Below are 72,089 nucleotides of genomic sequence, written 5' to 3'. Positions count from 1 at the left end.
ACCTGTAGCTGGGGTGGTCAGAGAAGTGTCCGCCACCACCAGGGAGCTCCCGTCGGTGGAGGTATCAGAGTCTGTGTTGTCCCCTCCAGTCTCTGCCCTGGTGCTCCCCTCGCTCTCCGTCCAACTGGTGCCCTCAGCGTTGGTGGGCTCTGCCTAGAGGGTCCTGTGGGATGCAGCTCCCTCTGTCGCTGCTGCCTCTGCTCCTCCACCAGATTCTGCTAATGCACATAAAGACAGGATGACAAAACAAGAAAGGGGGCAGAGGGACAAGGATACACTCGGTCAATGACTGCACCAACACCACCGTTGGCGTACACACCACTCCCACACTCAGGGAACAGCCCTACGCACTATGCATTGCACTACCAGTCATAGTGCGAGCCACCAAGGCACGGGGAGGGGCACACATCACCAAATGCAGCACACCTGGGTCCCACGCAGCCCTGACCAGTGGTGGATGCCTACGAGCTAGGTAGCACGTTGATCACTTCAGAACCCTGGCCACCATGGGACTTACTCTGCAATGTCAGGCCTGGACTAGGGGCACCCACCTGGATACCATCCTACCATGCGTAAATAGTAATGATGGGAACTGTTCTCACCCCCTTGGGGCTGCTGTGATGCCCTCAAGCGCCCATCCAGCTCAGGATAGGCCACCGCCAGTATGTGGGCCATCAGGGAGGTCAGGGTTCAACGGGCACCCCTTCCTCATTTGGAGGCCATCCCCAGCTGGGCCTCTGCCATCTTATGTGCCCAGTGTCTCAGATCCTTCCACCATTTCCGACAGTGGGTGCTCCACCTGCCGTAGACCCCCAGGATCCGCTATCCTTGGAGATGGGACGCCATATGATGGGCGCTGACCTTGCAGGGGAAATTCACACAGGAAAATAGTATCAGTCAGACAGTCCTGCCTGTTACACTTATGGCCCACCACAATCCTTCACATCACCATTTGCACACACATGGCCCAGCACACAACCAATACGCCGCCCAGAGGACATCCACCCACCCCCCTTACCACGAGGCCTTCACACACACAACTCCATACATTGATGCCAAATGCATCGTGCTCACAGTGTACTCACCTGTTGGTCTGGAGGCCCATACAGCAGTCTGTACTGGGGTAGGACCCCATCCACCAGTTGCTCCAACTCTGTCGAGGTGAAGGCAGGGGCCCTTTCCCCAGTCACACGCGCCATGGTAGGTTCCAGACACAGGTCACAGCAGCACATGCAGTGTAGGTCCTCTCCTGTTGAAGGTCAGGTAGCAAGTGAGTTATCAGATAGAATACCGTCACCGCCAGAGTACGTCACCATTGGCCACTTTAACCCATAGGGCCCAATGTTAACCAATGAGGAGTTGCAAGGTGGTTCTTGATCACCTCCCGCAATCCCGCACAACGTCAGCGGAATTTCCTCACTTCCACCTGTCCCTCTACACAGGACAAGCAGACGCCACTTAAGGGAGGGGCAGGCCCTGGATAATAACTGCATCACAGTTAAAATTTGGACATACAGCACAAATCCCACTTTCCCATCACAAATTAAAATCATGCATTGTACTGTTGTGGCTCCAATGTTCAGTTTGTGACCAGGTCCTCACTCTTTTGTCACTTAGACTGCTACCGCTGCAGATGAATAGGAGATGGAGACATACCCCCGTGTACAGATCCCTCATAGACTTAACAACAATGGAGGACAGGCACATTATCCTCACCTATAAAATTGACAGGGTCACAATCACAGAGCTGTGTGCCTAATTGGAGCCTGAACTTATATCTGCTATCCGTCACCCCATTGGGATTCCCCCTCTTGTGCAAGTCCTATCTGTGCTCCATTTCCTGGCAACTGGTTCTTTCCAAGTGACAGTGGGCTTGGCAGCAGGAATATCACAGGCAATGTTCTCAATAGTGCTGATAAGAGTTTTGTACGCCCTGATTAAACACATGTGCAGCTACATTGTTTTCCCCAAAGTGGAGGATTTGACCACAGTGAAGGCTGACTTCTATGCAATGGGACATATCTCCAACATAATTGGGGTGATTGATGGAACTCATATTGCATTTGTTCCCCCCACCAGAATGAACAGGTCTTCAGAAATCAAAATGCTTTTCACTTCATGAATGTCCAGATGGGGTGCTTAGCACACCAGTACATCTCCCATGTCAATGCTAAGTATCCAAGGTCAGTGCATGATGCCTTTATCCTGAGTAATAACAGCATCCCAAATGTGATGGCCCAACTACAGAGTCACTGGGTGTGGCTAATAAGTGAGCCCTGGCTCCCACCCAGTAGATGTTGGTGTATGGGTATGGTGTCGGCCATATGGGATGGTTTGTGGCAAAATGATATCTCTCAATATTTGCAGGTGACTCAGGTTACTCCAACCTATCATGGCTACTGACCCCTGTGAGGAATGCCCGGACAAGGGCAGAAGAATGTTACAATGAGGCACATGGGTGATCAGAAACATAATCGAAAGAACCTTCGGCCTCCTGAAGGCCAGGTTCAGGTGCCTCCATCTAACAGGTGGATCCCTGTGCTACTCACCCAAGAAAGTCTGCCAGATAATCCTGGCATGCTGCATGTTGCACAACCTTGCTTTGAGACACCATGTGCAGGAGGAGAAGGCTGGAGATGCCCGTGTGGCAGCAGTGGACCCTGTGGACAGTGAGGATGAGGAGGCAGAGGATGTGGATGAGGACAACAGAACAGCAGTGATACGACAATACTTCCAATGACACACAGGTAAGACAGTGTTACTTCACATTTCATTGTCATTATTTAGATTATCTCTGGCACTGGCATGCGGTTATTTCTCACTTCTATGCCCACTTATTGTACCCTTTGGCAATTCATTTTGCAGATGTTGGTGCCCCACTTTCGCTCCTGGTGTGATCACTGCAGGAAACTACAGGTCTTTCCTATGTGAACAATTACTGCACAGTTGAATTGCAATGTTTGCACCTGGTTAAACGAATACATACTTTACAAATGTAACATATTCCATACTTGTAGTTTTTTCAAAGAGTGTTTATTGAAGTGCTAAGAAGAAGAGAGGCAAGTACATTGGGGTGGGGTGATGATGCAGGAAAGTCTAGGGAATTGTTCCAGTCTATTTGTAGCACAGGTGCATTATCCAAGGGGACATATGAAGGGGAGCAATGGCAGTTCAAGGTGGACAGGGTGACTGTGTGGAATACAAGGGTGACAATCAGAAGAGTCTCATTTTCTGGCGGGGGTCTCGGCAATAGTCTCTGGCTTCTGCATGGATCGCAGGAAACGTTTGCGGGGTGGTTCACCTTCTGCAAGGGGAGGGGTGCTGGTGGCCTGTTGGTCCTGTGGTGGGGCCTCCTGTCCACTAGCAGCAGCGGAGTTGGAAGGTAGTTCAGATGTCTGGCTAGTGGCAGGGGCCCGCTATTGTGAGACTGCCTCCCTCATATTGTTGGCCATGTCTGCCAGCACCCCATCAATGGAGACCAGGGTGGTGTTGATGGCTTGCAAGTTTTCCCTGATCCTCTGTTACTGTCCCTCCAGCAGCCATCTGTTCTCCTGCACATTGTCCAGGATCTGGCCCATTGTGTCCTTGGAATGTTGGTAGGCTCCCAGGATCTCGGTGAGTGCCTCTTGAAGAGTCGACTCCCTGGACCTGTCCTCCCCCTGGCGCAAAGCAGTCCTCCCAGTTTAGCTATTGTCTTGTGCCTCTGTCCCCTGGACCATGTGCCCACTGATTGGCTTGGGTATGGGGTGTGCCCTGGGGTCCCTGTAGAGGTGGACACACTGCTGATTGAAGTGTCCTGGGGACAGAGGTATGGGTACGCTGGGTGGGTGCTGTGGTAGTGTTTCCAGATGGGGGAGGCTCTGTGTTTGTCTGTGACTGGGCCTGGGTAACCGACTGACAGAGGTCCCTGATGGGCCAGGTTGGTCATCCAGATCCAGGTGACCAGAGTTGCTGTCATCACTGTGGGCCTCTTCAGTTGGGGGACTGGATAGTGCTGGCACCTCTTCTCCACTGACATTGGCTGGGATATCTGTGGAGATGTAAGTGCTGTGTAATTGTTTCTGTGTCTGACATATTGTGCATCCATAGCTTGCCCTCTTTGGTTGTATTTGCCCTGGCAGTTGTAACTTGTTTAAGCTGGTATGTGGTGGGCTAGCTGATTCTCTCTAGTGTGCATGCTTTGGTGATAGATGTCCATCCAGGGCTGTGAGTGATGTCCATGCATTGGTGGTGCATGCAGGGCTTGCAATTGGGATGGGTGGGATGTGATGGTGGGGTGTGTGGGAGGTGGTGGAGTGATGGGAGTGAGGGTGGGGGTATGTGATGGCATGCAGGTAGGGGGATGGTAGTAATAGAGAATTGCCTTACCAGAGTCCAGTCCTCCTCCTACTTCAGCCAGGCCCTCAGGATGCATGATTGCCAAGACTTGCTCCTCCCATGTTGTTAGTTGTGGGGGAGGAGGTGGGGGTCCACCGCCAGTCCTCTGGATAGTGAGCTGGTGTCTTACTGCTATGTAACGCACCTTCCCCCGTAGGTCATTCTACTTCTTCCTGATATCGGCCCTGGTTCCTGGGTGCTGTCCACGGCGTTGACCCTGTCCATGATCCTCCGCCATAGCTTCATCTTCCTAGCAATGGATCTCTGCTGCACCTGTGCTCCAAATAGCTGTGTCTCTACCCTGATGATTTACCCCACCATGACCCTTAGTTCCTCCTCTGAGAATCGGGGGTGTCTTTGTGGTGCCATGGGTGTTGTGTGAGTTGTGTAGGTGATGGTGTGTATTTGGGGGGGTGTGATGTGGGGTGCTTGGGTGGTGTATAGGTGTAGGTAGTGTGTTGCTCTGGTTTTGTCTGTGGTCGTGGTGTCTGTCACGTGCCTATGGTTTGTAGTCATAAGGGGTTGTGGATAATGTGGGTGTGTGCTTTATAGTGTTGTGGGTGTGGTGTGTATGTGTGTCAGGTGTATGTAGTTTGAATTGTCCAATGTGGTGTTGTTTTGTTTGAGTGTGTGTATTTTAAGCGGGGTGGTATGTACCGCCAATGGTTTACCACCATTGAACGTTCGCCGTGGTGATTCGTGGGTCATAATGTGGTGGGCGTAGTTCTTTTGGTGTAACGGTATGGGTTTTGATACCGCCAGTTTATCACTGACATTTGCTGTGGTGGACTTGTGTCTGTGGCTGAATTCTGTCGGATTGGTGTGTCATAATGTGGTGGAAGGATATCCACAGCCGCAGCGGTATGTTGGCGGCAGTCAGCATGGCGGTAAGTGGGATTTCATAATGAGGGCCTATGATGTGTACAATACAGTTTAATTTTATAAAACTTGGTGTTGTGTTTCCTTTGTGGTGGGGATAGTGTGTATCGTGTGTTGTGAAAACATTTTACACATTGCCTCTAGGATAGGCCTGACTGCTCGTGCCAAGCTACCAAGGGGGTGAGCAGGGGTTATCTTTGACATGTAACTCCCTTGCCCTGACTAGAGTGGGTGGGTTCTGCCTGGCTTAGGTACATACCCTAGCCAACCAGAAACCCCATTTCTAACACAGTGGTTTTTAGAGTTTGGCGTACGGAATACCTGTCACCATTGTGATGGAGTAATAACCCCTCCATTGAGATCTAAATCAGGCCCTTATTTTTTAGGAGCACCCCAGCTTCACAAAGCCTTGGTGCAAGGGTGCCTGCACTGGTGTCAGACAGCCAACAAGTGCCAGGGCAGGGGAAGAGGCAGGAATGTGCCTTTTTCACTTAAATACAGCACATTCCTTCCCTTTCCTTGTCACCCACTGCATTTCCCAAAATAAGCCCCTAAACATTTGTAAAAGAGCCTTTTGGAAGTCCTCATATGAGGACAATTAGGTAGACTTTCACACATTGAAGAGAAGATACACAAATGTTCTAGTTGGTTGAGAGTGTTTTGCTCACAAACAGCCTGAAAAATAATTGCACCATCCTAAGATACTTTCCAACAGCAGGTTTAAATATGCAGAAAAACATTTTCTGTACAACACAGGGAAGAGCTAAAGTTGCTTAAGAAAAATAGCTTCATAGTTGGAATTTGTTTGTGTTGAAAGGCTGTTTGGACATATGTTATATCTGTCACTACCTCTAGATATTTAGAGTGGCCCTGCACATATTTCTTGTCCATGTTTTTTTCCAATAACTTAAATTGTTATTTGGACAGTAGTAGCAAGCATTTGCAATGCAATAGGTCTCACATTTGCTTGAGTTAGAGCTATTGGCGTTGTAAATTCATAACAGGACTTTTTTTGCCACATAAATTGGTCAACCCTGCCTCATAATTTTGTCTTTTCCTGCCACATAATTCCAGTGGCCCTGCATGTAACTGAAGCACTTCCATTTACATTCTTCCTCTATCTGCAGCCAAAAATAAAAATGTTGCAATTTAGCATCCTAATTTAAATCTGCCAAGCTAATTCCAATAGAATAACACTTTCACCACCCCAACATCAGAGTTGCTGGCTGACTAACACAAATCCCAAAAAAGACAGACACTAGACAGCCACAGAGGAGTAACAAGAGAAATAAACTGGAAGGGTCACCCAAACATATCAAGAGTGTTCAAACAGGCATAGAGTAATAAGGATGTTCTGTTGTCCTGAATAATGGTCATAATTGCAAAAAGGAGAGATTAATCAAACATATACCATTGTAATGTAAACCCAATAAAAACCTTTACCAGAAATAAACTTTTGATATTAGACTGTAATGTTTGCGTTGTTTCCACTTTTATGTCATTAAGTTGCACTGTCATTTGCACATATTTAGGAGGCTATACAATAGCAACAGTTAGTTTGTTCTTTTGTATATTGTAGGAGGCTGGCCTGGCTTATAGTGGGTACCTGATGGTACTTACACCTTGTGCAGGTCCAGTTATCCCTTATTAGTAGATTAGTAGTGTTCTATCAGCTTCGGCTGATAGAGGTAGCTATAGCAGAGCAGCTTAGGCTGAACTAGGAGACATGCAAAGCTCCTACTGTACCACTTATTTCATATAGCACTATTTCATAAGACACACAATTCTCAGAGTTACTAAAAATAAAGGCACTTTATTTTAGTGACAATGTGCCAAAAGTATCTCAGAGGATATTCTCCCTTAGGAGGTAAGTAAAATACACAAAATATACACACAAACCAAAATCAGGTAAGTAAACTGTTAGAAAAGTAGTGCAAACACTGTAGAAAACAACAGGATTCAATAGGAGACAATAGGCCTAGGGGCAACACAAACCATACACTCCAAAAGTGGAATGCGAACCACAAATGGACCCCAGGCCTAGTGTAGCGTGTAGACGGTCGCTGGGAGTGTAAGCAAACAATAAGGGTGTCCAAGATACCCCACCCAAGACCCTGAAAAGTAGGAGTAAAGTTACCCTACTACCCAAGCTACAGTAAAGTCGAGACAGGGGATTCTACAAAGGCAACAACTGACTGCAAAGCACTGAAGACGGATTCCTGGACCTGAGGACCTGTAAAGGAAGGGGACCAAGTTCAAGAGTCATGCAAGTGTCCTGGGGGGCAGGAGCCCACTAAACCCCAGATGAAGGTGCAAAAGGGCTGCCTCTGGGTGGAAGAAGCCAAAGATTCTACAACAATGGAAGGTGCCAGGAACTTCTCCTTTGGTCAGAAGATGTCCCATGGCGTGCTGGAGGATACAGAGTTGTTTTCACACAGAAAGACCGCAAACAAGCCTTGTTAGCTGCAAGAGTCAGAGTTGAAGAAAATGGGTGCTGCCTGGGCCCAGGAAGGACCAGGAGGTCGCCCCTTGGAGGAGGAGACAGAGGGGGTGCTCAGCAGCACAGAAAGCCCACTCAGAAGCAGGCAGCACCCGCAGAAGTACTTGAACAGGCATTCAAGAAATCTGAGCACAGCAGTCATCTCAACACTACAAAGGATGGTCCCACGAAGTCAGTGGTCAACTCAGCGAGCTGAGCAATGCAGGACAGAGTGCAGGGGACCTGGGCTATGCTGTGCACAAAGGATTCCTTGCAAAAGTGCACAGAAGCCCTAGCAGCTGCAGATCATGCAGTACACAGGATTATTGTTTGGCGTGGGAAGGCAAGGACTTACATCCACCAAATTTGGACAGAAGGACAACTGGACTGTCGGGGTCACTTAGATCCAGCTCCTGTGTTCCAGGGACCACGCTCGTCAAGGTGAGAGGGGACCCAGAGGACTGGTGATGCAGAAGCTTGGTGCCTGCGTTAGCAGGGGGAAGATTCCGTCTACCCACAGGAGATTTCTTCTTGGCTTCCATTGCAGGGTGAAGGCAGACAGCCCCCAGAGCGTGCACCACCAGGAAACAGTTGAGAAAGCCGGAAGGATTAGGCACTACAATGTTGATGGCAGTCATCTTGCTACTTTTTGAAGTTTTGCAGGCGTCCTGGAGCAGTCAGCGGTCGATCTTTGGCAGAAGTCGAAGAGGGAGATGCAGAGGAACTCTGGTGAGCTCTTGCATTCGTTATCTGATGAGAAACCCACAGGAGAGACCCTAAATAGCCCTCAGAGGAGGATTGGCTACCTAACCAGGTAAGCACCTATCAGGAGGGGTCTCTGACGTCACCTGCTGGCACTGGCCACTCAGAGGCCTCCATTGTGCCCTCACACCTCTGCATTTAAGATGTTAGAGTTCTGGGACACACTGGAGGAGCTCTGGGCACCACCCCTGGGGTGGTGATGGACAGGGGAGTGGTCACTCCCCTTTCCTTTGTCCAGTTCCGTGCCAGAACAGGGGCTGGGGGATCCCTGAACCGGTGTAGACTGGTTTATGCAAGGAGGGCACCATCTAGCCATTCAAATCATTCCCAGAGGCCAGGAGAGGCTACTCTTCTCAGGCCCTTAACACCTATTTCCAAAGGGAGAGGGTGTAACACCCTCTCTCAGAGGAAATCCTTTGTTCTGCCTTCCTGGGACTGGGCTGCCCAGGCCCCAGGAGGGCAGAAACCTGTCTGAGGTTTGGCAGCAGCGGTAGCTGCAACAAAAGCCCCAGAGAGCTATTTTGGCAGTACTCAGGGTCCCTGCTGGAGCCCCGTGGATGCATGGGATTGGCACCCCAATAACAGATTTGGCATGGGGGACAATTCCATGATCTTAGGCATGTTACATGGCCATATTCGGAGTTACCATTGTGAAGCTACATATAGGTATTGACCTATATGTTGGGCACACGTGTAATGGTGTCCCCGCACTCACAAAGTCCAGTGAAATTGCCCTGAACAATGTGGGGGCACCTTGGCTAGTGCCAGGGTGCCCTCACACTTAGTAACTTTGCACCTAACCTTCACTAAGAGAGGGTTAGACATACAGGTGACTTATAAGTTACTTAAGTGCAGTGTAAAATGGCTGTGAAATAACGTGGATGTTATTTCACTCAAGCTGCAGTGGCAGTCCTGTGTAAGAATTGTCTGAGCTTCTGATGGGTGACAAAAGAAATGCTGCAGCCCATAGGGATCTCCTGGAACCCCAATACCATGGGTACGTAGGTACCATATTCTAAGGAATTATAAGGGGGTTCCAGTGTGCCAATCAGAATTGGTGAAAATGGTCACTAGCCTGCAGTGACAATTTTAAAAGCAGACAGAGCATAAACACTGAGGTTCTGGTTAGCAGAGCCTCAGTGATACAGTTAGGCACCACACAGGGAACACATATAGGCCACAAACTATGAGCACTGGGGTCCTGGCTAGCAGGATCCCAGTGACACAGGCAAAAACAAACTGACACACAAGTAAAAATGGGGGTAACATGCCAGGCAGGATGGTACTTTCCTACACAACACCCCCAAACGAGGGACAATAAGGCTAACCTTGCCCAGATGAGTCTTCATTGTCTAAGTGGAAATATCTGGAGAGTCCATCTGCATTGGAGTGGGTACTCCCAGGTCTATGTTCCAGTGTATAGTCCATTCCCTGTAGGGCGATGGACCACTTCAACAATTTAGGGTTTTCACCTTTCATTTGTTTTAGCCATAGTAGAGGTTTGTGGTCTGTCTGACAGTAAAGTGAACAATAAAGTGAGTACCAAAGAGGTATGGTCTCAACTTTTTCAGTGCCCAGATCACAGCAAAGGCCTCCCTCTCTATGGCAGACCAACGATTTTCTCTAGGGGTCAACCTCCTGCTGATAAAACAAACAGGTTGATCCTGGCCCTCAGTATTAAGCTGTGATAGCACTGCCCCAACCCCTAATTCAGAAGCATCAGTCTGGGCTATGAACTTTTTGCAGTAGCAAGAGCTTTTTAGGACAGGTGCAGAGCACATGGCATGTTTGCGCTCATCAAAAGCTTTTTGACAGCTAGCTGTCCATAATACCTTTTTAGGCATCTTCTTACTATTGAGGTCATTAAGAGGAGCTGCAATGGAGCCATCATTTTTAATGAACCTCCTATAGTAACCTGTGTGGCCTAGAAAGGCTCTCATCTGGGTTTGAGTTGTAGGGGGAGCCCATTCCATAATGGTCGGGATCTTTCCCTGCAGTGGTGCAATCTGTTCCCCACCTACCAGGTGGCCCAGATAAACCACTTTCCCCTGCCCTATTTGGCACTCTGAAGCCTTGATAGTGAGGTCTGCCTTTTGCAGGGCCCCCAAAACATTCCACAGGTGGACCAGGTGATCATCCCAGGTGGAGCTAAAGACAACTATATCATCTAGATATGCTGCACTAAAAGCTTCCAAACCTTGCAGGACTGTGTTAACCAACCTTTGAAAAGTAGCAGGTGCATTTTTCAGACCAAAGGGCATTACAGTGGACTGATAGTGCCCTCCAATGGTTGAAAATGCAGTTTTAGGTTTTGCATTTTCTGATAACTTAATCTGTCAATACCCTGCATTTAAATCAAAAGTGCTTAGATACTTGGCAGAAGCCAGTGTATCTATGAGCTCTAGGTATAGGATGAGCATCAGTCTTGGTTACTTGATTGAGCCCTCTATAGTCAACACAAGACCTCATCTCTCGTTTACCATCCTTACTGTGAGGTTTTGGGACAAGCACCACAGGGCTATCCCATGGGTTTTCGGAAGGTCCACTCACTTCTAAGTCCAACATCTTTTGTACCTCTTGTTTAATGCAATCCCTGACATGATCAGGCTGCCTACAAATCTTACTTTTGACAGGTAAACTGTCTCCAGTATTGATTGTGTGCTCACACCAGGTAGTTGTACCTGGTACCAGTGAGAAGAGTTCAGAAGATTGACTTAGGAGATTTACACAGTTGTCCTTCTGCTCAGCAGTAAGGCAATCTGCAAGCACCACTCCCTCCACTAAGCCATCAGCTTCAGTGGTGGAGAAGAGATCAGGGAGAGGGTCACTCTCTTCTTTCAGTCCCTCATCAGTTGCCATGAGCAGGGTTAAGTCAGCCCTGTCATAGTAGGATTTTAGGCGGTTGACATGGAGCACCCTAAGGGGGCTCCTAGCAGTGCCCAGGTCTACCAAGTAGGTAACCTCACCCTTTTTCTCAACAATGAGATGGGGTCCACTCCATTTTTCTTGGAGTGCTCTTGGGGCCACAGGGTCCAATACCCACACCTTCTGTCCTGGGTGGTACTGGGTCAGGACAGGCTTCTAGTCATGCCATTGCTTTTGCAGCTCCTGGCTTGCCTGAAGGTTTTTACTGGCCTTTTTCATGTACTCAGCCATTCTTGATCTTAGGCCAGGTACATAGTCCACAATGTCCTGTTTAGGAGCTTTTAAAGGTTGTTCCCAACCCTCCTTCACAAGTGCAAGGGGACCTCTCACAGGGTGTCCAAAGAGGAGTTCAAAGGGGCTAGAGCCCACTCCTTTGTGCGGTACCTCCCTGTAAGCAAAAAGGAGGCAAGGTAACAGGACATCCCATCTCCTTCTGAGTTTTTCAGGGAGTCCCATTATCATACCTTTGAGAGTTTTATTAAACCTCTCAACCAGACCATTTGTTTGTGGATGAGAAGGAGTAGTGAACTTGTATGTTACACCACACTCCTTCCACATGGCTTTGAGGTATGCAGACATGAAGTTACTACCTCTGTCTGACACCACTTCCTTAAGAAAACCCACTCTGGAAAAGATTCCCAGGAGGGCCTTTGCCACTGCATGAGCTGCAGTGGTCCTTAAGGGAATTGCTTCAGGATACCTAGTGGCATGTTCCACTACCACCAGGATAAACCTATTGCTTGAAGCTGTTGGAGGGGCAAGGGGGCCAACTATGTCAACCCCTACCCTTTCAAAGGACACCCCAACCACAGGAAGTGGAATTAAGGGGGCTTTTGGTGTGCCACCAGTCTTGCCACTGGCTTGGCAGGTCACACTAGAGCGACAAACCTCCTTGGTGTCCTCTGACATATGAGGCCAGTGAAACAGGGGAACAAGCCTGTCCGAAGTTTTACTTCGGCCGAAATGCCCAGCCAAAGGAATGTCATGTGCCAAGGTAAGACGAAACTCCCTATACTGCAAAGAGATGACCAGTCTCCTGCCAGCTCCAGGTTTAGGGTCCCTTGACTCAGTGTACAGGAGGTTGTCTTCCCAATACACCGTATAGCTATCACTGACATCCCCATTCCGCTGTTTGACAGCTTGCTGTCTCAAAACCTCTAGTGTGGGACAGGTCTCCTGTGCCACACTCAGCTCTTCCTTAGCAGCCCCCCTGCACCCAAAAGCTCAGCAGTGTCTGCTGCCACCTCAGCTGGTGTAGGTTCTACACAGGGAGAGGATTCCTCTTTCACAAAAGGGGAATCTTCTGGAGAGGGAGGGATACTGGGCAAGGATTTACCCTTACTAGCCCTAGCTTTTGGGAACAGTTGGTCCATTGTTCCAGGATCGAAATTTCTCTTTCCTTTTTGGTTTTTGGCCTGAGCCTTTGTCAAAGCAAAAATATGCTAAGAAATGCCCAGCATTGCTGCATGAGCCTCCAACTCCACTTCATCCCAAGCTGATATCTCAAAATCATTGGCTAGTAAGCAATCTACAGGTAATTCAGTGGCTACCACAACTTTCTTTGGACCAGTAACTCCCCCCCCAGTTGAGATTCACAACAGCCATGGGGTGGATAAGTGTGTTATTGTGAGCATCAGTCACTTGTTACTGCTGACCAAGTAGGCGTTGATCAGGGTGAACCAGTTTCTCTATAACCATAGTTACACTGGCTCCTGTGGCCCTGTAGGCCTCAACTTCAACACCATTGATTAGGGGAAATTGCATGTACTTACCCATATTAAGGGGACAAGCAACCAAGGTCGCAAACACAATACTACCATCAGAGACTAAAACAGCCTCTGTGGTCTCCCTAACAAGACCAACCCCAACTACACTGCCAATGGTGCGCCCAGCTACACCCTTGGATTGTCTATTTGTAGTAGACTTCCCACCACCACTGCTATTACTAGGGGCACTAAAGGTTGCAGTTGGGGTTGTGGTAGTTGGAGCCTTGGTGTTTTTCTTTGGACAAGTGGAATCACTTGCCCAATGGCCTTTTACTTTACATGAGTAACACCATGGCTTTTCTGATTATGAGAATAGGATTTGGACCCACCACCACAGAGGACTTTTGTGGGCCTGATGAAGACTCAGAATGTTTATTTATCTTTGTCCCCACCCTTGTCAGAAGACTTACCATCCATCTTCTTGCCATCCTTGTCACAAACTGTATGAACTTTTCTGTTCACTCTTGTTCTGACCCATTTGTCTGCCTTCTTTCCCAATTCTTGGGGAGAGGTCAGATCTGAGTCTACCGAGTACTGGTGCAACAAATCAGACACACAATTGGTTAAAATATGGTCTCTCAGGATTAGATTATACAGGCTTTCATAGTCAGTCACCTTACTGCCATATAACCAACCCTCCAAGGCCTTCACTGAACAGTGTACAAAGTCTGTCCAGTCTTGAGAGGACTCTTTTCTGGTGTCTCTGAACGTAATCCTGTATTGTTCAGAGGTTAAACCAAATCCATCCACGAGTGCATCTTTCAAAACGTTGTAGTTATTAGCATCACTTTCTCTGACAGTAAGGAGCCTATCCCTACCCTTACCAATGAAAGATAGGCACAAGATAGCAGCCCACTACCTTTGAGGGACCAATTTGCCATACAGGCCCTTTCAAGTGCAGCAATCCACTTGTTAATGTCATCCCCCTCTTTGAAAGGGGGGACTATCTTATGCAGGTTTCTTGAATCTTGTTCTCTAACAGGATTGCTATCAAAACGCTGCTGCTGCCGCCAAAGGGAACTAACCCCAACCTCTGTCTTTTCCTCTCTACATCCAGAGATTCCCTGTCTAAGACCAGCTGCTGCTGTTTTAGCTTCAGCCTGGCCTCTTCCAACCTCAGCTTTCAGAGTTCCCTTTCCATAATGTTATCCTCAGGGTGAGAGGCTTGGGAATTCTGTGACACAGAAGAAATATGGGAATTGGCAGAGTGTGACCTGTCCCTAACTGGCTGGACTCTAGTAACCTGGCCTTTAGGAGTGAAAGGTGCCCCACTAGTGTGTGACCCCCTCCCACTACCAGTGTCACTAAATGGCCTGTTGGCTGGCAGGTCCTTGGAATAACCCTCCCCAGCATCCTCAGGGGAATCCTCTGAGTCTTGCTGGGTAACCACCTCCTCTACCTCCTGATCCTGGGATGGGCCATACTGCATCTAGCCACTTTATAGGAGAAGGCTAAGGAGAAGATCTTTGGTAGGATTCTTACCAATGCCTAAACCTCTTTCAATGCAGAGACCCCTCAAACTCTTGAAGTTTAAACTACCATTTGTTGCCTGGACAACTGTGGGAGTAGGTTCTACTGCAGACATGATAGAAAAGGTTTAGGACAGAGAGAGAACAAGTTTAGAAACTTTTAGAGAAAAGAGAAAAACTTTTTAAAACTTTTCAAAACCTTTGAAAACTTTTCTAAAACTTCTTGGAAAGTTTAGAGAAGGAAAGTTAAACTGTTCAGGTTAACTGTGTATATTCTGAAGTATTTGGTGTATGTTTTTCTTATGAACAGCACAAATGACAAAGTGTTAAAGCCGTTACAAGTACTTATCCCACCGCTGCCACCAATGTAGGAGGCTGGCCTGGCTTATAGTGGGTACCTGATGGTACTTACACCTTGTGCCAAGTCCATTTATCCCTTATTAGTAGATTAGTAGTGTTCTAACAGCTTAGGTTAATAGAGGTAGCTATAGCAGAGCAGCTTAGGCTGAACTATGAGACATGCAAAGCTCCTACTATACCACTTATATCAAATAGCACTATATCATAAGAAACGCCATACTCAGAGTTACTAAAAATAAAGGTACTTTATTTTAGTGACAACATTCCAAAAGTATCTCAGAGGATATACTTCCTTAGGAGGTAAGTAAAATACACAACATATACACACAAACCAAAATCAGGTAAGTAAACAGTTAGAAAAGTAGTGCAAACACAGTAGACTACAATAGGATGCAATAGGAGATAATAGGCCTAGGGGCAACACAAACTATGTACTCCAAAAGTGGAATGCGAACCACAAATGGACATCAGGCCTAGTGTAGTGTGTAGAGGGTGGCTGGGAGTGTAAGAAAACACTAAGGGTGTCCAAGATACCCCTCCCCAAGACCCTGAAAATTAGGAGTAAAATTATCCTACTACCGTAGGAAGATAGTAAAGTCGAGATAGGGGATTCTGCAAAGGCAACAACTGACTGCAAAGCACTGAAGATGGATTCCTAGACCTGAGGACCTGTAAAGGAAGGGGACCAAGTCCAAGAGTCATGCAAGTGTCCAGGGGGGCAGGAGCCCACTAAACCCCAGATGAAGGTGCAAAAGGGCTGCCACTGGGTGGAAGAAGCCAAAGATTCTGCAACAACGGAAGGTGCCAGGAACTTCTCCTTTGGTCAAAAGATGTCCCACGGCGTGCTGGAGGACGCAGAGTTGTTTCCACACAGAAAGACCGCAAACAAGCCTTGCTAGCTGCAAGAGTCACAGTTAAAGAAAATGGGTGCTGCCTGGGCCCAGGAAGGACCAGGAGGTCGCTCCTTGGAGGAGGAGACAGAGGGGGTGCTCAGCAGCATAGGGAGCCCACTCCAAAGCAGGCAGCACCCGCACAAGCACTTGAACAGGCATTCAAGAAATCTGAGCATGGCGGTCGTCTCAACACTACAAAAGAGGGTCCCACGAAGTGGGTGGTCAACTCAGCAAGTTGAGCAATGCAGGACGGAGTCCTGGGGACCTGAGCTATGCTGTGCACGAAGGATTCCTTGCAAAAGTGCACAGAAGCTCCAGAAGCTGCAGATCACGCAGTACCCAGGATTACTGTCTGGTGTGGGATGGCAAGGACTTACCTCCACCAAATTTGGACAGAAGGACCACTGGACTGTCGTGGTCACTTGAATCCATCTCCTGTGTCCCAGGGACCAGGCTCGTCAATGTGAGAGGGGACCCAGAGGACTGGTGATGCAGAAGTTTGGTGCCTGCGTTAACACGGTTAAGACTCCATCAACCCACAGGAGATTTCTTCTTGGCTTTCAGTGCAGGGTGAAGGCAGACAGCCCCCAGAGCATGAACCACTAGGAAACAGTCGAGAAAGCCAGCAGGATTAGGCGCTACAATGTTGTTGGTACTCGTCTTGCTACTTTGTTGCAGTTTTGCTGGCGTCCTGGAGCAGTCAGCGGTCGGTCCTTGGCAGAAGTCGAAGAGGGAGATGAAGAGGAACTCTGGTGAGCTCTTGGATTTGTTATGTCATGAGAAACCCACAGGAGAGACCCTAAATAGCCCTCAGAGGAGGATTGGCCACCTAACCAGGTAAGTACCTATCAGGAGGGGTCTCTGACGTCACCTGCTGGCACTGGCCACTCAGAGGCCTCCATTGTGCCCTCACACCTCTGCATCAAGATGGCAGAGGTCTGGGACACACTGGAGGAGCTCTGGGCACCACCCCTGGGGTAGTGACGGACAGGGGAGTGGTCTCTCCCCTTTCCTTGGTCAAGTTTTGTGCCAAAGCAGGGGCTGGGGGATCCCTGAACCGGTGTAGACTGGTTTATGCAAGGAGGGGACCATCTGTGCCCTTCAAAGCATTCCCAGAGGCCAGGAGAGGCTACTCCACTCAGGCCCTTAACACCTATTTCCAAAGGGAGAGGGTGTAACACCCTCTCTCAGAGGAAATCCTTTGTTCTGCCTTCCTGGGACTGGGCTGCCCAGACCCCAGGAGGGCACAAACCTGTCTGAGGGTTGGCAGCAGTGGTAGCTGCAGTGAAATCCCTAGAGAGCTAGTTTGGCAGTACCCGGAGTCCATGATGGAGCCGCGGGGATGCATGGGATTGGCGCCTCAATACCAGATTTGGCAAGGGGGGAAAATTCCATGATCTTAGATATGTTACATGGCCATGTTCGGAGTTACCATTGTGAAGCTCATGTAGGTATTGACCTATATGTAGTGCACACGTGTAATGATGTCCCCGCACTCACAACGTCCAGTGAAATTGCCCTGAACAATGTGGGGGCACCTTGGCTAGTGCCAGGGTGCCCTCACACTTAGTAACTTTGCACCTAACCTTCACTAAGTGAGGGTTAGACATATAGGTGACTTATAAGTTACTTAAGTGCAGTGTAAAATGGCTGTGAAATAACGTGGACATTATTTCACTCAAGCTGCAGTGGCAGTCCTGTGTAAGAATTGTCTGAGCTCCCTATGGGTGGCAAAGGAAATGCTGCAGCCCATAGGGATCTCCTGGAACCCCAATACCCTGGGTACCTAGGTACCATATAATAGGGAATTATAAGGGGGTTCAAGAGTGCCAATCAGAATTGGTGAAAATGGTCACTAACCTGCAGTGACAATTTTAAAAGCAGAGAGAGCATAAACACTGAGGTTCTGGTTGGCAGAACCTCAGTGATGCAGTTAGGCACCACACAGGGAACACATATATGCCACAAACTATGAGCAATGGGGTCCTGGCTAGCAGGATTCCAGTGACACAGGCAAAAACAAACTGACACACAAGTAAAAATGGGGTAACATGCCAGGCAAGGTGGTACTTTCCTACACATATACAATCTAAGTGTTGATTGACTACTGGATTGTGTAAATAATACATTGACTGTTGGTGGGCCCAGATTTTTTGGCTGTAGTTGACCCACATTTCAGAATCAGACGCACGGCATACTCTGTTGATATAGCGAGTGCACTTGAGAAGACAGCTGGAATGGGCACCAAATTACCCCTTTTAAAGTTAAGAACAAGAATGCGTTTGTGAGGAAAGGAAGAGGCATACCAAAGTAATCAAAAAGAAGAATGCACACTGGCCAGTACATATGGTAGTGTAATGTCAAGTATATTAGTCTACTGACCTGAAACCCAGGAAGAACTATTGAAGAGAAAATAGACTTGCATTGGCTGTAACACATTTGATCCAGATAATCACACAGATGCAGTCTTCCTCTGCAGCATACTTTGGATTCAAAATTTTATATCACCGCTCTGTAGAATGTTTCAGTATTCAACCCTTCAATATCACAGGCAAGGCAACAAAGAAATAGCTTTGTCCCCCAGAGATTACACTGAGTCCCTGAGAACAGCAAATACCATACAGTAAATGGATTATGTGACAGGGTGAATAAAGAGGAATGGTCATATCCCACTTATTAGCCTCAATCTGGCTATCATGCCCTCCTCCACTGTAAAAGGAGTTCTAGTGTAATTGACTTGCTAATTATCAATTTAAAGTTTGAGGCACTGTGCATTCTAAGAATACTCTTGAGTCTGTGACAAAACTATAAGTAATTGAAGTTAGGAAAATCATGAAGCATAATAATTGGCAAACAATGCAAAAGTATTACTGACCCACATGGGAAATGTCAATAACAAGTGTGTCAGGTGCTAGCCGGCGCCTACAGGGCCGATCGGGAGATTGTAGTCATTAGGGACTACACCTCCCATGAAGCCCAGCGCGGTAGAGATCGCGTAAAAGTCGGCGCACCCTGGAAAGGGTGTGCGTTATTTGTGCTAATGAGGCAGGTCGGAGCCTCAACGAAGTAGGAGCGGACGGCGTTCCCCAGGGGGGAATTCATCGGCGGCTGGAAAAGAGGAATGAGATTCATCAGGGCCCCCTCCTGGAAACTGACTTTTTACCGGCAGAAGGAGTTCCTAGCTGCTCCTCCTTTCGAATTCCAAGTACTAAGAAGGTGGTAAGCGGCAAGCTTGCTACTTGCCGGAGGCTATCGCCTTTCTTTATTTCTGCATTCCTTACGGCCAGGTTGTGGGTGACTGTCATATATTGGAGCACTTTACTTTTTGAGGTACCATAATAAAGGAACGGCGATCTTATGAGACATAATCTTTTGGCTTTTTGTTGGCGGCAATTCAGAATGAGATTTACTGTTTGCAGGATTCCAAACAGCCGGGACAAATAATTCTTGTCAACATTCACTGAGATATGAACGAGTTACTTCTTCAAATATACGTGACATTAACGAAAGGCTTAGTGGGTTAACTGAATCATAGGAAGAAGTACAAAATAGATTTTCTTCACCTTATTCTTTCTCCTCATGTTTGTTTCGTTATACGTACTGTAGTATTGTTTAGGAGGAAGGGCGGTGAGACCCTTAGGTGATTATTAGTGGCCGTAGTTGGCTTGGGTCATCCATTGGTGATACTGATGGAACATAGTCAGGCTTTGGACTAGTTCTGCCCTTATGAGTTATGGGCAGGCCAGGTCGTTTTGGTTTTAGTGAGACCTTATGAGAATAGACAGACAATGTGATAATTAACACTGTGTATTTTTCTTTACAGTCATCCCGTCCCTGCTGATCCTTCCCCTTCCTTCCCTCGCTTGATTACTCCAATGCACTGTGGTTTTTTATCAGTGACTTGGTGGTGTCAGGAGGTGGACCTTGTTTGCATCACACCGAGTCTGAGGAGTACCTACACCGTGACAGAATAACGCACCCACGAATAATACTCCTCCTGCTCGGTGTAATGCAAAGATGGCATCTATGGATGATGTATTACAGGCGTTAGTGTTAGTGCAGCAAGAGTTGGCAGATTCTAGGGTGGAGGCAGCGGCACTAAGGGACAAGGTAGAAAGGCTTACTAGGAATCCCTTCGATGCCTCAGCATCTACACCGCAGATAACCGTGAACGTCTCCCCTCCAATCCCTTTGGCCAGTCCGGAACGGTTTTCAGGGGACCCCAGGAAAGTTCAGGCTTTTTTAACGCAGTTGTCTCTTCAATTCTCATGTAGACCGGCGTCTTTTCCCTCTAACCTTTCCAGGGTAATGTTCGCTATTTCTTATCTCTCGGGAGATGCAGCCAACTGGGCAGTGCCGTTAGTTTGAAACGATGACCCATTATTATCGGATTGGAATGCCTTTCGGTCGGCCTTTGAGAAGGTGTTTGATCACAGAACAACCACCTTTAGTGCTGATAGAGAATTGCTGGAACTGAGACAGGGGAGGTCTGACCTGGTTACTTATCTTACCACCTTCAATAGACTGGTAGCGGAATCAGAGTGGCCAGAGGAGAAAAGAATGTCTCTCTATTATCAAGGATTAAGAGACGACATGAAGGATATCCTAGCCCAAATAGATCCACAGCCTTCCACGTGTACTGAACTTGTGAATCTTACCTTGAGATTGAATCATCGGCTAGCAGAGAGAAGGGGAGAGCGTAGAGCGGGTGATAGGCGGCCGGTCATTCCAGAAAGAGAGGGGCGACCAGTTCCTAATTCCCATGATTTATGCGGGGAACCTATGGAAGTGGGAGCCGTTAGGGCACCTCTGTCAAAGGCCGAAAAAGAGAGTAGGAGGGTACAGGGGTTGTGCATGTATTGCTGCAGGAAGGGTCATTATGTGAGAAAATGTCCCCAAAAACCAAGAAAAAGGTTCTCCTACTCCCCCACTCAAAAGGCCGCGGTGACGTCAGGGAAGATATCAGAGAAAGAGGATTTGCCCTTTATAGAACCCCTATCGGGGTTCCGGTTGACTTCTTTAACCCTCTTGCCACAAGAAGAAAAGGCGTCACACCTGTTGTTATCCGTAGAGCTGGTGTCCCAAGATCGAAACCATCCTGTATGGGCAATGATAGACTCAGGAGCCACGGGAAATTTCATAGATGAAGGGGTGGTTAAGAGACTGGGACTTCTGAGAATTCCAAGAAAGAACCCCGAAATTGTGTTGGCAGTTGACGGTACACCACTGAAGTCTGGACCCCTTACTGAACAAACTGAGGATGTGGGGTTGGTTTTCAGTGGAGTATCTCCGGCACGCAGAGAAATAATCAGGCTAGATATAATAGAGGCTCCTCAGTATGAAATAATTTTGGGAATGCCCTGGCTAAGAAAGAACAATCCTGTTATCGATTGGCAAACCAAGACGGTTAGTTTTCAGTCCGTGAGGAGTGAGAAAGTCTGTTCCTTATATGATAACCCCCCCGCGTTAGCGTTGGCTCAAGGGTTACAGTTGGCCACAGTGGTGGAGAAAGCGGTGATATTGCCCTCTGTTTACGCCAAGTTCAAGGATTTGTTCGACGAAGGTCAGGCGGAGACATTGCCACCCCATCGTATATACGATTGCAAGATAGATCTGATTCCGGGAGCACTCCTTCCTTCTTGTAGGGTATATGCTCTATCAGACCCAGAAACCAAACATTTGCGAAGATATCTGGACCGTTTCCTGGAAATCGGGTTCATTAGACCATCTTGTTCTCCGGCAGCTTCTCCACTCTTTTTCATAGCTAAAGCGAATAAAGAGTTGAGAACCTGCATCGATTATCGAATGCTGAACAAGAACACGATAAGGAATAGATACCCTCTTCCCCTCATTCCTGTGTTATTGGAACAGGTGAAAGAGGCAACTATCTATACAAGGTTGGATCTGAAGGGGGCTTACCATCTGGTCAGAATCCGTGAAGGGGATGAATGGAAGACGGCGTTCAAGACCCGTTATGGCCTGTTTGAATACTTGGTAATGCCGTTCGGGTTGTGTAACGCCCCGGCGGCTTTCCAATACTTTCTGAACGATGTTCTCAAAGAATACGTAGACCACTTTGTGATCGTTTATATAGATGACATATTGGTGTATTCTACCTCCTTAGAGCGGCACATGGAACATGTTTCCCTAGTACTCCAGGCATTGCAACAGCACCATCTTTATTGCAAACTGAGCAAATGCGAGTTCCATGTACAGAAAGTTGAGTTCTTGGGGGTGGATTTAAGCCCGGAAGGGTTCTGCATGTCGACAAGAAAAATACAGGCGGTTCAAGAGTGGCCAGTGCCCACTAGTGTGAGAGACGTGCAATGCTTCCTGGGGTTTTCCAATTACTATAGAAGATTCATCTGTCATTTTTCCCACATTGTGTCATCTATAACAAGGTTGCTAAGAAAGGGAGTGTCTTTTGTTTGGTCAGAGGAGGCAGAGGAGGCCTTCTGCTTCTTAAAACAGGCCTTCTGCTCAGCGCCTATACTTCAGCATCCACAGCCAGAAGTACCTTTTATAGTCGAAGCAGATGCCTCGGATATAGCCATTGGGGCTGTGTTATCCCAAAGAAACAAGACCTCGGGACAGCTTCATCCGGTGGCGTTTTTATCTAAGAAGCTATCTGCTGCGGAACTCAACTATACGGTGGCAGAAAAAGAACTACTAGCCATCAAGAAGGCATTTCAGGAATGGAGACACTATCTCTGGGGGGCCCAACACCCGGTCACGGTATATACTGATCACCGAAACCTGCAGTATATGAAGGAGGCTAGACAGCTTACCCAGCGGCAAATGAGGTGGATGCTGTTCTTTTCAGAATATGAGTTTGTAGTAACCTTCCGTCCTGGGGTCGACAATCGCAAGGCAGATTCACTGTCTAGACAAAGGGACGCGAGGAACATCACTTCAAGACCTGATGAAGCAATCATCCAACCGGAAAAAGTGCTTTGTGCCCTTCATATATCTCACTTCCTAGAAAAGGTATCTAAGCATAAGTCTGCTGCTCAGTGGAAGGAGTGGGCCGAAGTAAGTCAGGACCGTACCCTTAAGCATGGAATACCGTTGCAAGGTAATCGTTTGTATTTACCAACACCTGAACTTCGAATGCAAGCCTTCAATTGGTGTCATGATGCGGTAACAGCTGGTCATCCGGGGTACACCAAAACTGCGCAAATAGTTCAACGACATTTCAGGTGGAAAGGTTGGGCTAAGGACGTTGCGACATGGGTAGCTCGGTGTGAGATATGTGCTCGATCCAAGGGAGAAAACGCGAAGAGCCAGGGCAAGCTGATGCCTTTGCCCACTCCGGAAAAACCATGGCAAACCATCAGCGTGGATTTTGTGGTAGGATTGCCAATGGATCAGGGGTACAATGCTATCATGGTGGTAATCGATAGTCTTACCAAGATGGGTCACTTTCTCCCTTGTAGAAACCTACCTACAGCAAGTCAGACCGCCCATCTAATTCTGTCTCAAGTGGTGCGGTTACATGGTTTACCAAGAACCATTATTTCAGACAGAGGCCCCCAGTTCGTTGCTAGGTTTTGGCGCATGTGGTGCAAGGTTCTGCGCATTGAATCCGCCCTATCCACCAGTTTTCACCCACAAACCGATGGCCAGACGGAGCGTCTCAACCAAACCCTGAAGAAATATCTGAGGTGCTACGCAAAAGACGCGCAGGAATCGTGGGTGTCATTGCTATGGCTGGCCGAGCTATCGTACAACAATGCTTGGCATAGCTCGATAAGGGAGTCTCCTTTTCGTGCTAACACAGGGTTCCACGCGGAGATGTTGCCCATAATCATACCTCGGGATGTCACGGATCAACCTACTGTCCATGCTATGGTTAAGAACCTACAATCCATGCAAAAAAAAATACGACTTAATTTGGATAAAGCCAAGGAACAGTATAAGAAATGGGGTGATGTACATCGGCGTGAGGGGCCGGTGTATCAGCCAGGGGACCGAGTGTGGCTTTCCACCAAGTATATACGTTTTAAGATGCGTAGCATCTTTCATCCTCGTTACATTGGTCCTTATGAGGTGGTACGCAAGATAAACCCTGTGGCTTACCGTCTCAACTTACCTGCTTCCTTAAGAATCCATCCGGTGTTTCATTGCAGCCTTTTGAAGCCAGCTCTGTCCGCGACCCGGCGGGCGGTGCCTCCGGTGGTTAGAGACGGGCAGCTGGAGTATGAGGTGCGCAAGGTGTTGGATTCCAAACTACGGGGGGTAAGTTATGGTACTTGGTGTCGTGGAAAGGGTATGAGGCCGAGGAGGATTCATGGGAGCCGGAAGGCAATGTTCATGCCCCTAGGGCGGTGCAACGGTTTCATGCTTGTCATCCCACTAAACCTGGCCCTAGGAGGCGCTTTGGAGGTGGGCGTACTGTCAGGTGCTAGCCGGCGCCTACAGGGCCGATCGTGAGATTGTAGTCATTAGGGACTACACCTCCCATGAAGCCCAGCGCGGTAGAGATCGCGTAAAAGTCGGCGCACCCTGGAAAGGGTGTGCGTTATTTGTGCTAATGAGGCAGGTCGGAGCCTCAACGAAGTAGGAGCGGACGGCGTTCCCCAGGGGGGAATTCATCGGCGGCTGGAAAAGAGGAATGAGATTCATCAGGGCCCCCTCCTGGAAACTGACTTTTTACCGGCAGAAGGAGTTCCTAGCTGCTCCTCCTTTCGAATTCCAAGTACTAAGAAGGTGGTAAGCGGCAAGCTTGCTACTTGCCGGAGGCTATCGCCTTTCTTTATTTCTGCATTCCTTACGGCCAGGTTGTGGGTGACTGTCATATATTGGAGCACTTTACTTTTTGAGGTACCATAATAAAGGAACGGCGATCTTATGAGACATAATCTTTTGGCTTTTTGTTGGCGGCAATTCAGAATGAGATTTACTGTTTGCAGGATTCCAAACAGCCGGGACAAATAATTCTTGTCAACATTCACTGAGATATGAACGAGTTACTTCTTCAAATATACGTGACATTAACGAAAGGCTTAGTGGGTTAACTGAATCATAGGAAGAAGTACAAAATAGATTTTCTTCACCTTATTCTTTCTCCTCATGTTTGTTTCGTTATACGTACTGTAGTATTGTTTAGGAGGAAGGGCGGTGAGACCCTTAGGTGATTATTAGTGGCCGTAGTTGGCTTGGGTCATCCATTGGTGATACTGATGGAACATAGTCAGGCTTTGGACTAGTTCTGCCCTTATGAGTTATGGGCAGGCCAGGTCGTTTTGGTTTTAGTGAGACCTTATGAGAATAGACAGACAATGTGATAATTAACACTGTGTATTTTTCTTTACAGTCATCCCGTCCCTGCTGATCCTTCCCCTTCCTTCCCTCGCTTGATTACTCCAATGCACTGTGGTTTTTTATCAGTGACTTGGTGGTGTCAGGAGGTGGACCTTGTTTGCATCACACCGAGTCTGAGGAGTACCTACACCGTGACAAAGTGCTGGCGTGCTCCCTGTATACAGCCAAGGACTTGTTTTTGTAAGTTACAGTAGCATTACCAATGGAACCATGCCATGATAAACTCCGAAGGAAATGAGTGGAAGTAAATTGGGCTCGGTGAATTTAAGAGGCAGGAAACCTAGTTAAATTCACAGTACACCAGTAAAATAAAATGTGTGGTAATAACGTTTGCAAATAAACAAGTGCCACAATGCATTAAACTAAAAGCCACCTGGAAAAACTAACACATTATAATGAACAACATGGAAGATCTTTCGGTGTGCCCTGCTGTTATGTAAAAAGAACAGATGATGAATGCAATTCTTTAACAATGCAAACATTCACCCCCATTCACAATGATCTGGGATTAATCCATTGCTCACCACACTACCCCATTTTGGACACAGCTATATGCAAATCAATCTTGACCCTGCTCCTAATGGGAACAGTCCCACCCAAACTGCCAAGCAAGGTCCTCCCTGGACCAGAAACAAGCATCCTCGGACTTGTTTCAGAATATCAACCTTCATCAGCTAGGCTAGCTTCAATACAGTGACACAGTGAGCACGGAACCCACGTCTGGACATACCCTTCTCGCTTGGGGCAACAAATGCCGAAAGAACAGATGTTGGACGGAATGCTGAACAACGCAAACATTCACCCCCAGTCACAAAGATCTGGGTTTAATCCATCTGTTTTTTGCTCACCACACCACCCCAGTTTGGACACAGCCATATGCAATCAGTCTCATGGGAACAGTCCAGCCTGAACTGCCAAGCCAGGTCCCCCCTGGACCAGAAACAAGCATCCTAGGACCGGTTTCAAGGTATCATCCTTCATCAGCTAGGCTAGCTTGAATCCAGTGGCGCAGTGACCACGGGACCCACATCTGGGAATACCATTCCCACTTCTCACTTGGGGTGACAAATGCCTCTGCTATGCATGATAGCGGTAACTATAATGCAGAAAAGAGCACGCTGCATGCATACATTAAACTTTTGTTTTAGCTTGCTTTGTTTGCAGTAAATTACATTTGCAGAACCACAAATCCGACTACTTCAAAACTTAGACTGTGAAGTACGTTATTAGTAATTCTTTCAGTTTTTACCACTAAGTTCATGTGCTTGTTTCACACAAAAATCACCTTTCCAAAATGGCCACCATTTCTAACTGCACTGATCTCCACTTTAGTAATTGTCCTATCTCTACGTCTTGTGAGAGTACAAGTTTCACTTTCAATAAGAAATGGTGTGTCATGTTGTGACATCATCAACCATATTTGCATATCCATGAGGTTCCCCGTTTACAATGTAGCGAAAGGCAATGTTGTTCCTAAGACTTTTTGTTAAGCTGTAAACTATTTACTAGTGACCAAACATTAGACAGGACACAGTAGCTATTGATGAACTCACAGTTGAAAACTCCACTTTAAATAAGCACCCTAATTTAAAAATGTTATGCATGAAGACTTTAGATATCAGATTCTTCATGCCTGTAGTTGTGTTTGCTTTGGTAGCACACATTCTAAAATTGGAACAATTCATGCAAATTATAATTCATGAAGTGTATGCTGGCATTCCAAAGGCAGGAGGAGCAGCTGTGCAAATGAGAACTGTGAGGAGCCAAGGCAGGAAGCATTTAAAAAATGAGTTCCTGTACACTACAGATAAACACTTGAAAGCGTGAGTACTGTATGCTTGGCTGGTTCTTCTCTGCCAATAATAGAAGTGAGGTGTTGGCTTTGTAAACCTGTTAGGTTTAGTGGTAAGCTGCAAGTGGGAGAAACGTCCTTTATTCAGTACAACAGGTCTTCCAGACAGTGCATGGACGCTGCCTAGGCTCGACCTATGAAGGTCAGAAAACACTGTCTTATTTAGATTCCAACAGTCATATTTATCCAGGGTGAAAATTAGGCCAGCTTGATTCCAGTCATTGTCCTTACACAGATTTAGAGTTACGCCTTAGGAGGGAATAAAAAATGATGTTTTAGCATAAAGTCAAAGGCAAAAAATGTCGCAATATTAAGACAGCACAATAGTTTCAGGGGCATATTTATACTCTGTTTGCGCCGAATGTGCGTCAACAATTTTGACGCTCATTCGACGCATACTGTGCACATATTTAAACATTGACACCCGAGCCAGCGGACGTCAAAATTCCTCTGTGTGCGTCAATTTTTGGATGCAGGAAATTGCCTTGTGTTAATGACATGCAAGGTAGGCGTTCCCGCCCAAAAAATGACTTTAAGGCCTGTGCGCCTTATTTATACTCCTGTGTCATTTTGACGCAAAGGAGGGGGCAGGCCTTAAAAAATCGCGCACAGCCTGAAGTGCGCTGTTTTGTAACGCCTGGGTCAGGGCAGGCTTTAAGGGACCTGTGGGCTCACTTCCATGGCCTTTGATCATGGAAGGAGTCCAGAGGTGCCCTTCCCTGCCCCCAGGGACACCCCCTGCCACCCTCGCCCATCCCTGGAGGATACCCATGGATGGTGGGACCCATCCCAGGTAAGTACAGGTAAGTTGAGGTAAGTATTTTATTTTTATTTTTTTAAAGTGGCATAGTGGTGCCTAAGTTGGGCCCCCCTACATGCCATTGTGCCCAATGTCCATGCCCAGGGGACAGAAGTCCCCTGGGCATGGCCATTGGGCAAGGGGGCATGACTCCTGTCTTTGCTAAGACAGGAGTAATTTCAATGGGGATTGTGCGTCAAAAAATGGCGCAAGTCCGGTTTGAGGCATGATTTTTGCCTCAAACCTGATTTGCACCATTTTTTGACGCACAACCACCGTTTTCCCCTACGACGGCGCTGCCTGGTTTGAGTCATTTTTTTTTACTCATACCAGTCGGCAGCGCCGGCTAATGTCATTCCTTAAATAAGGCGCCCCCTTGGTGGGTAGGAATGGCGTTAGCCGGCGGTAATATTTTTGACGGAAACCAGCGCAGGCGCTGGTTTGCGTCAAAAAGTATAAATATGGGCCTCAATTTATAATCACACTCTTTAGATCTGAAATTAATACAAAGCGACAACGTAGTTACCACCAGAAATAGCCACATGCTCTGAATAAGCGTGTGATCAAATCACATTTTTCAGTCCCACAATTCCAACATTAATTTTCTCAGATATCCTGTGATCTAAATATACATTGCAGTCTGCCTAAGTAAAACATGTGCAATGCTATAAAGAAAAGTGTGCAAATTTGTTTACATAAACAGCAGACTATGCTTGTTTAGCAATTTGCTGTGTTCCTAATTATTCTGAAAGAATTGGAGTCTTTATTTTGGCAATGGATTGCTGAGACCTTAAATAAGCAGATGTACCATTTAGTGGTGTCAATACAATGTCACAAACATTCAGGCCCATATACATGAAAAATGACACAAAACTGCGCAAACTCAGTTTGGATAATTTTTCTTAACACCGGCTAGCGTCATTCCTTAGCCACATCCCACTGGCATATTTCTGAAATGATGTAGAATAGCATTAAGGAATGGATACTGCCAAAAAAAGGCGCTAACCGCCACACAATGCCGAAAGAAAAAATTACTTTTATGCTGCAAAAATGGTGCAACACCGTTTTACAGCGCGTAAACATGTGGCAAAAATGTAGCACCATCTTAACACTGCGTTAGCATCAAAATAAAATACAAAAGTAGGAAAGAAAAGAGTGCAATTGCAACAGGAGATGGAATCAGTAGGCCAAGAGAGACCCAAGGGAGACCCCCAACACCCAAGTAACAGCCAGGAGGGTACAGAAAAATCACAGGAGGAGAAGAGAAAGTGCAAGTGTCGCTTTAGTGAGGAGGAGCATGACATCCTGGCCAGAGAGGTGACAAAGCACCAACATCAGCTGTTCATCACCTCCAAATTGCCAGTTGGGAAGGGAGACACAATATGGCAGCAAATAGTGGACAAAATAAACAGTGTCACAGAGGTGAAGAGAACTGTCACTGAGGTCAAGAATCACTGGAATGCATGGAAGCACAGAACCAAGGAGAAACTTGCCAGGGACCATAAGGCAGCACTGCAGATTGGAGGTGGAAGTCCTGCACCACAGAAATACCTGGATGAGCTGGAGGAGATGATTGCAGCCTTCATCCCAGAGGAACCAGTCACTGGAATCACAGGACAGGACAGCACAGATTAACAGGAACCACCAGATATGCAGGGTAAGTTGCAGGGGGGAATATCTGTAACTCCACTAATGGCAAATGGTGGAGGCAGATAGGACACACTCATTGCATGCTAAAGGGTTGCATCCGGACACATAGGCTCTGAGTAAAGAGGCACCATTCTCACCCAAGCCACATATGTACTGATGATGTGGTTTTGCTATGCACACCAACATATACATAATGTCAACATAGGCCAATCACTATGGCTATACTCCACCACGTAAATATGCACCACATTGCCTGGTAGGCACGTGCAAATAGTGTGGCTGTGGCTGTGCTATCAAAACACCCATTGCATATAGTCTAAGCCCCTGTACCAACACAAAGTAGACATCAGAGACTAGGACGGAAGTCAATCCCACTCCAGGGGGATGTCAGGGTGGTGTATCAGGGTAGTAAATCAGGCCAAAATGCTTCCCTAACTTGCATTTCCTATACTCATGTGTGCTGCATCTTGCAGCACACATTGAAATGCCATCATTACCAAAATAGCTTGTACATGTGCAGGAAGGGACACCTCGCTGCATATGAACAAGTCATAACTTCAAAGTAGCCATCCCGTAATCATGCTAAAACAATGCATTTGTTGGTGCAGGGAGCACTAATCTGTGCATGGGGAATTGCAGGGCTGTACTGTAAACAGGAAAATATGGCACATCACTGCGTATCGAAACTGCTGCAGTGTACTGCAAGATATCTTGCAGCTGCCCTGAGCCATGGCAAATGAGAAAATATCTGCCCTAAAACTTGCAACCTGTAGAACACAACCCATACAGGCTGAACCCACAACTCACACACAACCATACGTGTCACATAGGAATGGCCACAGAATAAATGCTGACAGCATATTGTGCATGTATGGGAACATCATGTGTGAAGGTGTATAAGTGGCTGCAATCTCACCAGTTGACAAGTTAGAGGGCTAGATCAAACAGAATATGATGGTGTGTGCCTGTTGGTCAAAATTAGGCAGCATCACACACCATTGTATTAAAAAAGTCAGGGATGTACCATATACATTAGAATACACCGCTCCCCTGTATACTTCCCTGTACAAGTGGCAATCAGAAGCTGTGCACCAGTGCAGCCACCATTGCACCATAGTGCAAGGATGGCTGCCTTGAGAAGGAGAATGTGTCTGTGCTGAAAGGAACTCCGTCCTGTACAACAACAACCTGAAAGTGTGATTTGCTCTTACTCTGTGTGCATGCTGCATAATGCAGCACACATAGTAAGAGCAAGAAATGCAGTACAAATGTAAGCATCACTCCTAGATCTCGACATGCAAAACCCACCCCTGGGCTGGTGTCAGATATTGGGCCAGCGTCCGGAATACAAATAGTCAAAAATCTGAGGAGGTGTCAAAAAGCAATGGGTGTTGCCGTGGTACGCCCACTACAACACCCATTGCATTTGGACACTGCCTCAGATTTACGAGTATCAGTGAACATGTGGCTGTGCAAAAATCTAAGGCCATCCCAGGGGTGGTGTCAGCAAGGCCAACTTAGGAGGCATACATGTATTTCCCCTTGTTTATACGTTTCTATGGATGCTGCATTCTGTAGCACACACAGAGGAGCCAAATTGCCATGAGTGATTGTGTATGTGCAGGAACGGACACCTTCCCACACATAAACAATCAAGCCTTACAACACAGACATCCTTGCACAATGGTGCAAGGATGCCTTTGTTGGGGCTAGGCAGCTCCATGTAGTCTCAGCACAGGGGACAACACAGGGGTGCACCATATGCAAATGAATACAGCGCATCCCTGCATTGTGCAATTGACACAACAGGGCACTGCCACTCTGAGCACAGCGTCGTGCTTGAACTTGACCCATGTGTGATGCACAATGCTACATATGAATGCAACCACAACTTTGGGTCAGTGACATGTCAGTGAGCCTCCAGTGGCACATACATGATGTCCCATCGATGCAATACAATATTGATTTTACACTATCTCATTGCAGAGGATGATGGCTTACCTCCTGCTGACCTACCTGAACTGGATTTCCCTGATGACATGGATGACCAGCTGCCAAGCCTCAATGAACAGACCCTCCAGGATGTCCCAGGAGCACTCCATACACCACCTCCAGTTGCAGGGAGGACACACAGCATTGCAGGATCTCCACAGGAACCACCAAGCCACCAACATACACCACCAGCAAGTACTCACACAGCCCTAGATTCTGAGGACCTAGAGATCAGCTTTTATAGGACAGTAGTAGGAGTTTAGCAGAAGCTGACAAAGCAGGTTTGGGTGGTGATGGAGACCATGGCAGGCAGCCTAGAGGGAGTGCGGACATGCCCTAGTCCAAATAAGGACAAGTGAGCTGCCATCAGAGGCAACCACCCCGGCTACATGGAGTTCAGCAGCACCCACCCCTGCTACGTGGAGTTCAGCAGTCTCTGGCGGACATAGGTGCTTTCATGAAGGAAGGGCTACGACAAATGCCCTCCCAAAATGCCAGCAGCATCCAGAATACACTGTCCTCCATACAGTGAGAAGTGGCCTAAAAGAGGGAGAACTTGGCTCCCTACCACTGTGATGTTGTTGCAATCTTGAAGAATCAGCAGTTCCTCCTTGCAGCAATGATGCCTTACGTGTTGCCACAAATGGTAGCTGCCGGGCCCTTTGACTCCACAACTCTATCCCCTGAAGTATGTGCGGCCCTCTCTCCCTGCAACAGCATCAGCCATGGCAGAGGAGGCACCACACACATCTGAGGATGAAGAGGTGGAAGGAATAACATTCAGAAGGAAAGAATCCGGTAGCACCAGTCTGTGCCACATGGACAGTTTCTCCTTAATTCTGGGCTTAAAATCATGCCAGTGTTGTGACAGTATGAAATGTGCCCTCTTCACCTAACTACTGTAGAAATGTCTGCTATGTGCTGTCATTGTTTCTACCATACCAAATGGCAATGTTAGGCACTCCTGACTAATAGGCACTACTCCTAACCATGTCTCATGACGTGACCCTCAACCCTGGACTTTGATTGTGCTACATATGGCAAATGTTCACTCATAGGATCTATAAAATGGATATTGTATAGAAGTCACTATAACTATTGCACCTGTAGATAAAACACCTTATATACATGTAGCATTTCTACATTTACTGCGATCCATCTACTCAGCCAAAAGTTTGCATTGTGTCAATCCATGTAAATGTGTACAGAATATAGGTACATGAGTGCATGACTGTCAGACACTAAGCCACACACTAGGATCCAAGCAAGAGGAAGCTGAATGATGGTGTTGTAGGCAACAACCAACTAATTGTGTTTACTAAATGCTTTGGAACTCATATCCTTTGAAGTAGGCGCGCGGTATGAATGGCTCATTACCCAATCAATTATTGTTAGACTTGGCATCCTTGGCGTGGTTTCCCCTAACTTTTGCCTCTGTTTCCCAGATTGTTGATGTGTGCTGGACTCTGTTGTTGCTGTTGTTGATACTCTGGACACTTTACCACTGCTATCCTGTGCTAAAGTATAAGTGCTCCTATGTAAAATGTATGTGTAAGTAGCTTTATATGATTGGCATATTTGATTTACTGGTAAGTTTCTATTACAGCACACTAGAGGTGCCCAGTGTCTGTAAATCAAATGCTACTAGTGGGCCTGAAGCTCTGGTTGTGTGACCCTCATGAGTAGCCCTGTAAACATGGCTCAGACTTGCCACTGCAATGTCTGTGTGTGCAGTTGTGTTGTGCATTCCTGCTTGAGAAGAAGCTCCAAGGGTTTGAACTGAGCTTGCCTCCTGTTGTTGAAGTCTCAGGGCAATCAAAGACTCCCCTCCCAGCACCTGGACTCTCTGCTGAGAATCCTGCCCTGCCAAGTGGTGCTCTATCCAGTCCCTGGGCCCTTGAAAGGTGAAGTTGGCAGACAAGAACTGAAAATCCAAGCACAGAAAGTCGCGCAGGGAAATTTTTGACGCAGCTTCTGCAACGCGGCTGAGAAACGATGTAAAACCGTAAAAATTTAGCAATTACGACCGTGGCGGAAACCGCCAACAAAGACAGCCACTTTAACACTCCGACCGCCACGGCGGTACAAACAAACAGCGCGGCGGTCACCGCCAACAGACAGGCGGAGGACAAAGTACCGCCCACAGTATCACAACCTACCAATCTGCCGCCTTTTTTCCGGGGCGGATTCACTGCGGATAAAAAACACGGCGGAAACAGGATTCCGAAGGGAAAACGCTCACCTCTACACACCCCACGATGAACTAGGACACCATGGAGCCAGAACTCCAAATTCTCCCTGTGATAGTCTTCCTGCTCCTCTACCAGGAGCACGAATGCCGGCGGCGAAGACCACGGTGAGTCCTGCACCTATGACACAGGGGAGGGGGGAGGAAAAAAACAGGGACACACACACGCAACACCCCCACCCCCACCCGCACCCACGGCAACACACACACTAATAATACATCATGATACATTATAGTTACACCCCCAAACCCCCCGGAAGAATGCAAAGACAAAAGAAAATGAGTGTAACCATTGTAATATATTAAAAGCAAGTAGGCAAAAATATATATATACACCATTAACAAAATATACACCAAGCATAGTAGTCCAGGTAGTGCTCCAATTAAGTCAGTGGAACTCTGGGCCCACACGGTATGGGCGAGGCCCACACAAGATTCCTGACCATGATGGAGAGAACACTGCAGGGGCATCATAGAGCAAGAAAACAGGCACCTCGGGGGAGTGAAAGGGGGGGCACCTCAGCCGGTTGAGTGCACAACGCCAAATCCACGAGAGGGCCACATGCCCACTGTTACATCCTGGGGAGTGCAAAGCCACAGTCTCTAAAGTCTATACAGTGGGTGGGCTGCTCACTGTTCAATCCTGAGGAGTGCAAAGCCACAGTCTCACAAGTCTCTACAGTGGGTGGTTTGCCCACTGTTCAATCCTGGGGAGTGCAAAGCCACAGTCTCTCAAGTCTATACAGTGGGTGGGTTGCCCACTGTTCAATCCTGGGGAGTGCAAAGCCACAGTGTCACAAGTCTCTACAGTGGGTGGTTTGCCCACTGTTCAATCCTGGGGAGTGCAAAGCCACAGTCTCTCAAGTCTATACAGTGGGTGGGTTGTCCACTGTTCCATCCTGGGGAGTGCAAAGCCACAGTCTCACAAGTTTCTCCAGTGGGTGGTTTGCCCACTGTTCAATCATGGGGAGTGCAAAGCCACAGTCTCTCAAGTGGATAACAGTCTCAATTGGTTCTGGAGGGGGCATTGTGCCCAGAGTGCTTCATCCAGCTAAGGACAGAGGTAGTGGATGGATCTCTCCACTGGTTCTGGAGGGAGCATTGTACTCAGAGTGCTTCATCCTGCTAAGGACAGAGGTAGTGGATGGATCTGTGCCCAGAGTGCTTCATCCTGAGAAGGACAGAGGTAGTGGATGGATATCTCCACTGGTTCTGGAGGGGGCATGGTGCCCAGAGTGCTTAAATCTGCCCGTGACGGACTCAGTAGCGTCAGTGCCCTTGGCGCTCATGGGCCAGCATTGCTTGAGACAGCGGTGCCCTGTTCAACGGTGCATGAGACGGCGGTGCCCTGTTCAGCGGTGCTTGAGGCGGCGGTGCCCTGTTCAGCTGTCCTTGAGACGTCGGTGCCCTGTTCAGCGGTGCATGAGACGGCGGTGCCCTGTTCAGCGGTGCTTGAGACGGTGGTGCCCTGTTAAGCGGTGCTTGGAGCGGTGGGCTCCTTTGCAGTGACTCAGCTGCTGGCGGTCCTTCATGGCCCAGCGGGGCTTGTGCTGGCGGTCCTCTCCAGCCCAGCGGGGCTTGTGCTGGCAGTCCTGTCTGTCCCAACGGGGCTTGTGCTGGCGGTCCTCTCTAGCCCAGCGGGGCTTGTGCTGGCGGTCCTCTCTAGCCCAGTGGGGTTTGTGCTGGCAGTCCTCTCTAGCTCAGCAGGGCTTGTGCTGGCGTTCCTCTCCAGCCCAGCGTGGCTTGTGCTGGCAGTCCTCTCTGTCCCAGCGGGGCTTGTGCTGGCGGTCCTCTCTAGCCCAGTGTGGCTTGTGCTGGCGGTCCTCTGTAGCCCAGCGGGGCTTGTGCTGGCGGTCCTCTCTAGCCCAGCGGGGCTTGTGCTGACGGTCCTCTCTGTCCCAGCGGGGCTTGTGCTGGCGGTGCTCTCTAGCACAGCGGGGCTTGTGCTGGCGTTCCTCTCTGTGTCAGCGGGGATGACGGCTGTGGGTTCCTGGTCAGCGGGGATGACGGCTGTGGCTTCCTGGGCAGTGGGAATGACGGCCGTGGCCTCCTGGGCAGCGGGGATGATGGCGGTCTCCTCCGCCGTGCTGCTCTTCCCAGACTTTCCTGGTTTCTTGTGGCCCTTCCCCACCTTGGAAGGTGTCGCAGCTGACTCCACACTCCCACCCTGTGCTTTGGTGGCTGGAGTCTTCCCCCTCTCCCGACGGCCACTGGCCAACTTCTGATGCTTCACAGGTGGGGGACTGTCTGTGCTGTGGCTCCATGCCACACTGGCTGCATTGGTGGCCGGTGCACTCCAGATTCCGGTGACTACAGGCACCACTGGCCCCGGAGATGTTGTGGCTGAGGTGCTAGTTCGGGACCTAGGAGATGGACAGGGGTGGGTGAGGTGTGGGAAAGAGGTCAAGGTTGGACAGGAAACATTTTTTTGAGACACTGGGACGGGTAGCTGGAGGGGGTTTGGGAGTGGAGGAAGAGATTGTGGTTGTAGGAGGTGTTCGTTTGCTGACTTTGGGTGAAGATGCATGCTCTGGAGGCTGTTGTGAGGTGGATGGCTATTGGGTGGGTGTGTGCCTGCGTTTGTGTATCTTGGGAGGGGGTGTCACAGACATACTGGGAGAGGACACGGGGGAAGTGTGAATGGTAGTGGGGGTGGTGACTACACGTGAGAGGGGTGTGGTGGTGGGTGTGCTGGTGATGGTAGTAGTGGCTGTAGAGTTAGTGCATGCAGGTGTGAGTGTAGTAGAGACTGGGAGGGAGGAGGGAGACGAGGAGGAGGGGGACACAGTGGAGGCAGTGGATGTTGGTGTGTCTGCATGTGTGTGATGCTTGCGTGAGTGCCTGTGGGATGTGTGGTGCTTATGTTTGCCTGAGCTTCCCTTGTGTGTTGACGTGTGTGCATGCTGGTCTAGAGGTGTGCTTGGGAGAGGCTGGGGTACAGGGGATTGGGTCTGGGTGGAGGAAGTTGGAGGGGGGAGGCTAGACACAGGGACAATGGCTGCCATCAGTGCTGAGGCCAGAGTCTGAAAAGCTCGCTGAAGGGCCGCCTGACCAGAATGAATGCCCTCCAGGAATGCATTTGTTTGTTGCAACTGCCTTTCTACACCCTGGATGGCATTCAAAATGGTAGACTGCCCAACAGTGAGGGACCTGAGGAGGTCAATGGCCTCCTCACTGAGGCAGCAGGGGTGACAGGGGCAGGGCCTGAGGTGCCTGGAGTGAAGGTGATGCCCACCCTCCCGGGTGAGCGGGCACAGGGCAAAGCTGAGGGGAGGGTGGTGCTGGAGGGGGGGGGTGGCGGCTGTACCAGTAGATGGGGGATGCACAGATGTTGCTGCCACCACAAGGGAGCTCCCATCAGAGGACGAGTCCGCGTCGCTGGTCTCAGCTCCTGTCCCCGCCGTGGAGCTCCCCTCGCCCTCCGTCCCACTGATGAAGTCCGATTCCGTAGTGTGGCCCTGCATGGCCATGTGGGATGCAGCCCCCTCGTGCTACGGTGCCACTGCTCCTCCGCCTGATGATGCTAATGCACACAAGAACAGGGAGACCACAAAAAGGGGGGACGACAGAAGAAAGACATGTTGAGTGCATGCATTACCGCATGTCGTTACATGTTGAGTGTGTACCGCCAATGGAATACCGCGGTTGAAAGACCACCGCGTGGATTCGTGGGTCATGATAGTGTGGGCGTATTTCTGTTGGCGTGACGGTGGAGGATTTGTTTTCGCCAGTTTATCACTGACCTTTGGTGTGGCGGACTTGTGTGGGTGTCTTAATTTTGGTGGATTCCGTGCTGTGGGTCATAATAGCTGTGGCGGATTTCCGCTGCCGCAGCGGTGTGTTGGCGGTCTTCTGCACGGCGGTAAGCAGCTTTTACCACCAATGTTGTAATGACCGCCATAGTGCCTGGAGAAACAACGCACAACACCTGTTTACTGAGGCTGATAACAACACAAACCCAACGCAGAGTGGTTTTCTGACATCATACGACCGGATTTTCCACGCATCACCCCTGGACGTCCAAGTCAACCTGACTCTGCATGTTTATGAGGTGCGCCATCCGGAAATCAACGCATCGCTGTCTTGCGAGGAAGAAAAATGACACATCGCCGACCAGAGAAGGAAATGACACATGGCCTTACTTACGATTAATGAATCGACTCATTGCTACCCTTTCGGATGCACACTCACCTGTGCGGCTTTATTTTTGACACTAACCAGGTACTTTGTGTAACAACAGCATTCTCACTGTTTTCTAAGGATTAAGACTCTTATTCCTTTGAAAATTCATATCTTGACTTGTATATGTTTGATTTTTGTCATTTTGGTTTTGTATGATTTACATACATTTTGTCTATTTTGCTAAACTGGTGTGGTGTCCGTTTTGTAGTGTTTACACTGTTTTACTGTGTTTATTGGTACAAATACTTTACACATTGCTTCTGAAGTGAGACCTGCCTGCTTCTGCCAAGCTACCAAGGGGGTGCGCGGGGGTTAACTGAGGGTGATTCTCTATTACCCTGACTAGAGTGAGGGTCCTTGCTTGGACAAGGGATAACCTGACTTCCAACCAAAGACCTCATTTCTAACAATTATAATGAACCCAGATGGGAGTACCAGTACAACTGATTTGTGGGAACAGGAAAAACTAACCTAATCAGTAATGGCCACCTGTCAGTGTTGCAGAATACAGTTCCAAAATTGGGAGTTATCAGATGTACCACACTTACCAATATTTAAATAGCAGGAACCGACCAATTACAGGTGAATTACCATGTTTAGCTGTCCAAGAAAAATATTGCATACACATTGTGAATGGCTGGAACACACTGTGGCAAATATATGCACTGGTATACAATATGTAGCTGCCATTCTGAAAGCTACTTGGTCATGGGGAGGCATATGAGAAACCAGATAAATTAAAACATTAAGCATACCATATGCCATTTCCCCAACTTGGCCAGTGCACTCATGACAAGCCCCAGACACAATCAATTACAAAAATAATAAGACTAAGATGAACAGTATTTCATATCAAAATCATCAAGCAAATGAAAACCTAAAACTTACCCTGTTCTAAACTAACCCAAACTAACTATCCTTAACTTATAACTGCACCTATCTAACATATTCTAAACTTATCTTACACATGTAATACCACACTTTCAACATTGCCCCCCTATCCTTCTTAAGAGAGGAGATACAAGTAGGACAATATAAACTATGAATACACATGTACTAACTGAACCTATGGCCTAAACAAATATATCAAATATATATGTTTGGTATATCACATAACCCCCCACTCAAACCCCCAACAATGAAAACATGTCAGAAAAAACCCCACCCCAACTATACTTAACCTAACCTATGCTTACCCTACACTAACCTAACACTACAAATGTAAAACCCCATGTAAATTATACAAAACAGTAAAGGGGAGGGGAATGAACTGAATTTTTTTCTTCATATATTTCATTAATTTGCAGTCCTCTGGAGCATCCTGCTGCAATTTGGTGAGTCTGGCCAAAATATGGCCAAGGTTGTAGGAGGTTGGCCTGATTTGTAGTCGGTACCAAAGGTACTCACCCCTTATACCAGGTACAGTTATCCCTTATTGGTGAGATGTAGTCCACGTCTAGAAGCCAGGCTGTCTAGATGTATCTGTAGGCAGAGCAGCCAAGGCTGAACTAGGAGACATGCAAAGCTCTTACAAAACCACTTTAGTCACCCTGTACTCAAACACATGAAAGGCAATACTCAGTGTTACAAAAAATAAAGGTACTTTATTTTAGTGACAAAATACCAAAAATACTTTGGAGACCATACTCCCTTTGGAGGTAGGTAAATTACACAATATATACACTAGTAACTAAAAACAGGTTAGTACACAGTAGGAAAACAGTGCAAATAGTGAAAATCACAATAGGTTGCAATGGGCCTAGCGGGAACACAAACCATATACTAATTAGTGGAATGCGAAAGTCAGTTTCTCACCTAGGCAAGTGTAGTGTGTGGAGGGGCCTTTGGAGTGGAATAAAACACCAAAGGTAAGTAAAATACCCCACCCCAGAGCCCAGGAAAGCAGGAATAAAACACAGCAAGTTTCCTAAAGCACACGAGAAGTCGTGACAGAAGATAATGCAAGAACCAGAAGAGACTGCAAGACACCAACAATGGATTCCTGGACATCAGGACCTGTGGAAGAAGGGGACCATGTTCAAGAAGCACTGAAGAGTCCAGGGAGAACAGGAGCCACTGCTAAACTCGATGATTGTGCAAACGAAGAACCACCGGTGAGAAAACAAAGTCCCTCATTACAACCCTGGCGGTCAAAGACCCCCAGAGTTGTTTTGGCGATCGTACCGCCAACAGGGTGGTGGTACAAATCGCCATATTTTGACAGCGGCGGTAGCACCGCGGTCACACCGCTGGGACTGGCGGTTTCCCGCCATCGTTGTCACAGTGGTTTTAATCCACCAGGGCAGCGCTGCTTGCAGCGCTGCACTGGGGTTTATGACTCCCCTTCCCGCCAGCCTGTCCATGGTGGTAGAGGCGCATGGGCAGTGCAGGGGCCCCCAGGCACAGCCACACCCTGCTTTCCACTGTCTGCGCAGCAGACAGTGAAAAGCACGACGGGTGCAGCTGCCCGTCGCACGGCCGCAACACCGCTGGCTCCATCAGGAGCCGACTGCAATGTTACGGCTGACATCCCCGCTGGGCGGGCAGGCGGAAACTCTTTTTCCACCCGCCGGCCCAGCTGGGATGTTGTAATGCGGCCGGCGGGATTGCAGCTGCATAGGCGGCTGCTCGGCGGTTCAACCTTGGCGGGCGGCCTCCGCCGCCTGCCAAGGTTGTAATGAGGGCCAAAGTCAGTATTGCACCAAACAAGACAGATGCAGGTTCCTGGTTGGTGCAGAAGATGTCCCATGCCAGATGGATGAATGCAGTCTGGTTTGCATTGCTGGATTCTGCCAACAAGCCTTGGCACACACAAAGCTCACGGTTAGCGGAAAATGGCACTGCTCGGGACCAGGAGGGACCTGGTGGCCTCTACTCAGGAGGGGGAGACAGAAGGGGCTCTCAGTAACTCAGAGAGCCCTCAGAAGACCAGACAGGGTGCACAGTGGTCCCACAGCACGGGGACAAGGAAGGTGCAAATGGAGGCCCTGGCAGCATGACACAAAGGATTTCCATGTTGCTGGAGAACCACTCAGGAAGCTGTGCATTGCAGGAAGGAGTGCTGGGACCCTAAGCTGTGTTGTGCACCAAGAACTTCTTGGAAGGTCGCACACAAGCCTTGGTAACTGCAAGTCACATGGTGAATGGGAGTACTATCTTGCGTGGGGAGGCAAGCTCTTACCTCCACCAAAGTTGGACAGCTGGATGTTGGGACTGCCGGAGTCATTTTAGTCCAAACCCTGTGTTGCTGGATCCATGCCTGTCATCTAGAGAGGTGACCCAGACCACTGGTTGTAGCTGCAGAGATGTGCCTGCTGAAGCAGGGAAGTGACTCCATCACTCCTCTGGAGATTCTTGCCATTCTTCTTGTAGAGGCTGAAGGCAGGCAGTCCTCAGAGGATGCATGACCTGGAAACTGTTGCAGTTGCTGCCAGGAGCTGAAGTTACAATGTTGCAGAAGTCGCCTTTGCTTCTTTGTTGCAGTTTTGTAGAGTTCTTGGAGAAGTCAGTGGTTGATCCATTGGTATAAGATGAAGTAAAGGATGCAGAGGATTCCTGCTGGAGTCTTGCAATCGTAATCTGAAGAAGCACCAAGAGGAGAGACCCTAAATAGCCCTAAGAGGGGGATCGGTCACCTAACCAGGTAAGCACCTATCAGGAGGGGTCTCTGACATCACCTGATGGCACTGGCCACTCAAAAGGTCTCAGAGTGCCCCACCACCTTGGAATCCAAGATGGCAAAACCCAGGGACACTCTGGAGGAGCTCTGGGCACCACCCCTGGGGTGGTGATGGACAGGGGAGTGATCGCTCCCTTTTCCTTTGTCCAGTGTAGACTGGATTATGCAAGGAGGGCACCATCTGTGCCCTTCAAAGTATTTCCATAGGCTCTGAGAGGATACACCTCCTATGCCTGTAACACCTATTTCCAAAGGGAGAAGGTGTAACACCCCTCTTCCAAAGGAAATGCTTTGTTCGGCCTTTCTGGGATTGAGCTGCTCAAGCTTGTCTGTGAGGTGGCAGAAGCTGGGACTGCTTGGAAACCTCAGAACGCTGGTATGGCAGTACTGGGGGTCCTCTGTGGGGCCCCCAGAGTGCATGGGATTGTGCAACCAATACTGGAATCAGTATTGGGGAACAATTCCCAGTTGATAGACACCTTACTTGGCCATATTCAGAGATACCATTGTGAAGCTTTACATAGGTATTGACCTATGTGCAGTGCACACTTCAAATGGCATCCCCACACTCATGAAGTCCTGGAAAATGGGTCTGGACAATATAGGAGCACCTCTGCTATTCCATTGGTGCTGTCACACACAGGTACTTGGCATCCAGCCTTCATGGTTTGAAGACCTGATATATAGGTGACTTATAAGTGACCTGGTGCAGTGAAAATGGCTGTGAAATAGTGCATGCACTATTTCACACAGGATGCAGGAGCCAGTCCTATGGAAGCCTTTGTATGGGCTCCCTGTGGGTGGCAAAAGAAATACTGCAGCCCATAGGGATCCCCTGGAACTCAAATGTCCTGGATACCTCGGTACCATATGCTAGGGATTTATAAGTGGGGACCAGTATTCCAATTTGGTGTGAAATACTGAGTTACCAATATGTAGCGACAAATTTAGAAGCAGAGTGAGCATGAACACTGGTGTCCTGATTAGCAGGATTCCAGTGACAATTTAGAAAACAGTGAAACACACTGACAAGCAGGCCATAAAACCATAAGTACTGGGGTCCGGACTAGCAAGATCCTAGTGATACAGTCAAAAACACACTTACATCAGGCAGAAATTGGGGGTAACATGCCAAAAAGAGTGTACTTTCCTACAAATGTCCCTCCTCATGTCCTGCTCGAATTGACTAGGGACTATTGCTGAAGGTGGCTGTGGTGGTGGCTGCATTATCACTGGTGCAGCTGATGTTGAGGGCTGTGGTCCAGCTGTGGCCCCCTGCACCTCTTGGGGAAAGGCTCACAATTCCTATGATGCTTTTTCCCTTCAGAATCTCCTGCCTATTCAGTGGTAGACATCCCCAACCTCCATAAATTGGTAGTATTTTTCGGCCCTTATGGAAGTCTTGCCTCAGTGACTCAGTCCTGTTGGCATCTGAAACATGATGACAAGTAAGCATCAGTATCAGCATTGGGTGGAGGTTGAACATACATATTATGTACACTGCAACTGCAGATGACACATACAGTCCAACACACATTCCTCAAAAATAACATACTCCTCATCTATGACTATTTCCTACCAGCCATCATCAGTATCATGTACATGTCACTAGGATGACGAAATGTACTTGAAACAACAGGGCCCAGAGCTGAGTGGACAAAATTGTGCATGATCAACATTTGTGTCCTCTAACTTGTAAGGTCCACGTGCTCCAACAAGTCTGGATTTCCTCTGTCCCTGTGCAAAAGGGGGGTTGTGCATGCAATTCATCAACCCGACACACCTGGTGAAACATCAGTGCTTGCCCAGTCATCATGGAGGCAAGGTGTGGGCCATATGATAGCGGGTCAGCTAACTTTCCACCTGCTGTTCAAAGGTTTGGTTAATCAACACTAATGTGTCCTGTTGCAAGACCTGGCCTGAGCATACGTAGCAAGGGGGCAAGCCATTGCCCATGATGTGCCCACATGTATAACCGATTGAAACTTCCCAGAAAGTTTGTCTTTAAGCCGGAGCTGCACATCAGGGTTGTCAACACATTCCAGAACTGAAGCCTCCTACCCTATGCAATGTAGTGCTACATGTGTTAAACAGCACACACATGGTGCCTGTATGGCTTCCCTTAGGCTCATGGTGAGTTTGGAACTGCAGTGGGTGCTGAAACAGTATCCAGAAATATTGTACATCATTTGCACATGCATGTCAGACATCATCAAAGTACCAGGTATGCACACAGCATTCACATCATATACATATGTGATGTGACCTACGTCACTCACAAACATATGGTGGCAGGACCATGTTGTGAAAACTGCTTGAGAAGTGGTGTGGGGGGGATCATAGACTATTCATACAACCACCTGGATGTTAGTTGTCTACTAAATGTGTATACTACTGATTGTTGTACAGCACAACATGGATCCTTGCAGTACAACAGACTCATTATATCTGAAGGGTACTGAATGTAGGAGGCTGGCCTGGTTTGTATTGGGTACCTTGGGTACTTACACCTTATACCAGGTCCAGTTATCCCTTATAAGTGAATTAGTAGTGTTCTAGCAGTTTAGGCTGATAGAGGTAGCTATAGCAGAGCAGCTTAGGCTGAACTAGGAGACATGCAAAGCTCATGCAATACCACTTATAGTTACACAGTACTTATACACAAGTAAAGACAATACACAGTGTTACCAAAAATAAAGGTATTTATTTGGGTGACACAGTACCAAAAATATCTTAAAAACAATACTCCCTCTGGAGGTAATTATTATACACAATATACAGTATACACTAGACACCAAAATAAGGTAAGTAATTAGACACAGGATAGTGCAAACAATAGGAAATGCTATAGAATGCAATAGGAGAAAATAGGTATGGGGCAACACAAACCATATACTAAGAAAGTGGAATGCAAATCACGAATTCCCCCCTAGACAAGTGTAGTGTGTGCAGAATCGCTGGGAGAGTGAGACTACAGTAAAGGTAAGTAAATTACCCCACCTCAGAGCCCAGAAAAGCAGGAGTACAGTACTGCAAGTTTCCTTAGGACACACTACACCTCGTGATTGGCATTATGCAGTAACCAACCAAGTCTGCAAACAACAACTGCTGGATTCCTGGACCTGAAGACCTGCAAAAGAAGGGGACCAAGTCCAGAAGCCGAAAGAAGTTCCAGGAAGGATAGGAGCCACTGCCAACCCAGAAGAGGGTTAGTCGAAGACAGCAGGAATGCACCCTACGAAGATGCCAATGGATTCCTGCATGATACAAAGGATGTCCCACGATGTGAAGATGGGTGCAGATGTGATTTCGTTTTGAAATGTCACCAACAAGCCTTGGTTCTAACAAAAGTGCGTTTTGTGTCAAAATGGCGCTAGCTGGACCCAGGAGGGACCTGGGGGCCTCAACTCTGTGTGAGGAGGAAGAGGAGGCTCTCAGCACTTGGAGAGCCCTCAGGATACCAGACAGCACCCACCGGAGTCCCAGGACACAGGAACAAAGAACGCGCATCATACGGTTGGTGCAGCACAACAAAGGAAAGTCCCACGCCGCCGGAGAACAACTCAGTGAGTTGAGCATCACAGGATCTAATGCTGGGGACCTAGGCCAGACTGTGTATTAAGGAATTTTGCAAACAGTGCACAGAGGCCTCAGGAGGTGAAGAAAACGCAGTACACAGGGGTACCGTTGCTCTCAGGGAAGGCAATGTCTTACCTCCTCCAAATTGCGTCAGCAGGACCTCAGGACAGTCTATGTTGAAGGGGTCTCTGTGTCCTTAGGAGCACGCTCATTGCTGTGAGAGGAGTCCAAGGGTACTAGTAGTCATCTTAAAAGTTGCCTGCTGGAGCAGGAGAGTGACTCCGTCACCCCACGGGAGATTTCTTTGGTCCTTCTGGTGCAGGATGAAGACAGGGAGTCCTCAGAGCGTACACACCGTGGAAATTGTTGCAGTTGCTTGCTGGTGCTGAAGTTGCAGAGGAAAATTAGCCCTTGTGGATACTTGTTTCTGTCACAGCGGTTCCTGGAGCAGGCTGTGGTTGATCCGAGGTCAGAGGATGATGAAGTAGTTGCAGAGGATTCCTGACGGAAACTTGCAAGTAGAATCTCAAGAGAACCTAAATAGCCCTTCGAGGGGGATTGGCTACCTTATCAGGTATGGACCTATCAGGAGGGTCTCTGATGTCACCTGCTGGCACTAGCCACTCAGAGCCCTCCAGAGTGCCCCCACACCTTGCAAAGCAAGATGGCTGAAGTCTGGGACACACTGGAGGAGCTCTAGGCACCACCCCTGGGGTGGTGATGGACAGGGGAGTGGTCACTCCCCTTTCCTTTGTCTAGTTTCATGCCAGAGCAGGGGACACGAGGTCCCTGAACTGGTGTAGACTGCCTTATGCAAGGAGGGTACCATCTGTGCCCTTCAAAGCATTTCCAGAGGCTGGGGGAGGCTGCCCCTCCCCAGCCTGTAACACCTATTTCCAAAGGGAAAGGGTGTAACACCCTGCTCTCAGAGGAAATGCTTTGTTCTGCCTTCCCGGGCCTGGGCTGCCCAGACCCCAGGAGGGCAGAACCCTGTCTGTGAAGTGGCAGCAGCTGTAGCTGCAGTGCAAGCCTCAGAGAGCTGGTTTGACAGTACTGGGGGGCCATGGTGGAGCCCCCAAGATGCATGGAATTGGCTCCTCAATACCAGATTTGGAATGGGGGTACAATTCCATGATCTTAGACATGTTACATGGCCATATTCGGAGTTACCATTGTGAAGCTACATATAGGTATTGACCTATATGTAGTGCCCGCGTTTAATGGCGTCCCTACACTCACAGAGTCCCGGGAAATAGCCCTGAACTATGTGGGGGTACCTTTGCTAGTGCAAAGGTGCCCTCACACTTAGTAACTTTGCACCTAACCTTCAGCAAGCGAAGGTTAGACATATAGGTGACTTATAAGTTACTTAAGTGCAGTGAAAATGGCTGTGAATGAACATGTGTGTTATTTCACGCAGGCTGCAATGGCAGGCCTCTGCAAGGGTTTTTCTGAGCTCCCTATGGGTGGCAAAAGAAATGCTGCAGCCCATATGGATCTCCTGGAACCCCAATGCGCTGGGTACCTAGGTACCATGAACTAGGGACTTATAAGGGGGGGTCCAGTGTGCCAATTAAAATTGTTAAATGAAATCACTAGCCTACAGTGACAAATTTAAAAGCAGAGAGAGCATAAACACTGAAGTTCTGATTAACAGGGCGTCAGTGACACAGTCAGGCACTACACACACACACACACACTAGGCCATAAACTATGAGCACGGGGTCCTGACCAACAGGATCCCAGTGAGACAGGCAAAAAAATACTGACATACAAGTAAAAATGGGGGTAACATGCCAAGGAAGATGGTACTTTCCTACACAGAGGCACCTATGGTGTATGTGTCTCCTACATAATCCCCCTAGATACCTCTGCAGATGTCACCCTCATCTGTACCATCTTGTCTTTAAGTGTGAGGTATGTGTGGCACACTGTTCTGACAATGGTGCTGAGACAAAGTGGCTGTACACAGGCAAGCTATGTACATAGACAGCTGCTCTGAGACCTACTATGGTAGACACCAATGACTAACTGGCCAGCCATGACATGACAATTCCCATTTCACACAATTCCATGCCAGCACATGTTGTCCCTTGAACTACATGCAAGCCATTCTCATTGAACAATATTCCAACATATGATGTCACCATCCCTGGATTAGCACCCATGATGCCAAGATGATAATTACCTGAAGCATCATGGTCTTTGAATCATGCAACCTCTACCACCGTTAGGGTGGAGATCCACCTGCAAGACTTGGATAGAAAACATTGGTTAGTGTGATTTGTACATTTCAGTAAAAAACACATTGTGTACTGTTAACTTGTTGGGCTGAGTGAGCATATCATCCTGGTGGTAGGGCAGAGCAACTAACAAACATCTGTGATCAGTCAATCACACACAGTCTCAGATAATGTAGACCCACACACCTACAAACCATCACTGTCCCTGACACTCCTGTGGTGCTTCTCACTGTACCATTTATACATGGCATTGTCATGCAGCTGTCTGTTAGCACTACACCTCCATGACCACATGGGACTGGTTGACACTGTATATTGCACGGCATGCAATAGTGGCTGTCCCATTGTGACACTAATAGCAATTTGGGCTGCCTCAGATGTCATAGACATCTACCTCATAGTCACAGCAAACTGACAAACTACTGCCCACGGGTTGTGTGGGTATTCAACGGTAATGAGAAATGATGTGATACATGCTTCAATGAATTAAGTAATGTGTGTGTGCCACCACAAGGCACACACATGAGCAATAATACTATGGGAGTATGCTAATCTGAAGATATTTGTACCTACCTGCACATTGACTGATTGAAATCATGGATGTCTTGCCAATAGTGTGTGGCCAGGCATTGTTGCCATGGTATGCCATTATTTGTCCAGGGAGGGATAAGGACATGGGCATAGAAAATGCCTCAACACAGAAACACTTGCTCTGTGGTGCAAGGATGCATTTGTTGATGCAGGTTACTGAGTGATGTGCCAGTGAAAGAGCAGATGCAGGGCAGCCCCATACTGTCAGTGAGAAGGGGCACACCTGTGGAACTGACTCTGCACATTTGTGTGGTAATAGACATAGTATAGGGTGTATGTGATGCACAAGGAATTGCTAGTAGTCTGGACCCAGTGCATGGTCAAGCTCCCTTACATGACTTTGGCTAATGACACAAAGGGGCCAATAAATCAACAGGGATGCAGCACCAATTGCATTAATACAGTCCTTGTGGGCATCAGTGCACCCCTTACTCCCACCATGTCTGCCTAATGAGAATTAAGGCACAGTATGATGCAGGTAAGGTCCAAATGGATCTATTTCTGTGTGGGTAATGATGTACTCAACAGGCGTTGCAACAGATCCTCAGGACTTCTACTGAGTACGCTGGGGGCCCATCTCATAATTTTCATTCCCCCATATCACACCTGCTCTCAGCAGCCATTCAGAGTACCAGTATAACTGTACTAAGGGATTTCCAAACTTACTCAGTGGTTTATATAAATTCCATCCATACAGTTTTGGGACCCGCTTCCATACATGATGCATGGCAGAGGCCTCATTTGGTGCTGCTCATTACTGAGTTGTCCTATGCATACATCGCTACAATTTGTAACAGTTGTTCAATGAAAATGGTACATTTGCCCAGCACTCGCTTCATCATTGTGCATCTTACTTACAGGCCTAAGGTTGCATTAGGACTCATCATACAGGTAGCATACGACATGTCCACATCCACAAGCATGACATGCAGCACTCAACCGTATCTGCAACTGTCATGCACATGCAAAAGTAAGGACTTTGTATGGAAATGTGAGAGTTACCAACTGCTCCACCAATGGTAATTCCAAGATGATCCAGCAGATCCTGCTCCCTTGTCACCAGATCTGCCCATCAATGTTTTAATTGGTGGTCTTTCCTTCCACTGCCGAATATACTGGTGAGGTGGTGGAGCACCTTGCACCAACACAGCCACCGTGCCTCTGTGAGGTATTCAAGGATTACCCAGCCACCCAGTTGCACCATCAAAGGTAGTGCTGTACAAGCCAGATGAACCCCCCAGCTCATCTGCAGACATCCGCTGCATCCTCCCCTTCCCAGACATACTGCAAATGCAGTTCACCCTAAACAAAAATGAAAATAAACCTAATCCCTAACCCAACTACCCCAACTACCCCAACAACTATTCTACCCCAGACAAATACCCCTTAATACAGAGTCAAAGTAAAATTACACAACAAAATACAAGTTTATAGACAACTAAGGACAACACCTACAAGGCACAGCACAAGAAACATTAGAAACACTCCAAAATGCACCAATCCAACTACATAAACACCTCCATACACCCTCACTCAGTAAAAGACAATGAGAATGTGAAGTGAAAGTGAAAGAGTACTCACTGTACCATGTTTGGAGGCAGGATGTCCTGTTTCATCACTTCCTGGGCATGTGCATCATGTTTCCAATCATGCATCGTTCTTTTACACATGACAGTCATGTGTCATTTTTCTCATTATTAGTGTAAAAAGGCCTGTGGACGTGCGATAGAAGCTCAGGCGCTAGGCATCTTTTAGCTTAGGGGTATTGTACAGAATATGCATATGCTTGAAAAATGTTGACGCATGATGGTGATGCATGGTTTATACACCATGGTGAGTTCAGAGGCATGTGTCCTTGTTATTGCCGCTCAGGGCCCAGGCGTCATTTTACAAATGTTGAAATGTGTGGTTTATGCGTTTGCGTGAAAACATTTTGACACATGACGAATTTGTATGGATTTTTGCATTGTAGACCTTCAGTGCACCTTGATTAGCTTAACATGTTACATGGGCTAGTTAAGAATAATGTATATCTGTTATGGCAACATGTGAGTGTATATTCAGAGATGTCATTACGGTGACAATGGTATGTTGAACCTATAGGTTTGTTTATGAGTCTGCTGAATGCGACTACTCATACCTTGTGCATATGTGCATGTGTAGCTACACTGTGTCCACATTCATGTTGGCACATGTGTGCTATGTATGTACACATACATATGTATACTAATTTGTGGGTGGACTAAATTGTTATGTCTGAGATACAAATTTACACATACCTAAAATACAATATATATAGTGGCCTATGTCCAACACATGGTAAAGCATGTGGCAACCATGACAGTTTCTACTCACAGTATTCAGTGGACTTGGACTAAAATGCAAAACACATAAACCCTGACAATTCATGTGTGCATGTGTGTCAACTCTGTGGTTTTTTGTTGGGTTTTACTTTGTGTTGCTCTGCCACACCTGTGCCATTTGGTTCCCCCATGCATCTTTGTTGCAGGAGAGCTCTATACATGTGTTGGTAAAGTTTGGTATATGCCGTGTGTGTGTATTGACAAGTGTTTTGTAATATCTGTAACATATGACAACTGTGTTGTGTTCATGGGATGTAAAAACCTCATATTACTATCTTCCTGCATGGACACATGTTGGCATTTGACAAATGCATGCTTTATTACATCAGTGCCACCTTTGTTTCTGTATGTCATAACACATTTGAAGGTCATTTCTTACAGTCACTGATCTTGTGACACCTATGCCCTTACTATTGTGCTAGGTTGGCTTTTGCTCTGACTCCATACACATTGCCATGCCTGAGCCATTGTAGTGGTACATGTGTGCTGAGAATTGTGGCACATGTGTGCATGCCATCAACTAGACACTCATATTTCTCCACATCATCTTTGTTGTGACAGACACAAACAATGGCAAACCACTTGTGTAACAGTCTTGCAGTCTGGCATATATGGCAGCCTACTCATCATCACAACTGTGTGAATTTGTATGGCAACACAAACTCATGGTTGCATGTGACGTTTATAGAGCTCCAGTTTACTCAGCCCCCTGTGCACATGCATCAGGCCTCTGTAATTTGTTAATCTAGCGAGAGCAGTGGTGTTTGGGTTTATTGATCAGGGACCTAGCCTCTTCATGATTGCTACTCAGCAGAACTATGCCACTCCCCAGCAGACAGACACCTGCACAACTGTGGTCATACAGACCAGGATATCACATTTTCCTCGGCGGTACTTGATGTCAGCTTTCCACTCTCATGTACAGAGCTCGGGTGCTTGTACATGTGGGACATGAGACATTATTTGATGTCATTTCCTTGGCCAGCTTGTTGGGCTTGTATGTCTGTTGTGAATTCAATATTGGAAACGTGCAAGGTTTACAGATGGTGTTGTCTGCCACAGCCTCCTGTAATGTTGGCATACAATGAGCAAAACCCCAGTATGTATTGTCACAAAGATTGCTCCCATTCTTTATGCTGTTTGCACTTTGTACACATCTTCTACAGCAACATTGTCTGGTCATACATGGATAAGATGCAACATGTGACTTGTGTAATTGGAAAATGTACACATCTCCTTCTACTGGTTACTTGATGGTTATGGTTCCATTTTGTGAGATGCCATGAGTTCCACACACACATGACGTTACTCTTGCCACAGTACTTGTTTTGTCTCCATTTCACCTCATACGTTATATTTGCAAGTATCTGTGGGTGTCTCAAAGCTGTCCATCCACACCCACCATTGAACATGGGTATGCATTTCTTCCAGCATGCCACAACCTAGGCAACCCTTACCATGACTGAATGATAATGAGGTGTGAAATCATCTCAGTGCTCAGTGTACAGTACATTTGCCAATTGCTGTATGTATGTCTAGGTCTACTCATGCTCAGATTGGTGTTGTATCTCAGACATTTTTCAACAATGCTGAACATAGTAGCACATCCCACAACTGATTGCGATGTTGGCGGCCACAACATATATGGGATATTTGTTACTGTCGCTATCATGCACTTCTATCATGTGAGCGACAATGAGTGGTGTGTATTGCTTCGTGCCCGGTGATGTACATAGCATACTAGGTATACATGCAGACACGCCAAGAATTGTTGATACTGCAAACCCGTTGCTACCTAGGACATACACCTGTACATCAGTCTTTACATACTTGCCTGGATTTGCACTAGGCATGTGTTAAGACAGCAGATTTATGTGCCAAGTGTACACCTCATGTACATAGTGAAAATTAAACACTCTGCCTACATTCGACCCAGATACAAATTTGGTGGTGCATTGTCCCAATAAATCCATGGATCATGACTGTGGGTTATGTGTTTGGATAGTGATTCTGCACCCAAGTTGGTAATTGAGTCAGGCAACCCATTGCACACTCCACAGTCATAAGTGAGGTACGGTCCACCATGTACCAGGGTTGCGCCGAATGGCAGTGCCAGGACACTTTCCAATGGATACACTGTGCAGGCTCTACATAAGACATTAGTTACAAAGCCTGGACATTTACTGAAGGACCACAATTAGCAATGATGTCCCACCCTTGTCACACATGTACAATGCAGGCACAGATACTGTCACCATGAGGTGTGACAGAGTTCAGTTCCTACATAACTTGATATCCATTTGTTGACAGCCACTACCTTATGTGTGCCCCCCTTGCATACATCCTTTCATGCATGGTGTTGTGGTGAATGGGTTAGGTGTTAGCACCTGGCCCACTTGATAGAACAAGATATGTAGCTTTGCATGGCTCTAGACCTTCAGGAGTCACGTGGCTGCAAATTGCACGTCACTGATATGTGCGATGGCAGTAGACCCTCTTTCTTCACAAACAATGTTGCTACCATACTGTTCACCTTTGTTTTAATTACCTTGCTCACTGAGGTTTGAGTCACATTCCAAAGGTGTATGTGGTGGAGAATGAGTGGACCAAGGATATTCGGGTGCAAAGTTTTTATTTGTGCTATTTACAATGTGATGTTTATAGTATAGTGACGCTAAGCATCAAAAATTTGGGCCTCAATCTCTTATCACCTTCTCACAACTGATGCCACTATCTGGTCCTTTTAGACCACAGTTGATGTTTTAACTTTTAATTTTCAATGTTGACACATGGATTTGATTTTGTACCAATAACATTGGTTTTCAACTATGTAGGTTCTTTGTGAGCACAACATACATGTCCTGTCAATCTTACTTAGCTCACACTGTCTTATGTGACTCATCCTTTATAAAGGCATCTTTGAAACCTTAAGAGCAGGGTAACAATAAACCTCTTGTAGAAATCCATACATCCAAGATCTTGTGTGAGGATGATGATGGTTTGAAAATTCAACTTCAGTCAATTTTTTCATTTCCAGAAGTCTCACCAGCAGTTTAGGCCTCTGCACGGAACTCAATGCTCTTCTCACTGTGGCATTAATCTAGACTATTTCCCATTTTCTTTTACAAATCTTTAAACCAGAGAACACTGCTCTACTGATCCGACTCTGGTGCAGTGGTTTGAATCAGTAGTTGGGGTAGCTTATCCTCTCTCTCACTTAATTCTTCGATTTTGTACCAATAACATTGGTTTTCAACTATGTAGGTTCTTTGTGAGCACAACATACATGTCCTGTCAATCCTACTTAGCTCACACTGTCTTATGTGACTCATCCTTTATAAAGGCATCTTTGAAACCTTAAGAGCAGGGTAACAATAAACCTCTTGTAGAAATCCATACATCCAAGATCTTGTGTGAGGATGATGATGGTTTGAAAATTCAACTTCAGTCAAATTTTTCATTTCCAGAAGTCTCACCAGCAGTTTAGGCCTCTGCACGGAACTCAATGCTCTTCTCACTGTGGCATTGATCTAGACTATTTCCCATTTTCTTTTACAAATCTTTAAACCAGAGAACACTGTTCTACTGATCCGACTCTGGTGCAGTGGTTTGAATCAGTAGCTGGGGTAGCTTATCCTCTCTCTCACTTAACTCTTGTGTGTGTCACAACTTTGATTATAATCTACACCTCAGCCAGTGAGATAAACCCACTCCCTTCTACACCTTTTGGCCACCAACTTCAAATTGAGGATGGCCAAGTAATTTTCAGACATCCTCCCTCAAACTCTGTCCTCCATCTATCTGCTTCCCCTTTAATCATTTACTCACTGGTCTGTTTTGCATAGTTTAAACCCGCATAGTCACTTACTAGAATGACAAAGCTCTTTCTTCAATCTCGGCCAATCTATCCTCCATATTGCCCTTTCATCCTAGAAACAACCGTCAACAGCTCCCTCAGATCCTTCCCTTCAATTTGGAAAACCAACAAAGAGACCTATTCACAAACTGCACATTGAAGTATGTGTAGTAGTACTAAAATAGTACTTCTCACATGCTACAAAATACTAATTACAGGCCTCTGTGCAAAACGTCTGTATCTCCTCTCCTTTATATGCTTAGGCCTCCACCCTGGTTGCACAGGTCACCCGCCACATAGGCATATGCTTTAGTAGTAATTGTGGGCAGAATCAGAGGGAGTGGCTGTAAAATTTGAATATTCACTACCAAACTGGAGGATATTGTATATACACACACACACACACACGCACAAACAGTTCTATTCAATGCAATTGTTTAATTAAATATTAATAGGACAAAAACATTCTTCCAGTTCTGAAGATTTGAATATGTGAATACGCTCAATCAATCCTCTCTTGCTGTACTTTATCAAGTTGTAGTAGGAATTACATTTGTTTTATGACCAGAGTTGTGATGAAAAGTGGGCTTTATCTAGGATGGCATACAGAAATTGCGGTTCTAATTCTGATCCATAAACTGAAAATATTGCTAGACCAAGATGGTGTGAAGAGTGCTATAACTATTACATATATTGTCTGCCGTTAACACCATAATTAGGCAATAGGCAAGGCAAATCAGCGTACAAGACATGACATGTGTACACAAACAATCACTCATTTACTGTATAACTCATGGCTCATCCCTAATCATCAGGGTGAGCTGTCAGAACGTAACACATTCACTTGGCAATGTGACAGGCAGGAACATGCCCTGCACTCACCCCTTTGTGGCTGCTGTGTTGTCCTCAAATGCCCATCAAGGTCTGGGTAGGCCGCAGCCAGAATGTTGGCCATTAAGGGGGTCATGGTCTGACGGGCATCCCGCCTATGCTGGGAGAACAGTCCCAGCTAGACCTCTGCGATTTTCCGGACCCAGCATCTCAAGTCCTCCTACTTTTTCCTGCAGTGGGTGTTACGCTACACCTTCTTGGTGATACCTCTCCATAGTTCCTTCTTTTAATGGCGTTGACCTGCGTGGATGCAAAAGACAAATCAAGAGATAATAATCACACATTTCATCACAAATGGATGAGTCACAGACATGTCAGTAACATCAAGGAAAGGCTTTTCTATTTGTCAATATTTCCCAAGTATGAAACCCACAAGCCAATAAGTACAGGCACATGACTACAGACACATGTATTTCCATCTTCAAACTAACTCACTACCCTGCTCATGGCCTACAATGACTAAGCATGCTTACTGACATCAGGTAGCCCAAGCTCAAGCAACCTGTACTCTGATGTGAGCCACTATGAGACAGTACACACCTATGTAGCTTCTGAGGGGTAAACTCCTTAGGAATGAAGGGACCAACACATTCATACTTTGTGCGAATGACTGACTGCATGCAGTCCCTACAGGCAACTGACAGACTACAAACTCCAACATTACACATGAGTAACATTCAGGAGGCTGGCATGGTGTGTACAGAAAATGCCTTTCTTGCCCATGTGTGAACAGGTGGCCTAACAAAAGCAGCCTCAAGGGAGTGGGCTTCTGTTATATGTACCTGCACCACAAAACACTCCTTTGGATAAATGTGTCCATCCTACAGAGATAGCACCCAAAAAACAGAAACACACATTGTGCAGTTTCTGCTATGTGACCAAGCTACGGAGTCACATATCATGGTCTCCCAGGAATCAATACACTGTACTGTGGGACTGTCAGTTATGCAATATGCTTGTACAGGATAGACATGGGTTGCGTGAAGGTGACAAGAGTAGCTGTGGGAGTGAGGGAAGTGTCATGAGTCTAAGACACACTTTGACAATGATGCAAAATGCACATAAGGACTAGTTTAATGATTGCTGTGCCTCCATTAATGTTCAGTTGGGCATTGAAGGATGTCCTTTCAGCACTGTTGAAACACTTGGACAGCTATATCCGGTTTCCCCACATGCATAGCACATGTGGTGTGGGCCATTGATGGCTCACATGTTGGTTTAGTCCCACAGCAGGCCAAAGAACAAGTATATCACAGCAGAAAGGACTTTCATTCCATCAATGTGAAAGTTGTCTGTTTGGTGGATCTCTACATTTCATGTCTGTGCCCATTAGCCGGGTTCAGTCCATGATTCCTTTATAATGCAGAACAGCATAATAACCCAGCTGATGTCACAACTGTACCCATAAAGGGACTGGCTTGTTGGTAAGTCATATCTGTCCTGTTTGTGTATGTGCAATGTCCGGTGCTACAATCATGACATGAGTGACTCAGTGTTGCATATATGTTCCATTTCTTGACAAGAGACTCCACATAACCGAACCGTCCTTGGCTGCTGACGCCACTAAGGAATCCAACTACACCAGGGGAAGTCTGCTTCAATGAGGCCCATTTAAGATCAAGGTAGATAGTGAAGCAAGATTTGTGGCTCCCGAATGTGCGAAAGTAGCCTCTTTCTAGCATGATTACCCCCATTTTTGGCCTGTTTGTCAGTGTTTGTCAGTGTGTTTTTACTGTCTCACTGGGATCCTGCTAGCCAGGACCCCAGTGATCATAGTTTGGGACTAATTTGTCAGTGTGTTTTTACTGTCTCACTGGGATCCTGCTAGCCAGGACCCCAGTGCTCATGTGGCCTATGTGTGTTGTCATTATGTTTGACTGTGTCACCGAGTTCTGCTAACCAGAAATCCAGTGCTTATGCTCTCTCTGTTTACCAAAGTTGTCACTATAGTTTAGTGACTTCATATACCAATTCCAATTGGCACATTAGTGTCCTCTTATAAGTCCCTAGTATATGGTACCCAGGTACCCATGGTATTGGAGTTCCAGGTGATCCTTATGGGCTGAAGCATTTTTTTGCCACCCATAAGGAGCTCATACAAACACTCCTTCAGGACTGCCACACACTATTTCACAGCCATTTTCACTGCACCATGTAACTTATATGTCACCTATATGTCTAACCTTCATTTACCAAAGGCTGGGTTCAAAGTTACTGTGTGTGAGGGCACCTTTGCACTAGCAAAGGTGCTCCCACGTTGTCTAGGACCAATTTCCCAGACTTTGAGAGTGCGGGGACACCATTATAAGTGTGCACTACATATATGTCAACACATATATGTAGCTTCACAATGGTAACTATGAATATGGCCATGTAAGGTGTCTAGGATTTTGAAATTGAACCCCCAATCCAAATCTGGTATTGGGAGGCCAATTCCATACACCCTGGGGGCTCCACCATGGACCACCAGTACTACCAAACCAGCTCTCTGAGGTTTCCACTGCAGCCCCAGCTGCTGCCACCTCACAGACAGGTTTCTGCCCTCCTGGGGATTGAGCAGCTCAATCCCAGGAAGGCAGAAAAATGCATTTCCTTTTAGGAGAGGGGTGTTACACCCTCTCCCATTGGAAACAGGTGTTACAGGCATGTGAGGGGTATCCTCCCACAGACTCTGGAAATGCTCTGAAGGGCACAAAACAAACAGTGCCCTCCTTGCATAATCCAGTCTACACTAGTTCAGGGACCCCCTGTCTCTGCTCTGACACGAAACTGGACAAAAGAAAGGGGAGTAGGGGAGTGACCACTCCCCTGTTCATCACCACCCACAGGGTGGTGCCCAGAGCTCCTCCAGAGTGTTCCTGGCTCTAGCCACCTTGGATTTCAAGGTGTGGGGACCCTCTGGGAGCATCTGAGTGGTCACTGTCAGCAGGTGCATACCTGGGTAGGTACCCAATCCTCCTCTCAGGGCTATTTAAGGTCTCTCCTCTGGGTGTTCCCTCAGAATCGGTTGCAAGATTCCTCCAGGACTCCTCTGAATCCTCTGCTTCAGCTTCCGACCGATGGATGAATCGCAGACTGCTCCAGGAACCACTGTAACTGCAAAAAAGTATCCAGGAAGATTCCTGTGACCTGCAACTTCAGCTCCAGCCATCAAGGGCAACAGTTTCAAAGGTGTGCATGCTCTGAGGACTGCCTGTTTTCACCCTGCACCAGGAGAACCGAAGAAATCTCCTGTGGAGTGACGGAGTCACTTACGTGCTTCAGCAGGGACCTCTCTGCAACGATGACCAGTACTCTGGGACTCCTCTCCTGTCAACAGGCATGATCCCTGGAACACAGGTGGTGGACCAAATTGACCGTGACTCTCCAAAGGTCCAGCTGTCTAAATTTGGTGGAAGTAAGAGCTTGCCTCCCCGTGCAGTGAAAGTACACCTGTGCACTGCATCATCTGCAGCTCATTGGGCTTCTGTGCACTTCTTCCAAAAGTTCTTTGTCCCCAGCACTCCATCCTGTGACGCAAAGCTCTCTGAGTTGTTCTCCGGTGGTGTGGGATCCTCCTGTGTAGTTCTGCGACAACCGCACTTTGCAACTCATTTGTCCCCGTGTCCTGGGACTCCTGTGGGGGATGCCTGGTCTTCTGAGGGCTCTCTGAAGTGCTGAGAGACTCCTCTGTCTCCTCAGTCCAAGTTGAGATCCCCAGGTCCCTCCTGGGTCCGGGCAGCTCCTCTTTGATGCAAATCACATAATTGCATGAACCAATGCTTGTTGGCAGAATCCAGCAACGCAAACAGCCTACATCCAACAACTCAACGTATGACATCTCTTCCACGAAACAGGAACCCGCAGCTATGTTCTTTGGTGCATTTCTGTACTTTTCTTCCAACCGGAGAATCGACTTTTTCACCTTCTTCCAGGTGGGCAGGGGCTCCTGTTCTTCCTGGACTCTTCTTTAACTTCTGTACTTGGGGCCATATGTATAAAAAAATGGCCTTGCGAATCGCAAATAACGATTTTTTAGAAATCACTATTTCCGAGTCGCATTAGGCTATGTAACAAAATTGCGATTCGGAATTCGCAATTTTTTAAAAATCACTATTTGTGGTTTGCTAGGCCCTTTTACCGAATCACAATTTGCATTTTTGCAATTTAACATTTTTTACTGATTCGGTAAAAAAACGCAAATTGCGAGAAATTTCGAGAAAGCACACCTGGAGGAGCCTGATGACATCACAAGCAGGAAGTAAGTCATCCCAGGCAGTTTTAGGTGCCACACCCAAACCAGCATCCAGAGAGAGAGGCAGTACACAGCAGCAGGGATGTGGCTAACGGACTGGTACAAATCACTAATGTGATCGATAACATAATGGGACAGAGGTCAGCCACATCTAGTGAGCTTGCACTGGGGGACACAGAGGACACTTCCAGCCTCAGCAGTGCAGCTGTACCAGCATTGGACACCAGTCGGCGCAGTGCCAGGCACAACACTGCCACTGAGGCAGACAATAGAGGTGCCAGTGAGGTAACTGGGCACCCGAGTGGTGTGCGTGGCCGCAAAAAATAACTGTAGCGGCCAGATGGGTAATGTGTTCACTATGACGTAATAGTGCATTACTCTGGACTTCTATTGTCTCTAGTTTTTCACTTCATTTTTTTTGCTATTCGTAGAACGAACATCACCTGACATTAAGGTAATAAATTTAATTCACTACAGGTACAGTTGTCAGTGCATTTGTGTCATTCATACTTACATCTGAAATGGTTGTGTGTGATGTCAGCATGCCTTTGCCTTCCCTCTGCTGCACTGCTCCTGTCTGCTGGCTGTAGGGGTGGTATGGGATCATCACCCTCATCAGATTCAGATTCACATATTTCTACAAGTATGCCCCTGGTGGTAGCTATATTGTGCAAGATTGCACAAGTAGCAACTATTCTACATGTGGTCTCTGGACTGCACTGTAGTGCCCCTCCACTTTTGTGGAGGCACCGGAAGCGACTCTTCAGAAGTCCAAATGTGCGCTCCACCACGTTGCGGGTCGCCCTGTGTGCTACATTGTATCTCCGTTCAGCAGGTGTTGCAGGATTGATGTAGGGCATCATCATGTTGGTGCACACTGCGTAGGCACTGCCTCCTGGAAGGGACAGAGGGAATGATGAGTAGCTGAGCCATCTGACATCAGCACACCATAAATGTGCCATTGTATAGAGGGACAATACCTAGTAGATATCCTTCTCCAAACTCCCCAGCTAGCAGTCTTGTGTGTATGCCGCTATGGCCAAAGATGTATGAATTATGTGTGCTCCCTGGGTACCTGGCCACGAGATCAGTTATGATGTAGGAAGCATTGCAAATCACCTGTATATTCATTGAATGTTGGTATTTCCAGTTGCGGTACACATACTCTGTGGCTGATGGTGGACAGATTTCAACATGTGTCCCATCTATGGCACCTAGGACATGAGGGAACTCTGCTATCTGGTAAAAATCAATTTTGTCTGCTGAATTTCCTGTGGGGTGTGGGGGAATCTGATGTACTGTTTTAGTTTGCTCAACATGGTGCTGATAAATGCATTGAATAATCTAGAGAGGGTACTCTGTGAGACCCCTCCAGCTGCTGCTATGACCCCTTGATAGCTCCCTGAGGCGAATAGGTGGAGGGAGCATAATACCTGCACATGGGTGGGTATGCTGTGAGTCCTTAGTGTTCTGAGCTGCAGTATGGGTTGTAGCTCAGCTATCAGATCAAGTATCATGGCTGAGTTCAACCTATACCTCTCATATATTTCCTCCTCTGTCAGGTTAAAAAGTGTAATGCGCACTCTGAAAATGCGCTCCTATCTCCTCCTCCCTCTCCGCAAGCCTGCCAAGATCCTCATCCTCCTCGCCATGACGTAGAGTGCAGCCATTGTGGAAAAGAGTCTGAGGCATTCTGGGCCTCTTTATATAGGTTGCACCTGGTTATCACCTGGTTTCACTTAGTGGTATTTTGCATGTGCAAAATGCCATTCTGCGAAAAAAACGGAATTTGTGATTTTTTTGATGCATCTATTTGCAACTTGGATTTTGCGACACGCAATTTGCACCTCGCAATTTCCTACTGGAAATTCTGAATCGCTAAATGCGACTTGTAAAACCAGGTGGCAACGCAAAAAATCACAATTTTCGCGATTTCTTATTTTTAGTCTGCGAATGCCTTTCACGCATCGCAGACCACGTTTTTGCACTTGCAAACGGCCGATTTTTGCGATTCGCAGTGTTTGTGAGTGCAAAAAAGTTTCATACATCTGCCCCTTGGTCTCCTCTCTCCTCAGGTCTTCAGGTCCAGGAATCCATCATTGGTTGTTTACAGTCTTGCTTGGTTTTTGCATAATACTTCATCACGACTTGTAGTATGTTCTGAGGAAACTTGTTGTACTTTACTCCTGCTTTCCTGGGCTCTGGGGTGGGGTACTTTACTTACCTTTGATGTTTTCTTACACTCCCAGTGCCCCTCTACACACTACTCTTGCCTAGAGGGGAATTCAACATTGCATTCCACTATTTTAGTAAATGGTTTGTGTTGCCTCTAGGCCTATTGCAATCTATTGTATTTTTCACTGTTTGCACTATTCTATGACTGTGTACTTACCTGATTTTGGTTACTAGTGTATATATTGTGTTTACTACTTACCTCCAGATGGTGTATTGCCTCTAAGATATTTTTGGCCTTGTGTCACTAAAATAAAGTACCTTTTGGTAACACTGAGTATTGTCTTTCATTGTGTATAAGTACTGTGTGACTATAGTGGTATTGCAAGAGCTTTGCATGTCTCCTAGTTCAGCCTTGGCTGCTCTGCTACAGCTACCCCTAGACAGCCTAAGCTGTTAAAAACTGCCTACATTTCACTAATGAGGGATCCCTGGACCTGGTATAAGGTGTAAGTGCCTTAGGTACCCACTATAAACCAGACCAGTCTCCTACACCGAAGGACACCGTACTGGTGGAGCCCTCCTCTACTCACCCGGATAAGTGTGTCAGATCACTGTGACATGCTGTATGCTCCACAACATCGCTCTGCAGATGAATATCCAGTACATCCCAGAGGAGGGGAAGCCTGCAGTGACACCGGGTGAGAATCCTGAAATGCCAAGTGAGGATCACAGTGTTAAAGAGAAGGGGCTGACTTAATCAACTGTTACTTTTCATGCGTGTAAGCATGTCATGCGATGTCATGACTGTGACTGTACAATGAACTGTAGTTGTGAGCATGTGTGGAGTTGGGTGTTTTAGCAACAACTAAGGAGCTGATATTCTGCAATATTCAGCCAAAAGCTGCTTGAGAAGTTACCCTTTGACATATTGCCACCATGATGATTTTGTTTTTTGTGTCAGTACCATTGCAATATAATTACATTTCCATTTGCTTGCTATGTGATCTCTGTAATAGGTATGTTTCGAAGCCTATAATCCTTGTTCTGTCTTTGTACAAGTGCCTTCAAATTGACATCCTCATGTGGGCATTTCAGAGTTGTGACATTTGCCGGTATCTGATGCTGTTCTGACATGCAAAGTGGACATGGATTGTTCCAGGTAATATAGGTCACAGATTTGGGGTGTATGAGACCTGTGCCAAGGCAGCTTGCACAGTATTTGGGTGGAAGGTCAAAAGTGCACATTGGACTTGTTTTATGTGTTGTGCTGGGCCAATTGCATCACATGTCATCATGTGGATATGACATATCTAGTCATTGATTGTGAGGAAGTCATTCACACATTCACTTTGGCTAAACAGTATTCTTGTATGACTTGTATCTAGGTGTAGATATGTTTCATCATTGCATGCCACAGAGCCTGTGCCACAACACTGACATATGTTTGTGTCATACACCAGACACATTGGGGGTCATTCCGACTTTCCCGCTGGGCCGGCGGGCGACCGCCAGAAGGCCGCCCGCCGGCCCAGCGGGAAAGCCCCGTCAACAATGAAGCCGGCTCCGAATGGAGCCGGCGGAGTTGAAGGGGTGCGGCGGGTGCAGTGGCACCCGTCGCGATTTTCAGTGTCTGCTAGGCAGACACTGAAAATCATAATGGGGCCCTGTTAGAGGGTCCCTGCACTGCCCATGCCTGTGGCATGGGCAGTGCAGGGGCCCCCGAGGGGCCCCACGACACCCGTTCCCGCCATCCTGTTCCTGGCGGTTTTTACCGCCAGGACCAGGATGGCGGGAAGGCGGTCGGAATCCCCATGGCGGTGCTGCGAGCAGCGCCGCCATGGAGGATTCTTTGGGGCAGGGGTAAACCGGCGGGAAACCGCAGTTCTGCTAAGTAGAACTCGAGTGTTTATGTTCTCTCTGTTTGCCAAAATTGTCACTATAGTTTAGTGGCTCCATATTCTAATTCCGATTGGCATACTTGATCCCTTATAAGTCCCTAGTATATGGTACCAAGGTACCCAGGGCATTGGGGTTCCAGGAGATCTTTATGGGATGCAGCATTTCTTTTCCCACCCATAAGGAGCTCATACAAACACTCCTTTAGGATTGCCACTGCAGCCTGATGAAATAGTGCACACACTATTTCACAGCCATTTTTCACTGCACCAGGTAACTTATAACTTACCTATATGTATAACCTTCAGTTATTGAAGGCTATGTATAAAGTTACTGTGTGTGAGGGCACCCTTGCACTAGCAAAGGTGCCTCACGTTGTCCAAGGCCAATTTCCTGGACTTTGTGAGTGCGTGGACACCATTATAAGCGTACACTAGATATACGTCAATACATATATGTAGCTTCACAATGTTAACTCGGAATATGGACAAGTGAGGTGTCTCAGATTCTGAAATTGAACCCACAATCTAAATCTGGTATTGGGGGGCCAATTGCTTGCACCCTGTGGGCTCCACCATGGACCCCCAAAACTGCCAAACCAGCTATCTGAGGTTTCCACTGCAGCCCCAACTGCTGCCACCTCACAGACAGATTTTTGCCCTACTGGGGATTGAGCAGCTCAATCTCAGGAAGGCAAAACAATGCATTTCTTTTAGGAGATGGGTTTTACACCCTCTCCCATTGGAAACAGGTGTTACAGGCATGGGAGGGGTATTCTCCCAGAGCCACTGTAAATGCTTTAAAGGGCACAAATGGTACCTTCCTTGCATAATCCAGTCTACACCAGTTCATGGACCCCCAAGTCCCTGTATGGTGCAAAACTGGACAAAGGAAAGGGGAGGGACCACTCCCTTTTCCATCACCACCACAGGGGTGGTGCCCAGAGCTCCTCCAGAGTGTCTGTGGAATTAGCCATCTTGGATTCCAAGGTGTGGGGACCCTCTGGGAGCATCTGAGTGGCCAGTGCCAGAAAGTGACGTCAGAGACCCCTTCTGATATGTGCATACCTGGGTAGGTAGCCAAGCTCCCTCTCATGGCTATTTAAGGTCTCTCCTCTGTGTGTTTCCTCAGATTCGGTTTGCAAGACTCCACTAGGTCTCCTCTGCATCCTCTGCTTCAGCTTTTGACCATCAGATCAACCGCAGACTGCTCCAGAAACTGCTGTAACTGCAACAAAGTATCAAAGAGGGCTCGTGTGACCTGCAACTTCAGCTCCAGCCAGCAACTGCAACAGTTTCCAGGTTGTGCATGCTCTGAGGACTGCATGTCTTCACCCTGAACCAGAAGAACTGAAGGAATCTCCCTTGGAGTGACAGAATCACTTCCCTGCTTCAGCAGGCACCTCTCTGCAATGAAAACTGGTACATTGGGACGGTCAACCTCTCCTGTCGACGGGCATGATACCTGGAACATAGGTGGGGAACTGAAGTGATCCTGATTGTCCAAAGATCCAGCTGTCCAAATTTGGTGGAGGTAAGGGCTTGCCTCCCCGTGCCAGACAGTACCCCTGTGCATCATGTCCTCTGCAGCTCCTTGAGCTTCTGAGCACTTCTTCCAAATGTTCTTCATGCACAGCGTAGCACAGGACCCCAACACTTTATCCTGCGACGCTCATCTCCCTGAGTTGTTTTCCGGCGGCGTGGAATCCTTCTGTGTAGTGCTGCGATGACCACACTTTGCAACTCCTTTATCCCCATGTCCTGGGACTCTTGTGGGTGCTGCCTGGTCTTCTGAGGGCTCTCTGAAGTGCCCCCTCTGTCTCCTCAGTCCAGGTTGAGACCCCCAGGTCCCTCCTGGGGCCAGGCATCTCCTCTTTGATGCGAAACGTGTTCTTGAGTGAATCAAGGCTTGTTGGCAGAATCCAGCGATGCAAGCAGCCTGCATCCAATGACTCGACGTGGGACATCTCTTGTACCAAGCAGGAACTCGCAGCTATCTTCTTTGGTGCATTTCTGTTCTTTTCTTCCAACTTGGGAATCCACTTTTGCACCTTCTTCCAGGTTGGCAGGGGCTCCTGTTCTTCCTGGACTCTTCATCGACTTCTGGACTTGGTCTGCTCTCTCCACAGGTCTTCAGGTCCAGGAATCCATCATTAATTTCTAGCAGTCTTGCTTGATTCTTGCATAATCCTTCACCACAACTTGTAGTGTGTTCTGAGGAAACTTGCTGTACTTTACTCCTGTTTTACTGGGCTCTGGGATAGGGTACCTTACTTACCTTTGGTGTTTTCTTACACTCCCAGGGTCCCCGACACACTACACGTCCAATGGGGGGAATTCGACTTTTAGTATATGGTTTATGTTGCCCCTAGGTCCATTGCTATCTATTATATTTTTCACTGTTTGCACTATTCTATGACTGTTTATGTACCTGATTTTGGTTGCTAGTGTATATATTGTGTATAATACTTACAACTAGCAGGAGTATTGCCTCTAAGATATTTTTGACCTTGTTTCACTAAAATAAAGTACCTTTGGTAACACTGAGTATTGTCTTTTATTGTGTATAAGTACTGTAAGTACTGGGGAAGCGCCGGACTTGTGTTGCTGCGGTGGGGGCTGACCTGCGGCCCCTTTAAAGCCTGCTTCACGCTACATATCCTGTAGTAGGCATGGTCTCTCTGTGTAGACTTCAAGCATTCTATCCGTCCGTACGGCCACCCATGAATAGGCAACCATTATTGTTTCGGAAAGTTTTCCGTGACATTGAGACACGGTCCAGCCCTGTTCTTGGTCCCAGACATCCATCACTGTCACTCTCGGAGATAGATTGACTATGCGATGGCCCGTGGGGAGAGGATTCTGACACTCTTGCTTCTGAGCACACTAATCATACTGTCCCTAATGTTCCTACTTTAGCAATTCCATTGCCTTTGACGGACCCTGATAATCAGGGAACTTCTGACAACACTTTTCATTCAGCCAATAAGGACGGGGCTCCTCCTCCCACAATCACTTCTAGGGATCCAGGGCTCTATTGTTTAGATACCTCATTAGATATGATTTCATCGGGCCCAGCTCCTTGTGAAGTGTACACCACACAGGACAACACAGATACAGGCAACTATATCCCCCCAAAGGAAGCTAGACATATCAAATCCAATGATCTTGCCAAGGTTCTTAGTTGGAATATAGCAGGGCTGGAAAACAAAATGCAAAATTCGGAATGGGGTCAATTTATTGACAAACATCTACTATGTCTATTTCAAGAAACTTGGGCGACGGGTCCCAAACATAGACTAGGTTTTAGAAGCTATTGGGTTCCAGCTCGAAAGTCACCCTCTGGGAGATCTTCGGGAGGGCTACTTATATGGCTAAGTAGTTCTCTCAGAAGTAAAGCTGTAGCAATAGATACGGGCTGCCCTGACCTACAGGCCTTATTGTTAACGATCCCCGTGGAGAAATCTTTACTAATAATCAATGTTTATAATAGGAGTGAGGACTCCCTTGTAGATCACGATGCTCTATTTTTATTGGATAGCTTACTTAAAAATAATATTTCTCACTTTATTCTGATTGGAGGGGACTTTAACGTCACATTTGAGCCCAACCCCCTGGTTCAAGAGATATATCAAGAGGAGGATGCCTATTGGGGGATTCCACAGCTAGTCTCTAACAAAAGGCCGAGATTGAGCAAAACAGCTCATTTAGTGGCTGATATCACAATAACTTATGGCCTTCGAGCCTGCAATGGTCTCTCCTGCTCTGACACAAATCTGCATCCCACTTTCAAACGAGGAAGGTCTAGAAGCCAGATTGATTATATACTCCTCGATATTAGACTGTGGGGCCATATGGTTGAAATGAGAGTACAAGAGCATGAAGACAGTGACCACGACCCATTGATTTTATCGACTAGAGGCCTATTCCCTTTACTTGAGACACCCCATTCTAAGCTTTATTCCCATCAGCTAGCTTTATCAAATAATAGACGGAATTTAAAATGGGAGTTTGTTATTACATCCCGAGCATCTTTCATCAATATACAATCTGCTAGCCAATCAAATGGAGTGTATGCTTCATTACAAAGAAGATGATGAGGGTGATAGGCTTTTAGAAGCCCACAGTAAATTGTTTGATTCCCTAAAACATCTTTTCACAAAAGAGATCACCAGTAATCCCAAGAAAAAGTGCCAGGCACGGTGGTTTAATAATTTATGTAGGGAAGCACAGGTCACTTTATTGAAAGCTCTAAAAACAGGCCAAGTTGAATCTATAAGAGCAGCCAGAAAAGATTACAAGAACGAATGTACCAAGGCACGCAGAAGCTGGGAAGAGGCTAGATGGGTAGCTATCCTGGAAACCGCTAAATCAAGAGATACCTCCAGGTTTTGGGAATTAATAGCAGAAAACTGTGCAGACTCTGCCTCTGTACCTGGCACTTCAATTCTTCCTGCAACCTGGGTTGAGCATTTTGACCAATTATATGCAGGTCCTCCTGAGGTATCTTCTAGGTCCCTCGATGTTCCAATATCCCAAGACGCTACCCCGATCTTATTTACTTTAGCTGAAACAAGTGCCGCTATAGATTCACTAAATTGGGGAAAGGCTCCAGGTCCTGATAAGATTCCGGGCGATTTATACAAGACAAGACCTGACATATCGGCTCCTTATCTCAACCAAATTTGCAATGCAATCGCAGCTGGAGCCCCTATCCCTCATTCATGGAATGGGGCTGAGATAGTCCCCATCTTTAAAAAAGGTTACCCCAATATTCCAGCTAATTATCGTCTGATCAGTCTCCTAGATAATTTTCAAACAATTTATGCTAAACACATTTTGTGCCACTTCGATGAATGGATCATGGAATCTAATGCCCTATCTAATCTACAAGCAGGGTTCAGACCTGCTGTGAGCACTATTGACCAAGTCCTGAGATTCCTGGCAATTAAATGGAAGAATGTGGACTTAGGTGGGGGAAATCTGTATGTGGTCTTCATAGACCTGAGAGCTGCATTTGATCTGATCCCCAGGAACATACTATGGTCAACACTCTCCAATATGGGGGTTCCTTCAGGTCTCTTGAGTCTTATCACCCGGCTTCATGACAACACCTATGCCCTAATTAGATGCGGCAAGGAGGGTGAGTTGACAGATCCTGTGGCTATTAATAGAGGTGTCCGGCAGGGGTGCGTTCTGGCTCCTACCCTTTTTTTGCTTTATATCAATACCTGCATCCATTATTTGGAGAATTGCATAAACGACTCGCCCCAATTGGCTCGGGAAAAAATCCCCTGTTTATCGTACGCGGACGATACAATTTTGCTTGCTAAATCTCCCGTGGGGATCCAAAATCTGGTTAACCAATTTTGTGCTTTCTGTAGGGATTTTGGGCTTGACGTCAATGCTAAAAAAACGAAACTTATGCTATACAGCTCTCTAAGGAAACGACCACGTGTCAGAATCTAAATGAATTCAATACCACTGGAGAAAGTGGAAGAGTTTGACTATCTGGGAATTAGATTATCGACCACAGGAAAATGGGAGGCAGCCATTGATAAAGGGGCACTTATTTTAAGTCAAAGAGGTGGGGCCCTAGTACGTAGGTCCAGAAAGGCTCTGATTTCCCCTTTGATTATAATTGCCGAGATCTATAATGCCCAAATCCGTGCGGCGGCCCTGTATGGAGCGGAACTCTGGGGATTACATAGAAGATTGGATATTTTACAAACAAAAGAAAACAACTTCCTTAGACAGGTTTCCTGGTTAGGGGTAGGTACCCCAATGAATCCTCTCAGGCTCGACTTAGGGTTAAACAGCATCAAAAGCATAGCGGCCCTGAGACCGCTTTCTTATTGGATCCACCTTTGGACAACTCCCGAACTCGAACCATACAGGGCGGCGGTGAGGGAACTCATAGCTACTCCTCAGGGCCGGACTAAAATCCAATGGCTGCAGGAGATGAAATCTGCTTGGGTTAAAATAGGTCTCTCCCATTACTGGGAACATCCGGAACTGATTCCCAATAACGCAAGACAACTTGTTAAAAGAAGATATTGGGAAAAAGCCAACGAAGATATACTGCGCCAAAACGGGCTGGGTAGGCTAACAATAGAATTCCTCCAATTCAAACACGAACCTTGGCCTGAGACTTTTATGAACATCCCCATGCCACCATATGCTCGTGCCCTTTATCTACAGCTTAGATATGGTTCCCTGCCTATTAATATTTATACGGCCCACTGGTCATCCAGCGTCCCTTCGACTGATAGATGTATATCTTGCCCTCATTATAAAGAAACTATCGAACATATTCTGTTTTTCTGTCCCTCATACAAGAGCCCTAGAGGAAAGTGGATTATCCCCCTCTGTAAAAATCTATCACTGTTGGACAGAGCCAATCCTACCAGAATATGCAAATATGAAACATCCACACTGGTTGCCTCCTCAGTTACCAAATTTTTATCGGAGGCTTGGTGTATTCGTCGTAGGATCATTTCTGTGGAGGGCCCCTTGAGCTCTAGGCTGAGCCTTTGTTTGTTTATAGAGGGAGATTCAACCAGATCCATATTTCTTCGTTCTTTCTTTTATTTTCTAATATATGCCATGTACCCTGTTATTATTTTGAATTTACTAACTTATATGCAACATCCTTTCCTGTATTTTAGCAAGAATTCCTGACCTTTTTAGGAGCAAACTGAGACCGCACAAGCTTACAGAGATTTTTTTTTTTTTATGTCAAAACTTGCCAATTGTCGTATTTTAAGTCCGATTTTAATTTTAGTTGTAAGGATTTTACTGAAATATTTTATATGCTAGTTGATTATTAGACTTTTATAGTATCTTGAATGACTGTTATTATGAATTATGATGAGTTATTGCGATTCCAATGGATTTTATACAACCATGTAAGACTGTGCTTTTCTTTTTAATTTTAAATGGTCCAAACTTTCTGGACCGAATGTATTTAAATAAAACACTGTGTGACTATAGTGGTATGACCAGGTTGCCCGGATGTGCCATAACCGCCCTTCTCGTCCAGACATTCAGGAGTGTCTTCATCACTGAGGGTTTCATCCAAGGGAGAAGTGGCAGTCTCTTCTGTAGCCTCTGTGTGCTCAGCGGCAGCTCACCCTGTTGATGTGAAAGATACAGTGTTACTGGTTGTATTGTGATATCTACCCCCAACAATTTAGGCCATATTTATACTTTTTGACGCAAAACTGCGCCGGCTAACACCATTTCTGTGCGCCGTGCGGGCGTCAAATTTATACTTTGATGCCCGGCGGCGCAAACCACAGGTGTAAGTCATTTTGTTTACCGCACACCGCAGCATCAAGTCGTAAAGCAAAACGGCGTTAACGCGCCGGAAATTACTGTGGGTCGATTTACGACACCGCACACCGGATATGTGGCGTTTTTTTACGCATTAGCATCAAAATTCCCCGCAAACACAGCCATTTCAGCAGAGGAGAGACAGAATGGATCCCAGAAGCCTGTACAGACCCCAGGAAGATGAAAACAGACCAGGAACCAGTCAGGAGGACCCACAGAAGAGCCAGGACAGTTTTAAGAAGAAAAGAAAGTGTCGCTTCAGTGCAGAGGAATAGGAAATTCTGGTTAAAGCAGTGACGGAACACCAGCACCAACTGTTTGTCACCTGAAAGTTGCCAATCAATAGGAGAGAGGCAATATTGCAACAAATTGTTGACAAGATTAACAGTGTGGCAGAAGTACGCAGAACAGTCATTGAGTGCAAAAACGCTGGCATGACTGCAAGCGCAGGACAAAGGAAAAGATGTCCAGGAACAGGAAGGCAGTACTGCAGACTGGAGGTGGGAGTCCAGCACACCAGGAGGCCCTGGACCACATGGAGGAGATGGTCGCAGCCATCATCCCTGAGGAGATCGGCACAGGGATTCAAGGACAGGACAGCGCAGACTACCAGGAGACAACGCACATGCATGGTAAGTCGCATGGGGAATTAAAATGCACTAATTTCAACTGTAAGCAAGGGGGGATACCGACCACAAAATGCATGGAAGTCATCATATACATGGAGTGGCATGGGTAAAGGGGTATGTCATGGGGGCATGGCCTGCACAGAGAGAAGCTGGGGCACACCATTACACTACACCAACAACAGTCCCATGGGGGCATGGAATGGCACAACATCAAACTGACATCCCATCACACGTCAGCCACTATACCCCCTACATTAACTAGGACCCAATTAACAACCTCTAGCCATACCAACATCTGGAATGTAACAGTGACAACAGTTGCCACTACCACCTCCGCTCTGTGTGCAGCTCAAGTAGCCAATGGCAGTAACGTCCCCATGGATCATACACACCTAAATTAGTGGGTTGAGGATGATAACTTTAACAATTACCTGACAAAGGCTCCAGTCCTGTCAAATGTGAATGCCCATAGTTGCCGCAAACATCAGCCAATGTCATCAACATTAGGAGCTACACAGCACTAAGGACACACCCATGCTGCATAAGCCAGGGTCCATCCTGTGCCTGGGTCACAATGCAACATCCCAAATGTCATACTGCTCAGACAACAGCATTGAGGGGGAGGACACATGTAACTGGTCACTGACATACACCTGCACAGT

The sequence above is a fragment of the Pleurodeles waltl genome, chromosome 3_1 (genome assembly GCF_031143425.1).
Source record: "Pleurodeles waltl isolate 20211129_DDA chromosome 3_1, aPleWal1.hap1.20221129, whole genome shotgun sequence".
Taxonomy (NCBI): Eukaryota; Metazoa; Chordata; class Amphibia; order Caudata; family Salamandridae; genus Pleurodeles; species Pleurodeles waltl.
The sequence above is the reverse complement of the archived record's forward strand: the minus strand, read 5'-3'. Positions refer to the sequence as shown.